At 35.1% G+C, this 71,173-nt stretch overlaps 6 protein-coding genes, 1 long non-coding RNA gene and 3 pseudogenes across 12 annotated transcripts; 3 read left to right on the top strand and 7 right to left on the bottom strand.

Annotated features, from left to right (window-relative positions):
- Positions 1–13,079: 13,079 nt before the first annotated feature.
- Positions 13,080–16,092, bottom strand: LOC143550824 (cysteine protease RD19A-like; annotated as a pseudogene). The gene is made up of 3 exons (XR_013138393.1): positions 15,661–16,092; positions 13,813–13,932; positions 13,080–13,733 (listed from the first exon to the last, which is right to left on the bottom strand). The product of XR_013138393.1 is annotated as a cysteine protease RD19A-like (transcript).
- Positions 16,093–22,960: 6,868 nt separating this feature from the next.
- LOC143550843 (purple acid phosphatase 2-like) lies at positions 22,961–27,251 on the top strand. The gene is made up of 7 exons (XM_077041426.1): positions 22,961–23,292; positions 23,392–23,592; positions 24,328–24,442; positions 24,514–24,743; positions 26,137–26,275; positions 26,354–26,696; positions 26,787–27,251. The coding sequence occupies exons 1-7, from the start codon at positions 23,122–23,124 to the stop codon at positions 26,980–26,982; spliced, it is 1,395 nt and encodes a 464-aa protein (XP_076897541.1). The 5' UTR covers positions 22,961–23,121; the 3' UTR covers positions 26,983–27,251.
- A 4,317-nt stretch (positions 27,252–31,568) lies between these two features.
- On the bottom strand, positions 31,569–32,587 carry LOC143550823 (uncharacterized). Its single transcript, XR_013138392.1, has 2 exons — positions 32,520–32,587; positions 31,569–31,964 (listed from the first exon to the last, which is right to left on the bottom strand). It is a non-coding gene; the product is annotated as an uncharacterized LOC143550823 (long non-coding RNA).
- Positions 32,588–32,667: 80 nt separating this feature from the next.
- Positions 32,668–34,111, bottom strand: LOC143550798 (chromatin remodeling protein EBS pseudogene; annotated as a pseudogene). Its single transcript, XR_013138386.1, has 3 exons — positions 33,949–34,111; positions 33,533–33,878; positions 32,668–32,779 (listed from the first exon to the last, which is right to left on the bottom strand). The product of XR_013138386.1 is annotated as a chromatin remodeling protein EBS pseudogene (transcript).
- A 1,379-nt stretch (positions 34,112–35,490) lies between these two features.
- Positions 35,491–38,333, top strand: LOC143550822 (BEL1-like homeodomain protein 7; annotated as a pseudogene). Its single transcript, XR_013138391.1, has 4 exons — positions 35,491–36,270; positions 36,838–37,210; positions 37,318–37,378; positions 37,953–38,333. The product of XR_013138391.1 is annotated as a BEL1-like homeodomain protein 7 (transcript).
- A 351-nt stretch (positions 38,334–38,684) lies between these two features.
- On the bottom strand, positions 38,685–40,875 carry LOC143550821 (ribosome biogenesis protein BRX1 homolog 2-like). Its single transcript, XM_077041407.1, has 7 exons — positions 40,544–40,875; positions 40,388–40,466; positions 39,618–39,742; positions 39,309–39,410; positions 39,165–39,233; positions 38,996–39,094; positions 38,685–38,897 (listed from the first exon to the last, which is right to left on the bottom strand). Exons 1-7 carry the CDS (start codon positions 40,868–40,870, stop codon positions 38,766–38,768), a joined length of 933 nt encoding a protein of 310 aa, XP_076897522.1. The 5' UTR covers positions 40,871–40,875; the 3' UTR covers positions 38,685–38,765.
- A 1,339-nt stretch (positions 40,876–42,214) lies between these two features.
- On the top strand, positions 42,215–46,588 carry LOC143550842 (26S proteasome regulatory subunit S10B homolog B-like). 2 transcript variants are annotated; one of them, XM_077041425.1, is made up of 10 exons: positions 42,215–42,382; positions 43,583–43,702; positions 43,810–43,946; positions 44,044–44,205; positions 44,289–44,375; positions 44,983–45,069; positions 45,164–45,301; positions 45,834–46,025; positions 46,106–46,204; positions 46,301–46,582. In XM_077041425.1, the coding sequence occupies exons 1-10, from the start codon at positions 42,280–42,282 to the stop codon at positions 46,373–46,375; spliced, it is 1,200 nt and encodes a 399-aa protein (XP_076897540.1). In that variant the 5' UTR covers positions 42,215–42,279; the 3' UTR covers positions 46,376–46,582. The 2 variants fall into 2 exon arrangements, with proteins under 2 accessions (XP_076897540.1, XP_076897539.1); XM_077041424.1 differs by having other exon boundaries at positions 46,106–46,588.
- A 1,503-nt stretch (positions 46,589–48,091) lies between these two features.
- Positions 48,092–49,329, bottom strand: LOC143550820 (uncharacterized). Its single transcript, XM_077041406.1, has 2 exons — positions 48,873–49,329; positions 48,092–48,343 (listed from the first exon to the last, which is right to left on the bottom strand). Exons 1-2 carry the CDS (start codon positions 49,293–49,295, stop codon positions 48,143–48,145), a joined length of 624 nt encoding a protein of 207 aa, XP_076897521.1. The 5' UTR covers positions 49,296–49,329; the 3' UTR covers positions 48,092–48,142.
- A 1,156-nt stretch (positions 49,330–50,485) lies between these two features.
- LOC143550797 (uncharacterized) lies at positions 50,486–54,554 on the bottom strand. Its single transcript, XM_077041388.1, has 5 exons — positions 54,430–54,554; positions 52,828–53,235; positions 51,914–51,942; positions 50,885–51,824; positions 50,486–50,744 (listed from the first exon to the last, which is right to left on the bottom strand). Exons 2-4 carry the CDS (start codon positions 53,141–53,143, stop codon positions 50,904–50,906), a joined length of 1,266 nt encoding a protein of 421 aa, XP_076897503.1. The 5' UTR covers positions 53,144–53,235; positions 54,430–54,554; the 3' UTR covers positions 50,486–50,744; positions 50,885–50,903.
- Positions 54,555–65,972: 11,418 nt separating this feature from the next.
- LOC143550819 (TATA-box-binding protein-like) lies at positions 65,973–68,372 on the bottom strand. Of its 2 annotated transcripts, XM_077041405.1 has the most exons (10): positions 68,199–68,369; positions 67,746–67,829; positions 67,565–67,652; positions 67,193–67,264; positions 67,063–67,113; positions 66,917–66,961; positions 66,746–66,838; positions 66,534–66,635; positions 66,363–66,436; positions 65,973–66,282 (listed from the first exon to the last, which is right to left on the bottom strand). In XM_077041405.1, coding segments are annotated over exons 2-10 (603 nt in total). In that variant the 5' UTR covers positions 67,823–67,829; positions 68,199–68,369; the 3' UTR covers positions 65,973–66,281. The 2 variants fall into 2 exon arrangements, with proteins under 2 accessions (XP_076897520.1, XP_076897518.1); XM_077041403.1 differs by lacking the exon at positions 65,973–66,282 and having other exon boundaries at positions 66,359–66,436; positions 68,199–68,372.
- Positions 68,373–71,173: the final 2,801 nt, after the last annotated feature.

Below are 71,173 nucleotides of genomic sequence, written 5' to 3'. Positions count from 1 at the left end.
ATAAACAACATTGGTGAAACACATTCGTTAAAACACATAAAATAAATTCTTCAAATTAATATTTAATACATATGTATTTAAAGCGACGTTTATTTGGTCGGTAAAACCCGAGCATTGGTAAAACCGAGCGTTTTCGGTCCCGAGTGTTGCGGAGGTGAGTCAACGCAAATTCGGTTGGTTTCGGTTACATTCTTTATGGTACCAAACTAAAAAAAGGCAATCCGAACGTTGTCGGTATCGGGAGGTGCGTCAGTAAAACCCAAGCGATGTTGGTCCCTAGCGTCGCTGTGGTTAGTCGACAAGAATTTGGCCGGCCTCGGTTACGTTCTTTACGGTACCAGAACTAAAACAAAAGAGTTGGTAAAATCTGAGCGTTGTCGGTCCCGGGAGTTGCGGTGGTGAGTCGACACAAATTCGGTCGGTCTCGGTTACGATATCGGAACGTATTTAATTTGTTTCCAATTATTTTCGTGGTAAGTCGACACGTATTTAATTTGGTTCCAAATTGCGGTGGTAAGTCGACACGTATTTAATTTGTTTCCAATTATTTTCGTTATGATATCGGAACTACGAAACAAAAAAAAAAACAACTTTGTCCAATGTCGGACCGCCACTTAGCCCAATAAGATGCCTAGTTGCACCAAACTTCTATTTTATTTATATATATACTAGTGTTTTACCCGGTGTGTTGCGCCGGAAGATTAGTAAAACTCGGCCGTTGATAAAACCAAAGCATTGTAGCCTTGTAGGTCCCGGCTTTGAGGCGGTAAGTCGACGCGAATTCGATTAATTTTGGTAATATGTGTTATGACGTTGGAACTAAAACAAAAAAATAAAAAAATAAATAAGAATTGAGAAGGATCAATGGGGTGGCAGTCAGTCAGTAAAACTCTAGATTTGGTCAAACCTGAGCGTTGTCGATCTCGTGCGTTGAGGCGATGAGTCTACACAAATTTGGTCGGTCTCCGTCACGTTCATTACGATACCGGAAATAGAAAAACAAAAACTAAAATAAAAACAAAATTGGTATTAAGTCAGTTTCGTTACTGTAACGATACTAAAACAAAATGCGGTGATTGTACGCAAATTCGGTCGGTTGCACTTAACAACAAAATTATCCGGTACACGCTAAAGTTAATGTTGAAAGACAAACAATTCTACTATGAAAGAAAACATAAATAACACATTTAAAAAAATAAAACCTTCATTTGCTAACTAGGGATTCGAACCCAGATATTTTACCATACACAAAAACATACAAAAAAACACAATGAAAAAAACATACAAAAAAGCACAATGAAAAAGAAAAGCCATCATTTGCAATATTAGGGTTCGAAACTTGGGTTGCAAATTGGTACAAACAGTTTCCTTCACCAACAAAACCATGAACCCAACACCAATGCATGTGCTTGCTACAAAGCCATTATTACATATACCAAAACATAAAAAACCAATTTTATGGCAACAAAGTTCTTAATTATACACAAACACAACTATGCAAATTATACACAAACACAACTATGTAATCATTGTACATAAACACAATTTAAGTGTGTGCAATAATATAATGCTTACTTAATGAAAAATCATTTTTCTTCTCCATTTATTCGTCATTAAGTCGTAAAAGATTGATAATTAATAATTATAAATTTGGTAAATTATACATCTATTTAAATTAGAACTTCTTAACATGTATCTTATGCTTATATGGTTGTAAGTATGCTTTAGTGCTTTACTATGTTGTATTTTCAACATCTTATGTTGTATCATTGTGGCTTGTACCATCGAGCCAGCGAGGCTACTCCCTGTTAATGCGTGTTTACTTTATGTGTTGCATGTATTCAACCGGGATATCCAACACATGTCCGGTGACGTGCTCTTCCTTTTTTATTATAACATTATTTTTGAAAGCGAATAACATCATAACAATTATATAACCAGAGCCGGCCATGAGGGGAGGCAGGTAGTCGACGGTCATAGACCCGACATCCTGTTAGGCTGGAATTTTTTTTTTAAATTATATATATTTTTATGATAAAAAATATGTATAATCAATGTTTCAACACAATTACAGAACCACTAGCTTGGTCTAGTGGCAAAGAGATATGACATTTAACCAAGAGGTTGTAGAATCTATTCTTACTTATTCGAGACATTTTTAAGTTTATTTTTATACAAAAGTTTTTTGAGCAACTCAAATCATAACCAAGTAAGCCCATTTAAAATTAAATTGTTGAAACCCAATAAAATGTTCATTTCACTTAAGGCCTAAAAAATTTTCGCCTTTGGCCCAAAAAAATTTTTGCCTTCTCAGAGTCAGCCCTGTATATAACATGACATCATTATGTTTAGACGTAGAGGTACAAATGTACAATATCGTAAAGGATGTAGATAAATGTAGTTTTCCACATTTTATTTTTTTTAGTGAAAAATTAAATCAAGCGCTTGAGATTACAACTTTTTGTGTTTGAAAGAACTATTTGGTGTCATTTAATTCTAGTGACGAATATAGTTAACTTGTTATCGAAAAGATATGCGAGTTTTCGGTAACAGGTTCTCATGAATAATAGAAATTACGTGTATGATCACTCGTGTAATTTATCATATTGATGTTTGTTTACACTATATGTTTGAGATTTTGATAAAGAGACGATTCGATTAAAAAAACGACCCCTTAATATAAATGATAATAAGGTGTCATTATTTATAATACCAATAGAACAAAAACGATTAAACCTTATAGTTTGTGGTTCTTAATCGGGGTTAGGAGGCGGGGCAAGGAATTACGACTAGAAGGAAGGGGAGAGACTTGATGAGCAATGGTGCTTCCTTCTTGTAGTGGGCACGCAAAAACACAACGACACGTCCAAAAATTCTTGCATTGTGCCGTGTATACAACTCCGTATCCATGTACTTTTATGCACACATGTTCACATGAGTATCCGTCACACGGGAGTAGAAAATGAGTATCGCTACAAAGATTTGCAGCCACTAGTAACTCCGTACCTGCAGATTTAAAATACATGTACACATATAATTAACTCCTCATGTTTATAAAAGTTACAACCTATTTTTATAACAAGAAAAAAAATTACCTAATGTGATAAGAAACACATGAAATAGGATGAAAGTCAAGGACCTTGTCATGTTGATATTTGTTTTGATTATAGTTGAAGGATTGTGAGATGAGCATGTTTATACAGAAGAACGGAGATGAGATTAATGTTTATGAACATTTAACTAACATAATTTATTACTGAAATTATTATAACATATAATGGGAAAGGGACAAGTTAATGGGCATTTAACTTATTGAATTTATTACTGAAACTAATATACCATATAATATATAATGGGAAAATGACAAATCAATGGTTAACATTAAAGGTATATACATTTATGTTTTAGACTAGTACATATAATTAAAATCAATGTAGTAATAAAAATTGTGTAACTCAAATATAACTAAATTACACAATTAAGTATTAAATGGGTATATAATAGAGAAAATATCAAAACAGACATGTTTGATCAAAGTTTTATCAAAATATACATGTCTATTTTAGCATACATCTCTTTAGTTATTAGGTGACCAATAAACAACTGACACGTCATTGAAGCCGGCTAAGCCTTAGCCGCCACTTTATTGGCACATAATTTTATGAAAAGTAAACAGGTCCCACCTTTAGCCAATAAAAATTCGACACGTGTCAAAGGCGGCTAAACATAGCCGGCATCTTTGACTCTTAGCCGGCTTCGGGATACGTGTCTATTTACTTAGCCGGCTCCAAATATTCCTTCTCTTTGCCGGCTCCAACTCGGCTTGTAAGCTAAGGCTTCACTTAGCCGCCTTCTTTTTTTCATTTAGCCGCTTAATTTTAGCCGCCAAAATTAAATATGTTACCAACCTTACCAACTCTATTAAATATTTAGCCGGCTTCACCTAGCGGTCTTCGTAGCCGGTGTAAATTTAGCCCCCAAAATTAAATATTTTTATCTACTCAATTAATTATTTAGCCTGTTTCGTCTAGCCGTCAATTTTTTTTCATAGTCGGCATGTTTTAACCATCATAAATAAATACATTTACCTACCCAAATTTAATTTTTCACCAACCATTTTTATAAAACTATACAACCTTCTTCACTATATCTTAAAAAACCATCTTCACCCTATCAAACGTTTTTAATTTCTTATCACATAAGATCCTCATTTAAAAAAAATATATATGTTTGTTAACGTCGTCGTTTACTCAGATCAGATTGTAGGCTTTACTTAGCCCGTTTTTTTTTCTTTTAACCGCCAAAATTTAAAATATTTAACAAACAAATTAAATAATTAGCCAGCTTTCTTGTTTTTCTCTTTTAGACATCTTCATTTAGCTGCCATATTAAATACTTTAACTACCAAAAACTACCAAATTAAATATTTAGCCGGCTAAGAGAGAAAAACAAGTAAGCTTGCTAATTATTTAATTTGTTTGGTAAATATTTTAAATTTTGGCGGCTAAAAGAAATAAAAACCGGCTAAGTAAAGCCTACAATCTGATCTGAGTAAACGACAACGTTAACAAACATATTTTTAAAAAAATGAGGATCTTGTGATAAGAAATTAAAAAAGTTTGATAAGGTGAAGATGGTTTAATAAGATGGAGTGAAGATGGTTGTATAGTTTTATAAAAATGGTTGGTGAAAAATTAAATTTGAGTAGGTAAATGTATTTATTTCTAATGGTGAAAAATTAAATTTGGGTAGAAAAAAAATTGATGGCTAGGCGAAACCGGCTAATAATTAATTGAGTAGGTAAAATTATTTAATTTTGGGGGCTAAATTTACACCGGAAACGAAGACGGCTAAGTGAAGCCGGCTAAATATTTAATAGAGTTGGTAAAATATTTAATTTTGGCGGCTAAAATTAAACGGCTAAATGAAAAAAAAAGAAGGCGGCTAAGTGAAGCCTTAGCCTACAAGCTGAGTTGGAGCCGGCTAAGAAGGAATATTTGGTGCCGGCTAAGTAAATAGACACGTATCTCGAAGCCGGCTAAGAGTTAAAATGCCGGCTAAATAACCATAGATGTAGGCTAAGTTTAGCCGCCTTTGACATGTGTTGAATTTTTATTGGCTAAAGGTGACCCGTTTACTTTTCATAAAATTCCGTGCCTATAAAATTGTGGCTAAGGCTTAGCCGCCTTAGCCGGATTCGGTAACGTGTCAGTTGTTTATTGGTAAAAAACCTATTATTGGAGAGATACATGCTAATATAGACATGTCTATTTTGGTAAAATTTTGATCAAAAATGGCTATTTTGATAATTTTCCCTATATAATATCATCTAACGGAACTTTTTAGAAATATATTTGTTTTTTTGGTGTTTTATACTAGAAGGGGTGATTATTTTTAAAGCCCAAAACGCCCCATAAATGTGTCGGTGGGGTAGTGCTTCGGGCGCTATGTGTGTGTGTGGGGGGGTGTATTACCTAGGGCTGAACACGGTTATGTTTTTATGTGAAACCGAAACCGAAAAGTCGAATTTTCATATAAACAAGCCGACCGGTTTCGGTTTTTTTTGGCTTCGGTTTGGTTATAATAGATTTTTTCTTTTGTGTGTAGCCGTTGCAAAAAAAAAAAATTCAAATGCATATTAGATTCAAAACACAAAAATAGGCATTTGTTATGTGGAGCCAAACGACTACAAACTTGCAAGAGTACTATGTAGCGTTCGGTATGCAGGAATGGCAGTTGAAATGGAATGATTCATTACGTGTGAATGAAAAAAGTGGTGTTTGGTTACTCAATGGAATGGAATCATCCATTACACATGGAATCTCATTACATCAAAATCATTCATTTCTACCGCCTTTTTTTTTCATTTCATTCATCTCTCACCCTAGTTTCTCAACAACCATCACCTTACCATCGCCACCACCATTGTCGATGTCGCCACCACCTCCGCCGCCACCACCACCTTACCACCAATGCTACCACCACCGCCACCGTCACCTGACCATAACCGCCACCACTGTCGATGCTTGACTGCCACCACCCAACCATCGCCATTACTACCAATGCTACTACCACAACCACCATTTTCATCGTCGGAGCTACCACCACCACCACCGTCGCCATTTCAGTTTGTTTTTTATTACTTTTTTTGTAAAAAAATATATATTGAGATAGGAATGTTTTTAGTATTTCTATTTTATTCCTAAAACTTTTTTAGATACCAAACAACATAAAATAATTATTCATTTCATTCCTGGAAGGTTAACCAAGCAAGACAAAGAAATGGTAATAATCTATTTCATTACCTTGTTCATTACATTCATTCTCCCATTCCATTCCTCATTCATTCCATTACTTTACGCCCTGCTTGCGGTGCGCGCGCATAGTGTATATATGTGTGAACTCTCAGGTGCACAAAAGTGAAATTGCAATAATTTTGACATTATTTTACTAATCTCGTGAAAATAACGTTAAAAGTGGCGGAAGGTTAATCAGGTGTAACAACTCGGACTTTTTCGAAACCTATATTTTACTAAAATCCGACCCATTGCGATGTTCGGAAACTTTACCGCATTCATAGAAAAAACTAACTATTATTATATTATTATTTAATTAATTACTTTGTCTTGGCAAAAATGACCCACAGTTAAACGTTTATCCCTATTTGTTTCCATCTTCATACTCCAAGGGCTAAAGTGAAAAATTAAGCTATAACCCATTTACAAACTGGTACCCAGTCCCGTATTCTGATCCAAACCCCAGACCCGCTACCATTATTCGCGAACCTGATTTCAATTGGGTTGTCTTGGATCTCAATTCTCGTGGATTTTATGGAAATTGAATCAAAATCTATATTATACATTCCTTTATCGGTCTACCGGCAGTTTTAATTAAGTTAATTCAATCGATTTGATTCGTTATACCTAATATTATCAGCCGACCTAATTTGAGTTCTTTATACATATAAACGATTGTTTATAACTCAATTGCACTTGCAGACATAATCATTAAACCTTAATCGTCCTTAAACCTCTATTCAATTGAAGTATAATCGCCGTTTCGTGTTCATTCATCATCGCGTCAGGCCGACTCTATTTATTCATAATTAACCTCGTTTAAAGCGTCGTTTAAGGTAATTTGTTATACCAGCAGGTTCGTCTTGATCCGTGTATCATTAACCCTAAGGTTAATTGAACCAAAATCAAGCAGATGAATCGATTTGATTTCAAGGGTTTATAATGTGAATTGGGATTTCAACTTATAGTATTTGTATAAACGTTATGAGTTGTAACTTGAGTTAGCCACCAGCCCACTTGAATAGTGGCAGTTTGGTTAAAACACTTGGGACGCTAGGGCGCGGGTTTGAACTCCCAGCCTCTTTTATTTTTGGATTTTTGTTAATTCCTTGATAATTAATCATATTTAATCATTTAATTAATATAATAAATATTATAAAATCTGTAAATAAATTTACATTTTTTAATAAAACCAATACATTATCTAGTCTTTTCCGAACCTTTTTTAAAACCACACACACACACACACATATATATATATATATATAGCTAGGGTGGGTTATAACAAGAAGTGTAATTACAAAATCTATCATAATCGAAATACATATGATACCGAAATTTGATACTTTCAGAACATATAACAATATTATACCAGAACAAAATCCAATACTAAGCATATAACGGTGTCTGACCTACATAACAAGTGATGTTGCTAAAATAAGTCATGTAATTAAAGGTATACACAGAGCCAAAACATATAGCATATACTTGTAACATATAACGTGTGACGTGTGACGTGTAACATATAACTGAACTAGGATCGATCCATACGCCCCTAAACGGCCAAAGTACTAGTTAGAGACGCCGTGAACTTTTAAAACACACTGTCACGAAAAGTGTTGTGCTCGGGTAACAGAGTACTAAACGTATAAGGCAGTATAACTACCTAACATAAAACACATTAATAGAAATTCATATTATTATCCACAGGAACATGCAATAATGAGTACGAGTATATAAAATCAATTGCATGCAACAAATCTCTCTAATCAATACTAGTAACCAAAACGGATAGTTAAACAAAACTAAATAAAAGTTAACGACGTATAAAATTTTCAATGACCACATGTGTCGTATCATTAGAGACAACTTGGTGGTACTAAAATATAAAATACCGAAAGTTCATACTACAAAGTAACGGATTAGAATTTGTACTATGAGTAAACGAAAACAAAAACGGTACTACGAAGTAATGGAATATAATTAATACCATTAGTGAAAGAAACCAGAAAACGTACTATGAAATAACGGGATACAGTCAATACTATGACTAAACGGAAACCGAAACCGTACCTTGTTTAGAAAGCGAAAGCAAAATAATTAAGCCGTCTTTAATTAGTGCGAGCACCTACAATTTAGTTATTGTTTGACTTAGATTTGCTAAATTCGTTATCTTGTGAGACTCGTTGACTTAGTAACTTCCGGCGACGGAAACTTTTAAGGTTCTTGAAATTAAGCATATCAAGTTCTTAGATTTCAAGTATTTGTTAAAAGAATAGCTATTTTCATTTATAAAAATAACTGATTTATATATTTGATCATTCATTGGTTTACTAGTGTGTGTATAAAAGAACAGCATATCTCGTTTACAAGAGTTAAATTGCTCGTATCACTTAATACAAGACTTATATCTCTTACTAGTTATGATATAGCATAAGTTCAATAAAGTTTAGTCATGAATTTGGCTGTATGATACAAAACGTTATGGAAGGAAAAATAATTTAAAACAAAAAAACTTGCATGATATAATTTTCACCTTTCATTTAAGCTACTTTTTCCATGCAGACCACATGTATAGTGTAGGGGTATGGTACTAAACCCGGTTTTACGACCCTAAATTTATTATGTTTGGCTTATTTTATTATATGGACTAATACAATGTTATTGGGCTGAGGGGGTTTTGTGGAGGTAACCCTAACTGGGCTAGGCCCATTAGGGTATCATGATGGTGGCCATGAGGCTCTCTATATAAGGAGGTCTCCACCTCCTTATTAGGGGGTCATGCTGAATAAGAGCCACCACCACTTTTTTGTGTCTGTAAACAAGAGATCTTTTAGATTTCTTAGCAGTCACCTCCACACCCTCGAAAAACCATTGCAGGTCTCAAGCAACCGCAGAAGAAGATCAAGACGTGGTTCGTTCATCTCGAAAATCCGTGGAAACATCGTCATGGATCAGGTCAGATTCATTTCATGCTTCGACATTGGCGCCATCCGTGGGATCGCAACGAACTACCCTTCGATCTTCATCTCGGCTGTCAGATCTCTCCCAGGAAAAACCCAGATCTGGAAGTTTACAGAAAAAGGCTTCAAGGCTTGTTCCATTAAAGCTCAAAAAGATCCATAATCTAAAAGAGGCTTCCAGATCTGTGCAAAAAGAAACTGCCTGACTCGAATGATCAAGTCTCCGGATCTGTGATGGTTTTAAATCTGCTCCGAGCTTCAGATCTATCTAGATCTGATTTACAGATCTAGATCTAGATTACAGACCTGGATTTTAGGTTTAAAATTGCAGATCTAACTCTTAAATTGCAGATCCAGAAAGTATCAGATTTCCGCCGCCATGTACGCGCGCCCGCAGATTCTCACTCCGCAGCCATGCATGTGCCACCGCGGAAACCACCATGTGGGTTTTGCGCAAGAGACCTCCGCCATGCACGCGCACTCGCGAGTCACCACTCCATCGCCGTGCATGCGCGCATCAGGCTACGCGCCAAACTTAAAGGTTGGGAATCCTCATAATATCCCATATGGCTACGCGCCAAACTTAAAGGTTGGGAATCCTCATAATATCCCATCAGGCTACGCGCCAAACTTAAAGGTTGGGAATCCTCATAATGTCCCATATGGCTACGCGCCATGCTTAAAGGTTGGGAATCCTCATAATATCCCATATGGCTACGCGCCATGCTTAAAGGTTGGGAATCCTCATAATATCCCATATGGCTACGCGCCATGCTTAAAGGTTGGGAATCCTCATAATATCCCATATGGCTACGCGCCATGCTTAAAGGTTGGGAATCCTCATAATATCCCATATGGCTACGCGCCATGCTTAAAGGTTGGGAATCCTCATAAACCCATCAGGCCAAGCGCCAAACTTAAAGGTTGGGAATCCTCATAAACCCATACGGCTTCGTGCCGAATACAAGACCGAACGCGGCTCCGCTCCGTTCAACATGCACACCACCATGATGCTTGAGCGCAGTCGCATATCACATGCTCATGCGCCACATATGCTCATGCGCCACATATGCTCACGCATCACATATGCTCACGCATATTACATATGCTTGCGCATCACATGCTCACTCATATCACAGTCTACGCGCACGCGCATGCAACATCTGCGCGTGGCGCGGGACATAAAGTCTACGCGCACGCGCATGCAACATCTGCGCGTGGCGCATAGCTCGTAAGCCAGAACCTACGCGCAAGCTCCATTATTCTTATAGCTCATAAGCCGCAACACGCGCAAGCTTTATTATTCTCATAGCTCGTAAGCCGCAACTCGCGCAAGCTCCATTATTCTTATAGCTCGTAAGTCGCCTCACGCGCAAGCTTTATTATTCTTACAGCTCATAAGTCGCCTTGCGCGCAAGCTCCATTATTCTTATAGCTCGTAAGCCGCAACACGCGCAAGCTTTATTATTCTCATAGCTCGTAAGCCGCAACTCGCGCAAGCTCCATTATTCTTATAGCTCGTAAGTCGCCTCACGCGCAAGCTTTATTATTCTTACAGCTCCTAAGTCGCCTCGCGCGCAAGCTCCATTATTCTTATAGCTCGTAAGCCGCAACACGCGCAAGCTTTATTATTCTCATAGCTCGTAAGCCGCAACTCGCGCAAGCTCCATTATTATTATAGCTCGTAAGTCGCCTCACGCGCAAGCTTTATTATTCTTATGGCTCATAAGTCGCCTCGCACGCAAGCTCCATTATTCTTATAGCTCGTAAGCCGCAACTCGCGCAAGCTTTATTATTCTTACAGCTCATAAGTCGCCTCGCGCGCAAGCTTCATTATTATTATAGCTCGTAAGCCGCAACTCGCGCAAGCTTCATTATTTTTACAGCTCGTAAGTCGCCTCACGCGCAAGCTTTATTATTCTTACAGCTCATAAGTCGCCTCGCGCGCAAGCTTCATTATTATTATAGCTCGTAAGTCGCCACGCGCGCAGGCTTTATTATTCTTACAGCTCATAAGTCGCATCGCGCGCAAGCTTCATTATTATTATAGCTCGTAAGCCGCAACTCGCGCAAGCTTCATTATTCTTATAGCTCGTAAGTCGCCTCACGCGCAAGCTTTATTATTCTTACAGCTCATAAGTCGCCTCGCGCGCAAGCTTCATTATTATTATAGCTCGTAAGCCGCAACTCGCGCAAGCCTTATTATTCTTATAGCTCGTAAGTCGCCTCACGCGCAGGCTTTATTATTCTTATAGCTCGTAAGTCGCCTCACGCACAAGCTTCGTTATTCTTACAGCTCCTAAGTCGTCTCACGCGCAAGCTTTATTATTCTTACAACTCATAAGTCGCCTCGCGCGCAAGCTTCATTATTATTATAGCTCGTAAGCCGCAACTCGCGCAAGCTTTATTATCCTTATAGCTCGTAAGTCGCCTCACGCGCAGGCTTTATTATTCTTATAACTCGTAAGTCGCCTCGCGCGCAGTTTTTATTATCCTTATAGCTCGTAAGTCGCCTTACGCGCATGCTTTATTATTCTCATAACTCGTAAGCTGCCTCGCGCGCAAGTTATGTTACATTATTATCGAGATGCGCGCTCCATCTTTTATCAGGCCTCGCGCCACTATGATGCGTGCTATATCTTATCTATGACAGGGCACCATCATTATCATAAGGACCGCAACATGTCACCATCATGAGGAAAACCTCCCAAAACTCAAAGACAATAAAGACAAGGCCAAAGAAAAGGGAAAAAACCGCCTCATAGCCTAACACACCTCATAAAGTCCAGCGCTCCACCTAGACGCTTGCGCGCCCAGGAGCAACGCTGGACTTGGGGGGCTTGTAGGGGTATGGTACTAAACCCGGTTTTACGACCCTAAATTTATTATGTTTGGCTTATTTTATTATATGGACTAATACAATGTTATTGGGCTGAGGGGGTTTTGTGGAGGTAACCCTAACTGGGCTAGGCCCATTAGGGTATCATGATGGTGGCCATGAGGCTCTCTATATAAGGAGGTCTCCACCTCCTTATTAGGGGGTCATGCTGAATAAGAGCCACCACCACTTTTTTGTGTCTGTAAACAAGAGATCTTTTAGATTTCTTAGCAGTCACCTCCACACCCCCGAAAAACCATTGCAGGTCTCAAGCAACCGCAGAAGAAGATCAAGACGTGGTTCGTTCATCTCGAAAATCCGTGGAAACATCGTCATGGATCAGGTCAGATTCATTTCATGCTTCGACATATAGTAAAACTTCTTTTTCGATATAAATAAATTAAGAACCTTGAAAATATTTAAATGTTTGAGTAAAGTTCGATCGCGATGTTGGAGATTAACAGCAGAGACAAAAAAAAATGCATACATGAATTATTTTCTTTATTAAAATCTGGACTTGATTTATAATTTCAGCCGCCTGAACGATAAGCATGACAGACCGAATACAATAAACGGAGGGTTGAAACGTTACCTTAATGAATTAGCTGGAGAAGGAGGCGGCGGTGACTGTACCACACGATTACGTATGACTGGTTACACGCGATATTTCATGGATAAAGAGAAACCCATATTTAAACGCAACAAAAAGGGCCAAGCGAAAGTTTGTTATGACTCGAATGATAAAAAAGGAAGTATTATCGATATAGATTTAAGGTCAACATAAATTGTTATTGCGAACTAATTCAGGATACATAAACGGTTAACTATGACGAAAACGGAATTGAATGAGTTTTCAGTTTTGTCACTGCGTACTTTTTTAAATCAACGGCGTGTGTAATCTCGTACGTGTTGTATGATAAGTCATTATTGTATTGAATATTTATTTTTTTTCATATATTATTAAATAAGTATAGAGGATGAATAAATTCATAAACTCAAATCAATCATTTGCACAATATTTTGTATTTCATCAACAATTCTTGCATACATGATGAAATTCTCACAATAATATTAACAGACTAGTGATGGCGAACCGCAACTACAGTCGACACCATCAAATCGACTCCGCAAATATTATGACCCTTGCAGATCTTGTAATACCCTTTCTCTCCCCAGGTCTCACCCCACGAGTTTTTAATAATCCAATATGGCTTGTCCTTCATTCTTATGGGTGCATAGCCCGCCGCACCATAACCAACCAATAACACCCCATGGTCTAGCCTCTTTGTGCACACAAACGGGCACGAGACACCGCCGATATAGGTTTGCATGTAAGCCGCATTAATAGCCACCGAGCGGACCATGTTTAACTAGATTTGTAGCTATTTGGTCTTCATCTAGTGACACTACACTAAAGTTAGCAACCGATGCAACCACCTTGCTTTTGTTGAATTTGCAAGTTCCGCGGTCGGATCCAGTGTAAGGGTAGTCTTTTTCTTTCATAAGCCCACCGGATTTTAATGTGTACTCGAATGCGGTGTTCATGAGACCGCCGTTGCACCCTGAGTCACATGATCCTTGTTCTTCTGGATCACACTATAGATAATAATAATAATAATTAACAAGATTAGAGAATAAATGGAAAAATAATATTGGATCATATTATGAATCGAACCTCATGATCACAATCAACAAGTTGTTGTTCGCTAAGGCTCTCGAGCTTCCCAGTCGCTAGGAAATTAGCACCTTCTAATGCTTCGGTTGTGCTAAACGTTCAGCATGATCCACAAGAACCCTAATTCCCATCACCAATTTAAAAAGCACTTTAAAATAGATTACAAGAGAGATGAACCCTTTGTGAAAGATTAATATGATTATCAAAAAAGTTCACGAAATTGATAGTTTAATTTAATGTTATCTTAACAAAATAAACATTGATTTTTTTAGGAAAATTGGTTTTAAATACTCCCAACTATACCTTATTGGTAAATAACATGCCCAACTTTGCATTTGGCTGGTGGCGATCCCAACTAAAATGATATTTGTTTTTAACGGTCCGCGACTAACGGATGACTAACTCCGTTAGTTTGAGGCTGAGTTGGCAAGCGTAGTTGTCAAAACCTTGATTACGTGGCGTAATACGTGGCAACTAGGCATAATAGTAGTAGTAATAATAATAATAATAATAATAATATAACATCTATAGATAGGTGATCCACTTCATCCATTCACCGTCATCTACATCCCCACCCTCACCATCATCCGGCGAGTCATAATATGCCGCTATCTTCCTCCTCCCCGTTTATTCTCTAAGAGCCACCACTGCACCACCGTGCCATTGCCACTAGCCGCCGCCATCGTCATCACCTGCAACCGCCATCATTCGGCTCCTCCCTCCCACTGCATATCCCTACATGCACCCACCTTTTTCCGGCGAATAAACGAATCTCCACCACCACCACTGGCTTCCGGTGGGTTGTTTGAATTCCGGCAAGGCTCCGCGGGCTATCAATTCGAACACCATTTGAGGTAATAAATGTATCATTCAACTCGTTTTTATCAACCAAATAAAAGCCCTAAGATTTTAATTGCAATCTGTAATAAACTAACATGAATTTTGGGTTCGAATTGGAGTCTGTTGCTAGAGTTAAAATGAAAAACCCCACTATTGGACCAGAACTTCATCGTGAAGCATGGTGATGACAGATTAGCGGCAACATTGGTGGCCGCGAATGGTGATGGCCGGCGTCTATGAAGACGTTAGTCCATGAGAGAGAGAGAGAGAAGATACTGTGCCATGTAAGCTGCCACACAAGCAATATTTTGACAACTAGGCTTGCCAACTCAGCAACAAACTAACGGAGTTAGTCATCCGTTAGTCGCGGACTGTTAAAAACAAATATCCCTTTAGTTGGGACCGCCACCAGCCAAGTGTAAAGTTGGGCCTGTAATTTACCAATAGAGCATAGTTGGGAGTATTTAAAACCAATTTTCCATTTTTTTATTTTAGTTTTTATAGACATTTCTTGGTGAAAAATTCCCCCTATAACTTTTCGTCTTGGATTTTTATCTTGGTGTGAATTTGGCCCATAGATCTCAACCCGTCGATGTAATTGCTAACATGACAAGGTTTTATTGGTCTTTTTCTTTCAAATTTGGGTATGCGGAAAATCGAAATAACCTAATCCAAACAAAAAACAACAATTTCATTTTATGTTTTTTTGAAAAACATAAATTTCGATTCAGTTTAGGTTTTGCTTGTAGTTAAAACCAAATCAAACCAATATGGATTTTCATTTTTTATTTTGGATATTAAATAATTTATAGGAATTTAATAAATAGTCTTACACAAACATTTTAGCCTATTTGTTTAACTTAATCGGTCCAAAAATTTCAAACCCAAACCATAAATCTGAAAACCCAAACTGAACGATTTTCAAAATCTCAATAACCAAATCATATATATTTTATTTCGTTTGAGTCAGAAACCGACCCATATACACCCATATACAAAGAATACTACCTGATTCTTGACACCAGTGACGGCACCATGATCGCGCCAATCAAAATCTTCCGGAAGATCATCCGTTGGAAGGATGGGAGCTTTACCGGCATCGGATGGGAACTTGACACGAGACCTCAACCCAAGGTGTTTACGAAACTCATCCGTGGTCATATCGGAGAACTGAGTAACTCCATGGACCGCGGATGGATCAAGCTTCTGGTTAAGCTTAGCAAGGCGCATATTAGAATTAAATATTGATAACCTGTAAGCATGCTCCTCCTGAGAAGCGTAAGACTTGCCAAACTTGAGTTTGAAGGCGTCGAAGTGGTGGGTTTTATTGTCAATCACCTGACGGATGAATATATTATCGCCGGAGTCAGCCGTGGCGACGACTCCGGCGAGGAATATAGAGAAAGTGAGAAGAGAGAATCGATAGTCCATGAGAAGAGTAAAATAATTGTAAGCATATAGATACAGTGTGGTATATGTGTGTGTATATATATAGCTATAGGCCTATAAATACAATGTAGGTCGTCGCCGTCGACGTGACGAGGATAACGGTTGCTTGGAAGGGAACTTAGAGGTGGTCCCATGCACCCAGTGAAAGGTTGACACGTGGTAGATCATCATTGGCTGGTTCTTACGTTGCTTAATTTTTGGAAGATGGTAAAGATAAAAATGTTCGTTTAACCAATCAAATGCTAATATGTACGTCTAAAGCTCGTTGACCTGATTACTTTTTAGTTACTTACCGACATGATTTTTAGCTAGTTAGATTCTACCTAGCGTCAAAAACTAAGGGATTTTTAGGCGTTTGACGAGGTTTATCAAGTCTTCTGACGACATATTTTTGTCTTCTGAAGATATTTTTTGGCTTCCGACAAAACTTTTCATGCGTCCGACGATATTTTTGGACAAGTAACAAAATCTGGTTGGCTGAAAATCTCGTTGGGAATGTGCAAGTTAACGAGATTGAGGGTGGACGTTATGAGAAATGACTATTCAAATAGACATTTTATTTACTTTGAATAATCAAATGGACATTTTGGTCATTTTCTCTAATTTTTCTCGCAATATTTGCTAAAATGATAATTTATTTGAAACTAGAGGAAGAAGAATATAATTCTAAAGCAAGCCGAAGCTTAGAAGTTTTGTGAGGTTGCTTTGGAGAAACATCAGACGCTTCTTGCTACATACACTTAACTCACAAGCCAACTTAAACAATTAAATAAAGCTTCTAGTAAATGGTTTTATCAAACTGGTTTAATTGATTGAAACGTGGTTGTACGGTTGAAATAATGTTTTGAATTCAAGGCTCAGCGTTAGGCTGAGGGGTGTGGGGGGCGCGAGAGGGGGCGCGAGTGGGGGCTCCAACCAATAATATTGTGACGTGTGGCAGAGAGAGAAACTTGATAAGATGGGTGTTGGTTTTGGTGCTCGCGCCCCGGGCCCTGGTGTGGAGGGGCGCGAGAGGGGGCGCGAGCGGTTTTTTTTTTTATTTTTTTATAAATGTATTAAAAAAACGTATTATTAAAAAAACAAGAAATTATTTAAAAAAACACACATTTTTTTGAAAATTCATAATAAAAAAAAACATACTAAAAATTAAACAAACAATAATATTTAATAATAAAACTAATCTAATACAAGATCATCTGGTCGACTCGCCCACAAATGTTCAACCAACTCATGTCGAAGATCCCCGTGTATCTCACGGCTCTTGATATTTGCTATGTTATGAAGTTTTTGTTGATCACTGATTGTGGACGGTTGTGGCGGAATGTCACCTTGGTAGTTTTGGCATATGGCTTTGCCCTCGTCTTCTAACGTCATGTTGTGTAGGATAAGACACGTGTAAACGACGTTCATTATCCTCTCCCGAGTCCAATAACGTATCGGGTTCGCTAGAACATAATATTGTTTTTTTATAGCTCCAAAAGCTCTTTCAATATCTTTTCTAGCAGACTCTTGCTTCTTCGTAAAATACTTCCGTTTGTCGGCGATTGGATCTGTAAAAGCTTGAACTAACACAGCCCATTCGTTGTAAATACCATCGACCAGATAGTACCCGTACTTGAAGAGTTCTCCATTTGCAAGAAAAGATTGAGGTGGTTCAACCCCGTCGATAAGGTCGTTGATCAAATGTGACTGATCGATAACATTAAGGTCGTTATTTGACCCAGCAACACCAAAAAAAGCATGCCAAAACCAAAGATCCTGTGACACCGCCGCCTCAAGTATGAGGGTCGGCCCTTCATGATCACCACGGTGGAACTGACCTCGCCAGGCCGTTGGACACATAGCCCATCCAACATGCGTACAATCGATGCTACCTAGCATCCCAGGAAAACCATGTTTTTCTGCGTGCACCTCATATATGCGTTGGATGTCATACGTTGTAGGTTTACGCAGATATCTCCGAGCGTAAGTCGATATGACTCCTACGTACAATATATATTACAAAATGTAATAAATATTTAATAAAAAGTAAAATTAATGTTTTTTACCTTGGCAGAAAAAATGAAGGGATTCACGTGCAACCCTTTTCGACATCTGTAAATACTCATCCAAAGCGTCCGACGAGATGCCGTACGCTAATTGACGGATAGCAGCCGTGCATTTTTGAAGAGGGGTAAAACCGGGAAGACCCCTAGCATCCTCCCTTTGTTGAAAAAAGGGATACCGTGCCTGTAAATCACTCGCTATACGCGTGAACAATTGCCTGCTCATTCGAAAACGAGTTCGAAAATCCGACTCCGCGTATACCGGTTGAGGGCTAAAATAATGCCTCATCAAAGTATCGTTAGCACCCGATCGATCACGATCACGAGGTGGTGCTCTAACCCTCGGGAGTCGGGGTTGATGGGCTTGATTTTGCAAGAGATTGACCACGGTTGCGGTCAAAACTCCCCCTACATGAAGAAGCAAATCATCCTCTTCGGAGGAGTCGGAATCAGACGAGTACGACGACATTATTTTTTAAAAAAAAATTGGTTTTGGGATATTATATATGAGTTTGGAGATTGAAGTTGTGTTTGATATGGTTAAAATGGGTTGATGGTATGTGATATTGGTATGTGATATGTGATATTGGTTTTATAGAGGAAAATTTTTTTTTTTTTAATAAACAAAGAGCCCAACGGCTCTATTACAAGACCCAAGACCACTTTACGCCCATTCCCAGCCGCTACTGGCCTTGCGCCTGCCTCTTTTTCCGCGCTCGCGCCCCTCTCGCGCCTCGGTGGTGTGGTGCTCGCGCCCCGGGGCGCGAGCGGATGGGCTCACGCGCCCCCTGTCGCGCTCCACACCCCTCAGCCTTACTTATAACTTAAAGATTAGATGTTTATGGCATAAATTGGATGTATATTTTGTGTTGAAAGGCTATGGCCTATGTGGGATCACAAAGTGGAGTTTCAAAAGTGGGCTTGAATGGGAAATTTTAATCTAGTTCAAAATCAAGTGCCATATATCGAACTTATGACTTTGGGCTTGTGTGTATCTTAATTTACGAGCTACACTAAGGATTGTTATTGCAATTTATTAGAATGAAAAACCTATAATGTACTCAAGAATATTGATTATTGTTATCAATCCTTAAATATTTTTCATCCGCTACTAAAATCGGGTCCAAGTAGTGACCCGATATGACAGCTGAGGCCAGATTCATGTCCGGTCCAAGTCTAAAAGCATCGCTAGTTTTCTTCTTTTTCCTTTAATAAGCTACTCGCATGTTATCACAAATTTATGTGGTTGGTTACTTTTCATATATAATTCCTTGGTTGTTAGTTGATGACAATTTGTTATAGATCTCCTACAAAAGCAATATATTGTAAGTTTGTAACATATAAATTTGATTCTATAACAAATTAACTGACTCATTTAAAACATGTTGTAATCTTGAAAAGTCGTTCATTTATATACATGAATGTTATTTTTTTAATATTTATCTGTTATTCACTTCTACCTCGTGAGATACACGACACATTATAATTTTGTCTTACATTAAGTGTTGTCGCGACTCATTATAGTATGCTAATGCACGCCGCCGTGGAGTAAATTAGCCTCCCCATTCTTATAGTGGAGATTGTGGGATACTGGGTTGATGGTTTGCATCATGCATACGAATTAGGACTCTCCAATAGGGATAACAAACTCACCTCCATCATTCAAGAACTACTATTCATGATCGTAGGTGGCAAACCCACAAAATATGCAACATTCACAAGTGTATGAAAAAGTTACCTAGTACCTACAAAGGTGCATTATCATCAACATCAGCTTTCACTACTACTTCGTCCTTACAATGTGCATCTCCATCCAACACACCAACAAAATATCATATATTGATCTCAATAGTTTCATCCAATAGGTATCGCCCAACGAAGTGGTGGTGGCGTTTTATAACGAAGGTTCAAAGATTATGACGAACTCGAAGGGTAGTTTCTGCTTATCATTTTTGTACTAGGAGTTATTGAGGTGAACTTGACTCCAATCAAAATAGTTTCTCTAGGGGTGTGGAATAACATCTACAAAATTGGGAAATTGCTTTCACATCAACCATGCACCTTATCAAGGGGAGTCTTGGAAACGATTCAAACATTCACTTTTCGATTATTAACCGAGGCCTTTAATGTTGAATTTCCATGCTCTCTTTTCATGTCGAAAACTTACAAAAGTTGCACTGTGTTTGAAAGAGCAATACAAAATGGAAGAAGCAGTCGATCTTGGAGTGGGAGTGGAACCGAAGGCGTGGTAAATGAAGTGTCGGTACTCCACCAATATGGCAATTTTCTGAACCAGATTTGTATCTTGGAAGCAACAGATAAGTGGAGGTAGTCTGGAGACTCAAATGGTGGATTTACATACGCTTAGATCAGCAAGAGGTATGCTCACCGATATTAGGGCATCATTGTTATGTGGAGAGATACCATGGCCGGTGGAACAAGTTTTCACCTCGTTCTATATTGCAACAATTGTATGGCAGATGGCCGGTTTCCACTTGGTGCAAGATTCCGTTCATCTAGGGCCTAGGGGTGTTCTTCGGGTTTGTTTCAGGTTTTGAGTTTTTGATTCGGGTTTCAGAGTTTTAAATCTAAACCTAACTCAAATCTATCACGGTTTTTCCGGTTTGGGTTTTTTCGTGTTGAGTTAATCAGATTTCAAGTATATATCTAAGATAACAAAAAAAAACAACTTGATTAATAGAAAAGCAACTTAGATTGATAGCTAAAATGTCATAATCGACTAAACAAAATATACCATATATAATCGATTAAACCATACTTTGATTAAACAGTTAAGTCAACAAAATATACCATAATCACACTCAATTGAATTTACTAATCGACTTAACAACCTATAAAAATTCATGTAAACTATATTCGATAAAGTAGTTAACTCCAACTATAAATACCATAATCAAACTAGAACTCGAGTGAATCAACTAATCGATCAAATAGAATATACCAAAATCAAACTTGTTATTGAAACAGCCTCGAAAATCATAACGAATTAAACAATATATACCATAATCAGACTCGATTAAACCTACTAATTAATAATATCAAGCTTTAAAACAATATGTTTATTTGGCCTTTTCGGGTTGACCCAAAACCTAAAAATTAGACCCAAGTACCAACCTGAATTACTTTGATTCGGGTACGGGTTAGTCTTTTCTCGAGCGTTGGTTTTTCAGTATGGGTTAGTTCGGGTTCGAGTTAAGTTTCGAGTTTCGGTGTTAAAAGTGACAACCCTACTCTCATCTATGGGTTTATGGTTTGGGATTTATTAGAGTAAGAGCATACAAGCAAATGATCTAACCATAGAAATGGTCCAATAGGTGATTCGCCATTTATATTGGTTGATTTGGAAAGCTCGTAATAACATGACGCTAACTAACAAAGAAGTTTATTGTTTTGTGTGCTTTATGTGTATCTAGCTCCAGATGTCAATTTCTCTTTGTCTTTTCCCCTTAGGTGTATGAAAATCAGACCCAACTTCAAATTTCAAAATTCTTATAACCCGATTCAGTTTACTTTAAAATTTTGAAAGTTAGATTCACTTAATACCCTCACCAACCTAGTGTCAGAAGACATAGTAAAGTGTCTCAATTAAGGCAAAAATAAAATACACTGTGTTCTATGGAAAAATAATACATTCACGTATTTTTCTTAATAAATTTGTAAAAAATAAAAATATTGATGACCTTTTCAAATAAGTAACTAATTTCTATAACAAACTCCATTGTCAAACCTTCTAATAAGCGAGAAATATTGATATACTTACGATCTCAAACTAATTAGATAATTTACGCAAATTTCTTAACGATTTCTCCTTTTTTTTTTTACTTCTACCAACTATACCTCCTCTAGTTAGGCAGATTCTTGGTTTTCAAAATACTATTTATTAAAGCAAAACAAATTAAACTGATATAATGAAATAAATAAAAAGTCATTAATATGCGTTACATGCTATCTATTCTAGCATATATTCTTGAAACATAAGTTAGAAAGGAAAAAAAAAACACACTTTATATTTTACGAAATTTGTTTTGATTATATATTTAAGGGTTGGCACGTAATTGTTCTCATCTTTATATATGTCTATGGTTTTAAACTCGTTTTATAAAAAAATAAAAATAATAATGCACATAAGGAATAATAAAAATAGAAGTTATTTCTCATTTTCAAGCCATGGCAAAGCCAAAAGCAAATCAGAAGAAACAGTTAATGTGAAGCATATATTTATTTTGTAAGATTCTTTTAAATGCACAATATTCTCTGTATTTAAATACCATTAAATAACCGTGAATAAGATTTAGAACACTTCAAAATTAAACGGTATCTCCAAAAAGAATATTCTAAAACAATAATTAAAACCATACAAAAAAATATATAAAAAAAAGCAAATCAGTTAAACAAAGAATAGTTTTTTTTTTTAATCCAAACGGGTAGATTTTGGTCTTTCATATCAATTCTAATAGGTTAGAAAGTCAAGGACGAGAAACGAGCATAAACTAGAGTCTTGAGTCTTGACCAATTTTAAAGGGAGTAAATCCGAGAATAGAATATTAGACTAACTAGTTAAATCAATAAAAAACGTTTTAAATTACAGTCTAGTTTTCAAAACACTTATTTCAACCCATTTACTCGTGCGTACAAGTTAATTAAACTTTAGAAAAATAAGTCGAATTATTGTCATCATAAAGGCTAAAAAGTCTATGTGGGTGCATGATTTATAACAAAACAAAAAAAAAGTAAAACAATTAATCATTTTTTCCTTATTAAATCAATGGATCACAAGGAAAGACAAATCTTTTGTTATTATCAAACCAAACATATATTCTTAAATTTCATTATATTAAATATCAACCTCTTGAATATAATACCAAAAGTGTTGACTCAAATTCTCATTTCCACTATAAAACGCCCTCTTCTTGTATCCAACCTTCGTCTCAAAACCAACACTTCACTCCTACTAATGGGTTTACTATACCTATATTTTTACGTTATTCTCTTAATATTAAACCATGTAACATTCATCGAGGGCGGGTTTACGAGCTCTTTCGTTAGAACGGACGCTAAATCGGTCGATATGCCTTTCACTAGCGACGTGTTTTCTCATCCTCCAGGTTATAATGCACCTCAACAGGTAATGTTAATTTCTAAGCATATGTAAATTGTGAGAATTAGTACTAGTTGTACGTTGTGCATTGATGGTTGTACGTTTGTCTGGTTTGGTTTGTTGTAGGTGCATATAACACAAGGAGACCATGTGGGTCGAGCAGTCATCGTGTCATGGGTGACTCTAAGCGAACCGGGTTCGTCTACTGTCGTGTATTGGGCTCATAACACCCGAAAAAGATTGAATGCCACCGGCAGAGTCACGAGATACACATATTATAATTACACCTCTGGGTTCATCCATCATTGTACTATCAAGAATTTAAAGGTAAGAATTATTTGGATTTAAATTTGTATTTATGCAACACAAATATTTTTTTAAGGTTTTAATTAAATGAGTATTCAAAATTAGGACAACGGATTATTCCTCGGTTTAACTTTCCGCAACTCACGTGTTGTGGCAAGTTAACCCGTGAAAAAGTTTTTAAAAAAAGTAGGAATTTTTACTTAAATCACAAAAATGATCACGTTTAATAGACTTGTATATTGATACATTATTGACTTGTACATTATAATCTAAACCTCGTTTTCAAGGAGAGAAAAATTTATACAACGTAAACATCAAACATTCCTTAAAGTATCATGTTTTAAATGATATAAGAGAAAAATGAAAAGAAAAAGAAAATGTGATATGATGGTGTCAAGTGTCATGAGTGATAAAAGAAAAAAACTATATTGTTAAATAAATAGCAGTAAAGAATAGGTGAATTATATATAAATTGGACGTTTAAATAAAAGAAAGTCATCGTTTCAAAATAATTAATAAGTTTATAAGTTTGTATCATGTGCTGAATAAAAGAGTAACATTGTGTTATAGCATTGGTTAAGTTTCCATAATTAATATAGAAAAAAAATTGATAGAATATCAAGAAAAAGTTAATAAAGTATAAGTTAATATTTTTTATTTAATTGTATAACGACTGATAAAGATTTTAAAATAAATGTGAATTTTAGTTAAATTATATTTATTGATAAAGAACTAATTTGATATCGAATGATGCAGTATGATACCAAGTATCACTACAAGCTTGGAACCGAGCTAACCACCCGGCGGCGGTTCTGGTTCATGACTCCCCCAGCGGTCGGACCAGACGTCCCATACACTTTCGGGCTCATGGGTACGCTTTGAAATTGAAATGAATTTAATTTTTAATAATGTGTCCGGTTCGGTTGATCAAAGTTTGTGCAGGTGATCTTGGTCAAACATACGATTCGAACATTACACTTACTCATTATGAAAAGAATCCGGTTAAGGGTCAGGCAGTGTTGTTCGTTGGCGATCTGTCGTATGCCGATCATTATACGTTTCATGACAATAATCGGTGGGATAGTTGGGGCCGGTTTGCCGAACGGAGTACGGCTTATCAACCGTGGATTTGGACTGCTGGCAATCATGAGCTCGATTATGAGCCGAGTATCGTAAGTAGTATAATAAGTGACCAATCATTAAAAGTATTAACTAAGAGTTTTGTGGATAATATATTAATATGCATAGGATATAAATAGGATATAAATGTGAAACGAAATTTGGATTTGACCTATCTTTTTTTTGGGTGGGGTGGGGGGGGGGATATTGGGTCTCTGAAGTTAAACATGTGAACACGTTTATTTAGCTGAACATGTCATGTTTAGATTAAGTTGTCGAGTTCATAAGCTGGCATGTTCAACCAATTATGTGTAAAAGAAGAAAATATGTTTTTTGTTTTAACTAAAATTTACATGTATTTTATATCAATACTTCAAAAGTTAAAATAGACATAACATTGGGTTCTTTTAGTTTGAATTTAATTAAGCGGGACCAGCACGATCACCCAATAGAATGTTGCCGCTTAAAGACGCTCATAATTTTATATGCTTTTTAACTTTTCTATAATCTTAAGAGTATTAGTCCATGTGTATTGGAGGGGTTACAATTGGGGACGAATTATGACACGTGGCGCCCAGTCAGTATGAAGTGGAAATTTGTTTTTGTGGTGTAGTGGTGTAGGGGCTACAAGTTGGGCTCACAGTGTCTTTTTTTATTATTTTCTTTTTATAATTAAATAAAAACCAATTTATTCAAATAATTAAATAAAAATGCATTAAAATTAAAAAGAAATACAAAAAAAAATACATAACTAAAAATATAAAAAAACATATAGCTCGGTTGGCGTACATGTTTAGGTTCGGGTCGGGAAATTGAAACGGATAGCTCGGTTGGTTTAGGTTCATCGGGTTCCATTGTAAGTTCACGTTCGGTTGGTTTTGCGAACCATGGTGTTGACCGAAAGGAGTGAATGGGTGGTTCGGGTTGTTTCTAGGATTCATTTTGCATATACATACATATACATATACATATATATACACACACAACATATATACATATACATATACGTATGTATACACACACATACATATAATATAATAATAATATTCTTCTTCCACAGTGGTAAAAACACCTCGCCCCCGGCCCAATTCGCCCACTTATCGCCTGGGGGGCGGTGTTCGCGCCCAATCTCGCCCCAATTCGCCCAAGCCCGAGCCCCACTACACATGGCCTTAGTGTATAAAAAATGTAGAATAAATTATATTACTTGGTTAAACGGATTGTTTTCATGTCAATTCATGAAACTTCATGTCGGGTTAGTGTTCATATGTCTAAGATCATTTTAGTTTCGTGTTAGATTCAACCCGATAACTTGCAAATGAAACTCATTTAACACCCTATTTTGAGAATGCTTTTGGAAAAAAAATAAAAAAAACTTATTTGACTATTCTGTTTTCTTTTTCTTTTTCTTTTTTTTAAGTATGTTTCATGTTTGTATTCTTTTAGGGTGAAACCAAGCCATTTAAGCCGTTTCTTCATCGATACCGAACTCCCTTTCAATCGTCGGGAAGCACCGAACCCCTTTGGTATTCAATCAAACGAGCTTCGGCTTACATTATCGTGTTGTCTTCCTACTCGGCTTATGGTACAACTCGATTCTTTATTCTCCAAATGTTACATGACTCAATATAAAGCACATAACATATTAACATGGCATATGTAGGTATGTACACACCACAATACCAATGGCTATATGAGGAGTTCCCAAAGGTAAATAGAAGTGAAACACCATGGTTAATTGTTCTCATGCATTCACCATGGTACAATAGTAATAGTTATCACTTCATGGAGGGTGAGACCATGCGTGTCATGTTCGAGCCATGGTTTGTGCAATACAAAGTGGACCTTGTGTTTGCCGGTCATGTTCATGCTTACGAAAGATCAGAACGTATATCAAATATCGCTTACAATATTGTGAACGGGGAATGCACGCCGGTACATGACCAATCCGCCCCTGTGTACATAACCATCGGCGATGGCGGTAACACTGAAGGCTTAGCAAACAAGTAAGAATATATTTAATAACTTATACACTTTAAAGTTTGAAAGCATTATTAAAAAAAATTGTAACATTTTAACCATATGTCCATATGTAGCATGACCGAGCCACAACCGAAGTATTCTGCCTATAGAGAAGCGAGCTTCGGGCATGCAACATTGGAGATCAAGAACCGGACACACACATTTTATAGTTGGCACCGCAATTCAGACGGATATGCTGAACGATCCGACTCAGTGATGTTCTTTAACCGATATTGGCATCCTAAAGACGACTCGACATCTACTAAGTAGCCGACGAAAACCAACGGGTCAATAGAAACAAAGATTAAGAGACATTTTTTTTATGTAACTTTGCCGTGACATTTTATATATCTCTGTGTGGTTGTATCTTGATTTTGGTTATTTAAATAAAAATTTGAGTTTAAATGATTTTGAAAAGATAGAAGGGAGTTGAAAAAGATGTGAAGAGTTGATAATATGATATGATGGTGACAAAAGGTACACCACAAATGGGCGAGATAGGCTCGGGTTTGTGGCCCATGACGCACACGATTCTGGTCTACCAAAAGGTGCACCTTTTCTCCATCTTTCCTAATAAAGGGCCTAACACCTTTTGTCCACTACACTATATGTTAAAAAGCATCTAAAAATTTGATTATATTCTACTTAGAGAATCTATATGTCGGTTTTAGATGCTCTTTTTAGGTGTGAGATGGTGTAAAAAAACCTATAAACGGGTTATGTGAGAGGAGGAGAGAGAGATGATGTATTTTCAAGACGTTTTTTGAGTTAGTTTTAGCAATGAGAGAGACGACGACTAGGTAGAATGGACAAGTGCATAAGGGACCACGTTTTTTAAAACCACCGTTGTGAGTGCGCTCGTATATCATTTGACTCTTTAACATGAATTGCACTTTTGGTGAAATTGACGATAAGAGTAATTATTGTCAAGAATATTTAGTTTTAAAAACCCTTTTACGGCTCATATTAGACATCTCAAGGTCTATCACAAGAGATGTAAATCAAGCTTCCCAAGTAATTAGCTATTATGGCAGGATAACTAGTTCCTAGATTCAACAAATTGAATGGGATTATCTCTTAGTGCAATAAAATCTTAAATTAGAGCAATTGGTCTTCTGACTCAATGGTATGGGGTGATGGTTAAGGCTTGAGATTCTCGAGGTCTCAAGTTTTAAACCTGACTTAAGGTGGTTTTTCCACGGTTGCGGGTTTCCTCCTTGATGGTGTTTTTGAGTAAGTTAGGTCCGAAGTGTCAAAATAAGTATAAATGGTTGACCTCCCGTCTTATAAAGACTCACTCATATATTGAAGGTGGATCCAGACGTTATTAAAAAAAAGGCTTATAATAGAATACTAGCTTTTGAACTCGTGTATTACACGGGATTTGTCAAATGACAAAAATAAATAAATTCTGTTATTTAAAAAAAATAAACAAAATGAAAGGTAAAAATAAATTAAATAAATCAGGTATGATATTTTAATTGTGATTCTTAAAATACTTCTCATGATTGATATTACGTGTAGCTTAACATACCATATAATAAATCTAAAAGATTCATTGATGATGATTATAAACCGAGTTGCTTTAAATGTAAGGTCCTCCACAAGCCTTTAAGACTATATTAGTTTTTATTGAAGTTGTTTTGAAATGAACCAAAGTCACCATTTTTTAAAATGACCCATACGCATTCGATGATTGCCTCATGTCAAATCAGAACGAAACATGTGATACAATTGTAGTTCGAAATGCGACAAACACAATTTGGTAATAGGATTGCATGTCTGAAAGGCGTCTTCATATTAAACGCAACATATGATACAAATTTTGTATACAAAGAAGTATTTTCGAATTTCTAATCATCACTTTAAGGTCTCATTTACCATGTAAATTAATGTATTAGACAAAGTATATGATTTATGAATTATAAAATTTTCACGTTTCATGACTTATAAAATGTATCTTCTTCATGTTTCACTACGTGTACCACACATGGTGGATAATATGAACTTAATGCAATTTTTCGTGTAGCAATGTTTAAAAGATGGTGATCAATGTGCATATAGACAATAATCTTGAGTATAATGTCATCAGATTACATATATGCACAATATATACTTTTATGCGATGTTGAAAAACCACAACCAATCCAATAATTGATTATATTTAGCATCAATTCTTCTTGAATGGTGATTATAAACGTGACATTTATACACCTTTAAATAGTTAATAAAATCCATCTAACTATGCTATAACCCAATTGATAAAATGGTTTTGACTATGAATAATTAGGATAAATGAGATGAAATATTAGGAATTATGATGAAAAATTAGGCTATGAGTGAATGTATGCTTGACACCTAAGCATCAACACTTTTTTATTAGTAGAGTAACATAAGATTTGTTTTGTTGAAATTGGTTATGTAATAATTGTTTATTGAAATAAAAAAACAAAATTTTACAGTTTCCAAAAAACAAAGAATTCGGTTTTATAACTTTTTAGAAAAATAACTGAATTACAATTACAAGACTCCAAATTTCTTTAGGCATAACTGATCATTGTTTTAATGCTTAAATTTTTTTTAGTATGACTACGTGTAAAATATTAAATTAAAGATACAAAATTAATAATCACAATAATTGGAAATTTAAATTAAACAGAATAATAAAAAACTTATATATATGAAGTGAGAAGTCTCGCATAATTCAAACTGAATTCACGAGTCCTTATTGTTAAAATATGTGTTGACATTTTTAATAAAAAGTAATGTATACATTGAGCAAAATTATGTTTTAGGTTTTATATTATTGTAAAAAGTTATTAATGTATGCATTATATCTTGAGATGTAACTCATGGGTTAAACCATTTTCACAAATGACCCATGGATAGCATGGATTAAAGAGAAGAGAGATTAGAAGATTAGTATGGAATTTTAATCTAGGAATCAATGTGATTAGGACATCTAGGCATCATTATTGTTGTTTATCAGTATTGTAAGATGTTGCATGGTGTCTAATGCCGAGATCATCATGATTATTGATTTTATTAGTATTTGACCATTCAATAAACATCAAAATCATATTGATTATAACCAACCACTTTAATAAATGTTTGTTGAAACTTGGTGGCATCCTTTGTAGATTTTGTGGCAAACCCTTTCCTTTGTTTTACTTGATGCCTAACTTTAATTATTGGGTCACTTTAGCTCATGAAATAAAGTTTTTAAATCTTTCACCGAAAAACAAATTTAAAGTAAATCGTGGTTTTTGTTTTTGTGGTTTGTTAAAATCTGCGTTTTTAATCCAATAATTTCAAATATGTGATTTTTGTCCATGTGGTTCATTTCACTTGCGATTAAACCTGACTCCGCTAACCATGTTAAGCCTGGTCGTTAAATACATCAGAATGTCTTTCACGTGAGGGGCAGTTTTGTTCTTTCTCCCCAGAAAAAAACCTCAACCCTAATTCGCAAGACCCCTCACGTGAGGAGATGAAGTGTATTTGGAGAAAATTACAAAATTGCCCCTACATGAGGGGCACGTTGATGGTTTAATGATCAAATTTAACGGGATTAGTAGGGTTGGGTTTAATCGCAAATAAAATGAAATCACAAAGACAAAATCACAAATTTAAAACCATTGAACTTAAATTACAAATTTGGTCAACCAGAGTTCACTCACAAATTTATTAGAAAATACTGTATTTCAACCTTATTAAGTGGGCTTCATATATAGGGTCAAAAATGTAATTATCAATTCAACATTGTCCCCATCTCTTGATGAGAAGCCATTACCTGAATTTGACCTTGAAGAATCTCTTTTTAGCCTCACAATTGGTTTTCCCACTTTTCAAATATAATAATTAAATATTGGTTCAAAGATTTTCTTCTTTTGTAGTTGAATTTAAAATTAAAATTTTTATTAGAAAAACAGAATTTTGTCAAAAGCAGTTGAAAGTTTTCAAAACGTTTACATCTAGTATCCAGCTCTCGTATCTAGTATCAATATCGTCTGCTTTGTCCTCAATATTTAGCCCATCCAGAAACTTACAGACTTGTTTTTGGTTAACCTAGTGCCTATGAAGACCTCCTAAAAGGTCACATATCTTAGTACTATTCGCACTTAAGTATGCTTAATTGTGAGTTTTCATATGCTCCACGGCTATCTAAACCCAAAACGCGCCGTGATTTAAGAGACATAGCATTCTTTATAAACCAAAAATCTCTTCTATTTGTGGTCGATTTGAGATTTGTCTAAGATGTTACAGATGGTCAGTTAATTTTCTCTGTATCGTTACAATATATTTGTCAAAATAAGGTTGATTTATGAATTTATTAAGAGGGTTGAAACTAGTGAACTATGGCTGCAACAACAATAGAATTGTAGAGGCGATCAAGTTTATCTTGAAGCCTCTAAACTATTTTCTCTATAAAGAAAATACTTAAAACCTCCATTGAATCTCTATAATAAATAAAAAAATTGATAAAAAGGATAAAGCAATAATTACTCTATTTTTTGAGGATGACTATAAAATCAAGAAAAAACGTTTGTAAGGTATAAAATCAAGAAAAAACGTTTGTAAGGTAGAGATAAAGATGAAGAATCGGATGTGTGAAGTAATTCAAAAATAAACAAAGTTTGGAAAATAATGTGTTTAAGAAACCCACGAATTCAATCTAGTTGCAATTTGCTATATTCTATAAACCAAACAGATTAAAATGAATAATAAAAAAAATGAAATCAGATCTCAGTAATGAAATTCCAACAAACCAACCGCCCCTAACATCTTGACCATCCCAACTGTCATTATTGAGGCTATGTTACAAACATAGGTTACATAATCTAATGTTTTAATGATTTATATCTAATAACTTTGTCATTATAACACAAATATCAAATGAAACAATGATGAATAACACAAGAAAAGTCTTACAAACACATTTTCAGCTATCTAAAAACATGCAAACAAATAATCTAAAAACGGTACAGATTTATACATATATATGATGTATACATAAGAAACACAACATTGATGCACACATACATGATACACCAGAAAACCACAAGAACTAAGTGAGAAAAAACTAAATTACATAAACCCAACAACCAAACACTTTTTCAGAAACAAATATACATTAAGATTTACTATATCACAACATTTATCGTCTTAACGTGTTGATTTGTCATCTCGTTTATTTATATATTGAAACAGCGGTTTTAAGTTTTATTCCTCCGAAGACGTTTTGTCCCCACCTGAAATATTATAACAATGACCAGCTTAAAATCAGATTTTGATGGTAATTAAACCACATCTTTCATAAAGATTAACACACACCCATACACATTATATAAATATGCATGACAACAATAAGAGAGGAAAATTTGAGAAAATTGTTATTGTCTATTTGTCTGGTAACAATTTCAACTGAAATTGCAAAAACTGTTTGCTTGTTTAATACACTGTCAAGAATCTGGATTCAAATTATAAATGACTGTTCATATGTCAATACACAAACGACTGTCATATGTCCTATAGTTTTAAGAAATTATCACAAAACCGAAACATTTTACCTCATAACTTAATATTCTTATAATTATCATACACCAATACAGAAAGGTCTATAAAGAAACCATAGAAAATAGCTCAAACATTAAGTAAACACGCCCATTGAAACTTCTAACAAGAAAAATAACCAAAAGATTGAAGCTTTAAAAAAAACAGAGAATGTAATTATGTGAACCAGTAATGCAAACTGGACTACTGAAGCATAAAGATCTTTATTTTCATATTGTTAGAACAAAACATACCTTCGTATCTGTTTGTCTGGAAGTCGCATGAGAATTTTGAAGAAGTTTTTGTTCTTCGGTTGAGCAGCGTGTCAACCCAATACAAGCAGGGTGAAACCTGAACCATAAACAGTGAAATAAGTATTTTGACCATTGACAGCATAAGCATTCAAACGCATGCAATGCTAAGTAAATGACAACAGACAGCATACCAATCTGTGCAGCCATCGCATTGAACCATTAGGTCATCAGGATTGTAAGGCATCTCACACTTACAGTACCTGCCACATAACATAAATGATAAAACCAGTCTAATCAACCCTAACTTTGAGATTAATTTTAATTAACCGGTAATTAATTCAAAATACCTAATTTGAATTATGGCAAACACTTAAATGGATTAACTGAATGGGGTGCAAATGAGCCAAGCTGCTCGCGAGCTACTCGAGCTCAAACTAGCCGAGCCTCAAATAATAAAGCTCGTTTAGCTATCGAGCCTGAGCCTTGTATGGGAAGCTCATTTAGGCTCGTCGAGCCTTAAAGAGCCTCGTGTATTTTTAAGTTTTACCTCTTTTGGACTTCTATGTAATATTTTCACACTGCACACCAAGAACAGGCCAAGCTTTTTCGAGCTCGACCCAAGCCTCAAATAAAGCTCGTTTAGTTATCGAGCCCAAGCTCAAACCTGCGGCTCGTCGAGCCTTGTGTATTTTTAAGTTTTACCTCTTTTGGACTTCTATGTACTAATTTCACAATGCACAGCCGAGCTTGGGCCAGCTTTGGCTCATTTAATGTACTACACGAGCCCGGGCCAAGCTTAGGCTCACTTTAGGTTTTCATTATAATATATGAAAATAATTAATACTTTTAATAAAATAATTTATAAAAAATAACCGAGCTGAGCTCAAGCTCACGTAAGTCAAAACAAGCCGAGTTCGAGCTCTGGTAAGTCAAAACGAGCCGAACTCGAGGCTAGTCGGCTCGTTCACACAACTAACTGAATCAACCAACAATCACAGAAAGGTTAGACATACACAGCAACTCTATCAGGATTAAACGCTCCAGTAACCGAATTATACTCAAACCGACAGAAATAATCGTCGTTTCCAACGGCATCAAGCTTCGTATAGCTCTTAAACGTATGAACCGTACACTTTCCTTCAATCGAATCAGCACTCTGCACGTCACGGTGATCAAACAAAAACACCTCTTTGCTGCCGTGAAACTGTCTCCGGCCACCGATCGATTCCTCCGGCCGGTAATACCACCGCACGTGCACCTTCACGTTACCTCCTCTGCCGTCCGATTCAATCTTCTCAACTTTCGCCACGTAGGACGGCTTCGACGGATGAGATGGCCGCATCAACACGCAGTCTCCGGCTGAAAAAAAATGAAGTGTTAGATAACGAATTGAAGATGAGTGAGAGATGAATTGAGGAATTGGATATACGTTTGATTGATTTGTTGGTTGATTTGATGGTGTAAGAATCTAGGGTTAGGGTTTTTCTGGTTTTAGCCATTGGACGGGATGATGAGTGATGGATGAAAACAGTAACGGGATAATAATAATAATATTATGTTGGAATGGAATGGAATGGAATGGGAAGTTAATTTACCGTCAAAGTGTGTAGACGCTTTTATTATTAGTGTATAAGAGTGAGATATTTTAGGAATAAGTTATTATGTCGACGTGCATGAATCAGATTTGTGGATGAAAATCATTTGCTTTATTTAGAAATAACTTTTATCCTACAGTACTACACTCGTGAGTGAGTCGTATACGAGACATTATGGATCACATAGTTAAAAAAACTGATTTGAGTGTGTAAAAGTTATTGTATTTCAACCAACTTATCAGATTTATTTTATATATATTCAACAATTAGTGTGTTGTATATTTGTATATGCTTTAGAATCCGACATAACGTAATCAACGCTACTGAACTTGTGGTGCATAGAAATGAAATGTTCAACATGAAATCTCAAATAGGGAAATTAATATATATAAAAGTATGTTCTTTAGAGATTTGTAGTGCATCAAGTGTAATGTTACTTCCTTCAAAGAGTAGTGTAATGATAGAAGATTATATAAATAGATCATCATCATGGTTTGTTCTAATATTAGTTTTATGTGATTATGTTGTTTTTCATACCATGATGTATCTATTGTTTCAGTTGTTTGTGTGTTTTCGTTGGACGTGTATTAATTATTTTTGTTTGTTTAAATATACAAAGTAAAACGTTTGAAATTTAAGGTCTCTTTAATTTTTTTTGTATCCACCCCCTTATTGTTAAAGTTATGAGAAAAAGAACAAAACACATGCATGTCAATTAAGGTGCAGCTAACTACTTAACTAACTCTTGCTATTAAAAACTTTATGTGAGACAACTGAAACTTGATATATAGTATATATATAATATAAGGTTTTAAGTTATGAGAGTTTGAACTATAATTAAAAAAAAATAGAATCTAATTATGGTTATATTATAATTTGTTTTATACAAGTGTATAAATATAGTTTCAAGTGTTTTTAATATGTGTATTAGAAATATTAATTTTTAAATGAGTAAATAGCATGTTTTTGCAAAATTAAAGTGCAAACAAATCACATGATAAGAGTGTGAAACATGGTACATAACTGCATAAGTATAAGAACCATCCACATGTATGAATGTTGAATAGTACATGAATCTTAAGACAGTGTGTGTTAGATACCCATTAACTTGACATGAAGCCATCTTTACTCAATCTATCACCATGCTTTAGAGGCTTAGTTCTAGAGAGGTTTGACTATAAATGGAGGGTTTTAGGTCCACCTACTGGCTGTTACAGATTGCACTCCTTAACCAAATATCAATACCAACCAGTTCTTCTCTAACCTTCTATAGAGACAAACACATATACAATAACATTTTCTTGGTCTTTTTAACATACTTTTTAAAGGGTGTCTTGATATCATCAAACAACTCCCAGTTCTTGAAATCAAGATTGATGATGATCATGTGGTTAAGGTTCATGGGTTAAATTTACTGCTCCATTTTACCCTGTGTGATCACACAAGTGAATTAGAAAGAGGGGAAAAATCTTGATACAGATGATAAAAAAGTACCTGTCTTGCTTTTATGTTCTTGTCCTTTTTTCCATCAATTAATGTTACATTTCATCAACTGTTTGTCTGGTTCACTCTTAAATGTATATTCAATTGACTCATCCTTCATAAATATTCAATCTTTTTTCAGAAAATTCAATGAAAAGATAAAAAGGAAAGCATGTCAAGTTTCAGTTTCAGTTTCATCAATGGCAGATTAAAAGAGCCTATGCATAATTCAGAATCTTTGGAACTGGAATCACTGGTTCCAATTCCAATGTATATGTCACAGCAGGCTAACATATGCAATAATATTCATGATGCTGGAGTTCTTGATTCCAACGTTGTCTCGTACCAAGAATCCGGTAAAATGATGTTGTTGGATCAAATTCAAATGGGTTCGCATGTTCTGCCCTCCGGAATCGAGTACCAGAATCCTAACATCGGTTTTGTTTCACAAGATTGCGAGGGTAATCCGTATGGAAGTGGGAATGTGGTTTCGGATTCCAAGTATTTGAAAGCAGCTCAACAACTGCTTGATGAAGTTGTTCATGTTAAGAGAGAATGATTCCCATGAAGTTTTGATGGAATCAGAAAACCAACAAGATTCGAGTCTACTGTCAACCGCTGAAAAACAAGATTTAGAGAACAAGATGATCAAGTTATCATCTATGTTGAAAGAAGTAAGTTTCTTGTTTTCGTATGAACACTTGCACAAGTTTGATCCCATTAATATTGTTCTGGTTCCATGGGTCAAATTTTATGTTGGTGATTTTAGTGCCGCTATATCATTTTAGTATAATTTGATTAACTTAAAGACCGTATGAGAAACTGAAATACCCTCAAAAGTTCTAAAACACAAATCCCGCTGATATAACAGATAAACGTCATTTGATATAATGAAAAGTTGCAACGTTTCATCCCAATAAGTGTGATGGTTCAACCCCCTGTGTAAATGAAATCATTCGGTCTGTTTTAGACACGAGATTACAACTTCGATTCACAGGAATGAACATCTTCATTCTTTGCAGACCTTTTGTCTTATCTGATAATCGATTTCGTATACGCGCGAAATACTATTTTGAAACCTATCTAAGTAGATTCAAATACAAAACCTACATTATATGTTTCTCATACATAAACCAAAACTTTTTGGCAAAAAGGTTCATTCATTATCTTTTCTTGAAACCAATGAAGTTTTCAAGAAAACATAACCAAGAACTCAAAATGAACAATTTTTATATGCACAGGTTGATAGAAGATACAAACAATATTACCATCAAATGCAGATTGTTTATCATCATTTGAAGGCATTGCTGGGCGCGGGGCTGCAAAAACCTACACATCACTCGCGCTCCACACCATTTCAAGCCATTTTCGGTGCATAGGAGATGCAATTAATAGCCAGATAAAAGTTACATCAAGAAGCCTTGGTGAGTCGGATTCAAACGGGAATGGAATCGCGATTTCCAGGTTAAGATATGTGGATCAGCAACTTAGAGGACAGAAACATGATCAGAAGTTGAGCATGATGCATCAACATATTTGGAGGCCGCAAAGAGGGCTTCCTGAAAGCTGTGTGACGATTCTACGTGCCTGGATGTTTGAGCATTTTCTTCACCCGTAAGTGTTCTTCAACTTCTTGATCTTTGTCATAATATTCGTTTTGAAAGATTGTTTACGCCCGGAATCAGAACCAGAATCGCTCAGTCATTTTGTTTTTAAAGCAGATATCCAAAAGATTCGGAAAAGATGACGCTAGCTAGACAAACAGGCTTGACCAAAAGTCAGGTAAGCTTCATGCTTGGAAACTAAGCCACTCGTGAGCTGCTTGAATCGATTCAAGCTTAAATGATCCCGAGCCTGGGCCTAAAAATGTGCTTATCAAGCTTGAACTAGCTCGTGAGGCTAAACGAGCGTACTCTTTATATAATTTTTATTATATTAGATATATTTTTATGATAGTCATTATTATATATTAAATTATGATAAAACAACTAAATACTATGTGTTATGTTAAATATAAAAAATTATAATTAAAAAATAAAAAAAAATAACTATAAATTAATATAAAATAATAAACAAATACTAAATAAAACAAGCATGGGCCAAACTCGAGCTTAAAAGCTACTCACGAGCTGAGCTAGAGCTTTAGAAATATAACTTGAAACGAGTTGAGCTCAAACTTAACTTCTCGTAAGTTAAATGATCCGAGCTCGGCTCGTTTACACCCCTAGTAGCTATATTGGAAAATACCTAGATGTATGTTTACAAGTTTTAATTACATTCTGAAATCTTTATAGCATATTACTTGAAATGATGATATGGGGATGGGTTCATAGTCAATAATAATCAAATGAAACAGGTTTCAAACTGGTTTATAAACGCACGAGTTCGACTATGGAAGCCAATGGTGGAAGAAATATACCAAGAAGAATCTGCAGATGCTGCAATGGACTCCAATTCTTCAACAGAAACCACACCCGAAATGACTTCACTTGATCAAGCACACCGTATGAACCCGAGTGCAACATCATCCTATCAAGCTACTCACATGAAAATGGCGGGTCACATTGTTGGTGGCCTTGATGTCATCAAAAACCCAATCATTGACAAGGGGGTGTCACTAACGCTAAGGTTACCGCACGCGGATAATAGTAGCTGGCACCACTTCTCTTCTCTTGAGAAGCATAGTCATGATTTAGTCGATCCAAGAGATGTTACTTGTGACACCCCAGAATTATAGTAACCAATATTGTAACAAATCTATGCCAAGATCAAACCATCGTTCATCACAATGACGTAGTCTAATCTTTTTTAATGAGTTAAACTGATTATTACACAGATAGTCTATCTGTTCTAACTCTAATCACACCTCAAGTCTAGATTCAAAAAGTCTCATAGGTTACATGGTTTTTCATATTGTAACTAGTTTGGACTCTTGTTAAATTTATGTAATCACTCTCCTATTAATATCTCAGGTACAAAACCTTATAAGGAAGACTCACCTTGATCTGTTTGAGTTGTAAAATATGCCCATGAAAATATAGTGATTGCATATTTATATAAGTTTCAAAAGTATCTAAAAATAAAAAACCAAAATCGCTTTTTGACCCATTAGACAAATCTTAAATCCATTTATAACAGAATCAAAGCTCACAAAGGGTACAATGGATCATCATTCCTTCCACATGTCTGCAAACTCATCGGTCTCCAATGGATTCGTCATCTCATGCATTTTTCTTCTCGTCTTGGCTTTAACCTTCTTTGCATACTTGCCAGCCTTTTGTTTTTTCTCCAATGAACGTATCTAACATTGACAAGTCAAAATCAAATCATAAATCATATACGAAAACATTAAAACACACAAATAAATATATAAAGATTGCGATATACAGAACTCCAAACCTGATTTGGTGAAACATAGAATGGATTCTCATATAAAGTTGGACCTCCAAAGCTACCGCCAAATATCTTTATTGGATTCAAACAAAATCTTGGACCAACCTATACAGTTAGCAATATGTTAGACATGTATAAAAATATATAACTTATTAATGAATTCAATGTTACAAACCTCGATGAGGGTCATCTTTTCCAAACCGCCTCGGTCAATTTTATCCGCTCCAGTATGAGGGCATGATATCTGTTACATAGGATGAATCAAACATTAATTTAGTTTAAGAAAACTCAAAACATGTTCATTATCTTTTTGACAGACCTGGTAGTTACGGAACCATATGTGGTCATCAACAATTGAGAACACGAAAACATGGTCATGATAAGGCTTTGATTTTCTGTGTTCCTTTGGAGTTCCAAATATCTGTTCACCAAAACAAATAATAATGTTACTATAACAAAAAACCAATTGGACCTGACTTGTAATAAAGTTACACAAATACATCACCAAATGTACGATAGATTAACATATGTATTGATGACTAACTGAATACTTTAACTATAACAACTGATTAGCAATCTAGTGATAGCAGATAAACTAACCTAAGTACCTAACTAACGATTGTCATACCTGCGTAATCATTTCTTTCAAAAGTTTCCAGTGTGGATCTTTATCAAAATTTGAAGAAAATGTGAGAAGAGGGCGAGAGCCTTTAAGATGATTTCCAGTGAGCTTTAACTCTTCCATTGTGTGAACTAAAAGATTAAAAAAACAAATCAATAAATATACAAGAGCCCCAAATATATTCACCGCTTTGCACAATTTTTCATAATATAATCAGTATTGTAAAAATCGGTTCTAGGCGGCAATTAATCAGTAATCGATCCCATACTCCTAGACCAATACGATTTTCATCCAATCGAACCCAAAAATCAGTAGTTTGACAAAGGCAGTCCAAATAGGCCCACGTCAGACCACGATTGAAATGCAATCGGACCTTGGTTTTTTAGCCCGTTAAAACCAGTTATTGGTTTTTCTCATTGATTTTTTATGTTTATGTTTGAATTATACTATGTGAACTTTTATATGTATTTTTTCAAAATTATAAAAAAACATACATATACAATTTTGGAAAAAAAACATATAAAGCTCCAATCATATTAATCACAAGTCGATTACCCCACTGCCCAACCATCGCCTAGCGAATTATACAACACTGGTGATAAATGCATATACTATATGAACTTTTATATGCATTTTTTCAAAATTATATAAATACATACATATACAATTTTGAGAAAAAAACATATAAAAATTCCAATCCTATTAATCACAAGCCGATTACCCCACTGCCCGATTAGCGTCTAGCGTGTCATACAACATTGATAATAATATCTTACCTGCATTAACTAAAAACTTTACAGATGGACCATTTGGGCACTTAGACATCCACAAGTAAAGATCTTTATGTTTCCTACACTGAAATATTTAAAAAAAACAAATCCATCAAACACCAATTAAAAACCAATCAAAAACCTTTAATAAAAAAAACCAACCTCAAAAAACAAACAAGAAGAACAGCTTTTAAGTTCAACAAGCTCATTCAAAGTAGCTCCTTTAGTAGCCTTGGATTCAACTTTATTATCCTTCTTGCAGTGCGGCAAAATGGACACCAGATTCAACATTAAATGTCGATACCTGTAATTAATGCGACGGGAACAGGTGACGAGAACCTTCTCTTTGTTTCTAAAGCCGGTGGGTTCTTGTTGGTTTTCCGGCTTGTCTTTCCAGCCGAAGAGAGTCCGTTGAGGTCTCTCCGGTGCAGTGTCATCCTTCTTCGCCGCCGGTAACTCTACCTCGCTGTGTTTTCGCTTCTTCCCCATTGCCCAGAGAGTAAACCCTAAACCCTAGAGCTAGAAATTGATTTGTTTGGTTAATAATGGAGAAATGGGTCATAAGTTAGTGGGCTTGTGCCTTTTGGACCACATTTAAATGAATCTCTTCAATGGACATACTGGGGTACAAAATAACATGTTCCACACGTGATCCGGAACTGGTTCTTACTTGTACCTAACCCGTGTGTACGACCAGGTATATGATATCCTCGAAGCCGTACCTAGAATTGGAATCGGAAATTCTCGGTCAACACCCTACCCGAAACCAGGAAAACCCGGTCAAATACCCAATTATACCCGGAAGCGGTTCCTACCGAACTCAGTTTTGACTTTTGTTGACCATATCCGAATCCCAAAAAACTCGGTCAAATACCCGACTATACCCGGAAACGGTTCCTACCCGACCTACTTTTGACTTTTGTTGACCATACTTGAAACCAAATCCTACCCAGCTCGGGTTCATGAACATACCTGGTTTGTGCACCACTAACTGGACAAATGATAATTTAAAGAGAAATTTGTATTCTGTGACATCATTTTAAAAAGAATGTTTACTTGAACTTGCCCAAAATCATCATTTGAAGTAATATATAAAATTTTAAGTGGGTACATTTGATGACATTACATGGACGTGTCATGTTATCGTGTTTAATTGTTAAGACCATTTGTAATGCAGCATTCACTGATATTTAAGGTAGAGGGAACGCGTCCCAAGGTGTAAGTTAAGGATCTCATGATGAAAACGTTCACAAATGAAAGAAGGGAGGAGAAAGAGACCCGCGTAAGGAGATCACACTGCGTACGTGAGTCCATAGTCTGCCACTTATTGCACATGCTCATAGCATGTCATACTACCCTAAATGATCTTTTTTTCGTTGGTTGATAATTTGAAAACTACTTGTCGTAATGGAATCTTACATAAGCAAGTTAGAGGTGCACAAAATATCCGGTTCCTATCTGTACATGGCCCGTGTGTAGTACATGGTATTGGGTTTCTCTCCTGGACATGTACTCAACCCAGACCCTCTAGAACTGGTTTCACATTTACCTAGTCAAAACCGACCTGAACCCCAGAAAATCAGGTTAAGTACCCAAATATACCAATAACCGGTTTTGACTTTTGTTGATCATACCTGAAATAGCTCCTACCGATTTATGCACCTATACTAAAATATGGCTTCATTATAAAAGAACCTACACAAGATTCCAGCCCACTAAGCAGGAGCCTGGTAACTATGGAGGCCCAATCACGTTAAATGAAGTAACTACATATACATCTTGAATTTGGGGGATATGCCAAAAACTAGTTTTCTTGATCAGCAATTCATTCATTCATACATTCTCCTTACCATACCAAAACAGATCAATAATAATCAGTCGCACAGATTCATCTCCAGATGACGAATGAAGGCGAAGATGCCATACGTCGCCGAGGCGCCATTACCGAGTACCGGAAAAAGATGCTCCAACACAAAGAGCTCGAATCTCGTGTTCGAGGAGGTCAGATTAATCATTTGCATACGAAAACCTAATTACGTTCGTCTGATTCTATAATCAATCATACCTTATTAGGATGACTAGATTTTAGGTTTTAAATGTTCCTTGATCTGTTTAATCGGCCTCTATCTGGATAAGTGTTTTGAAATATGCTTATTTTAATACTGCTGCTCTGTTTAGCTTAATTTGAACAGTTGCATTGGTGTTGCAGAATTTTTGTTGAGTTTGTTAAATGTAAGCATCTAATTATGTGTTGTTGGTGGGGTGTGGACTAGCGATTAATCGGAATGGAACTTTTATGTATAATTTTCAGTTTTGTATACACACACACACATTTTTATATGCATTATATATTTATACACACACACACACTTTTTTATATGTAATTTATATATATATCTACACATTTTATATGTATTTCATATCTAGGATGAGTATCATTACAGAACTCTTAAATTATTTAAGAACTTGAAGGAACTCTTAATAACTAACTTTTTTTTATAAAAAAAATTTGTATGTTAATGTTTATCTGAGTGTAGTTTTATCACTTTTTATATTTATATTTACGATTAGAAGTATAAAAATTAGTTTTTACACATATCTAAATTTTTGTTTACATATATGTGAATTTATTATTACATAAATTTAACACATGAAACTTGTGATTTATATTTGTAATAAAAATTTATATATAAAATATGGTAAAACTAGTCTCAAACAATGTTTATATATGAAAAAAATTTAAAAAATTTTCTTGGTTGTTATGAGTTCCTAAAAGTTCTTATATGGAATCAACGGAAATTGGCCGGAATTAAAGCTGGAATTAAGGTTCAACTAGATCCGATTAGGTCCGACTACTGATTACCCAGAAATTAATCAATCACTGGTTAACTAGAGATTAATCGCCGACTAGTCCTGCTATTTACAACATTAGATCTAGGAGGTTTCTAGGGATGAAAGGCTTTTGTAAATCATTTGATGAATGATGAACCCTAACCTAATTGTAGCAATTGTTATGATCTTAATGTTGAATATTCTGATGATATGATTATTTTAACTATGAATCACTCACTTTGTAGAATGGTAGACGTTGGTGGTAATTATGGATTATATAGTATTCTATTGAAAGTATAACTTATTTTGTTCTATTTGACTATACTGCTGTTATGCTAGATTAACAATTATGTAACTTTATGTTTGCAGTGAGAGAATCTTTGAGGAGCACAAAGAAAGAATATGCCAAAACAGAAGATGATTTGAAGTCTCTTCAAAGTGTTGGACAGATTATAGGCGAAGTTCTCAGGCCTTTGGACAGTGAAAGATGTATCTAACATTTCCAATATTCTCTTTAGTTGTCATTAAAGCATTTTACTACACTTGTGTTAATTATTTTTATGGATAACTATTGAGTCTTACATATTATGTTGCAGTGATTGTTAAAGCCAGTAGTGGTCCAAGGTACGTAGTTGGGTGCCGAAGTAAAGTGGACAAAGAAAAACTAACAGCTGGGACTAGAGTAGTTCTTGATATGACAACTCTAACTATTATGCGAGCACTCCCTCGTGAAGTTAGTATAGATTATTTATACTATTGTTCTATTGGTTGATTATTGTTTTACCATTTTTTTTAAATAACATACTCTTATTGTTATATTATTATTGCAGGTTGATCCAGTTGTGTATAACATGCTTCATGAAGATCCTGGTAATGTTAGTTACTCGGCAGTTGGAGGACTATCAGATCAGATTCGGGAACTTAGAGAATCCATAGAATTGCCTTTGATGAATCCCGAGCTCTTTTTAAGGGTGGGAATCAAACCTCCCAAGGTACATAGTGTGACCAATTTCCAATATGTGAATTATAAAAGATTTTAGAAATAAATTGTTTTTGTGTTTTTTTTCTTTGGTAGGGTGTTCTTCTTTATGGACCTCCTGGTACTGGCAAGACTTTACTAGCTAGAGCAATTGCTAGCAACATAGATGCTAATTTCTTAAAGGTACTCTTTTATTAATTGTATTCACTTTTCATTATGGCTATAAATGAATCATACGTTCAAAGAACGAATACAAACAAAAAATTTCGTTCAGTTAATTACATGAACGGGCATGAACTGAGGCCATGTTCGTGAACTTTTGGTAATGTGTTTGTTCATATTCGTTTGTTTATATTTGGTCATTAATGGTGCTATATTTTATTTTTTACCTTTTGTTTTACTTCTTAGTTTAGTATCCTAAATTCTAAGCTTCATCTGTTTTTATTAGTTTATTATGTTAACTTTTATAGTGAAACTCTAGTTCTTCATTTTATATATATTTTCGGTGATTTTGTCCAAATACTTGAGTTTATGAATATTTATTTTTGTTTATCAATTTAATATAAGTTGGTTTGTGAAATTAACGAACTAACACAAACAAAATCATTTCCTTAATGAACACATACGGACGAGAAACTCCGTTCGGTTTGCGTTCGTGAACTGTTCGTTATGCTTAATGAACGAACATGAACAATTTTTTTTTTGCTTTGTTTACCGCTCTATTTTTTCATGTTTTCACAATATGGTTGTTGACCCATTATTTATTTTAACATTTTGAAATCTTTTGTAGGTTGTATCAAGTGCCATTATTGATAAGTACATAGGAGAAAGTGCAAGATTGATCAGAGAAATGTTTAGTTATGCACGTGATCACCAAGTACTACTTCTAACATTTTTTTTTGTTTTCTTGTTGAATAAAGATTTATTTTCTTCAAATTATGCTTATTTCTTAATTATTAATAATTTTGCAGCCCTGCATTATATTTATGGATGAAATAGACGCGATTGGTGGACGTCGGTTTAGCGAGGGAACAAGTGCTGACCGTGAAATTCAAAGAACACTCATGGAGTTGTTGAATCAGTTGGATGGATTTGATCAGCTTGGAAAGGTGAAGTTTTTTTTACATAAAAATCATGTTTGAAAGTTAATTAAACGTACATGCGTGTGTTTGTTCGTTTAACTTCTACCGAACAAACTAGCAAACATCAACAATTAAACGACTGAAGTTTTCTTGTTCGTTTTTCGTTCATTAAGAAAAAGAATGTGTTCGTTTATGCTTGTTCTTTAACGGTATAAACGAACAGTTCACGAATGTAAACAAATGAACATAGATGAACGAGTATAACTGAGCTACAACCAATAAAAGAGTAAATGCGTACAGCAATGTGTAATGGCCGTAAAACTTATTTAGTGCATATTAACGAACGAGCATAAAGAATTTAATTGAGAAAAAGCTCACAAAGTAGACATGTGTTCATGTTGATCCGTTTAACTATATGAACTTAACTATACGAACAAAAATGTTTTGTTCATATATGTTCTTTAATTAAGTAAACGAACTTCCCTCAAACAGTTCACAAACAGTTTACTTAACTTCCGGTTCGTTTACAGACGTAATTTTATTTGGTTGGTGTTTTTAGGTAAAAATGATTATGGCTACAAACAGACCCGATGTTCTAGATCCCGCTCTTCTTCGTCCCGGTAGATTAGACAGGAAAATAGAGATCCCACTTCCTAACGAGCAATCAAGAATGGAAATTCTTAAAATCCATGCTTCGGGAATCGCCAAGCATGGTGAAATTGATTATGAGGCTGCTGTTAAACTTGCTGAGGTGTGTTACGGTTTTAAATTTTGAATTGTGACATTTGTGGTTTATTTGTAATTGGTTTTATATTTTTATGCAAATGGTAGGGTTTTAACGGAGCTGATCTTCGGAATGTGTGCACCGAAGCTGGTATGTTTGCTATCCGTGCAGAGCGTGATTATGTTATCCATGAAGATTTCATGAAGGTAATTAACCTTTGTTCCGTTATTAACAAATACATGATTTGTTTTTTATCTTCAATGGGTGGAATTTTAATACTTGTGAGACGATGACTGTTTCAGGCTGTTCGTAAATTGAATGAGGCTAAGAAGTTGGAGTCGAGTGCTCATTACAGTGCTGATTTTGGGAAAGAGTAAGGATTTTCAAATGGATTATTTATTGTAATGTAACTCTTATGATTATGTAAAAGATTTATTGTTTAATCACTCTCTTTCATTGATTTGATCAAAAAACGTTATATAAAAGAATTAAGATATTAAGAAATTCGAATGCACTGTAATTTGATTCTGTGGACAAAGTCGGCCATTCTCTTCTTTGTGTCTGCAATTAGCGCTTGCAAGCTCTGTATTACTAAAATTAACTCAATTCGAGTTGGGCATGATTGATAAACTCGCTTATGTAACAGTACCACCATCAACAGACGATCACAAAAAAATAGAAAACCATAATCAGGAAAATATGAATTCGATTTATACTTAACAATCATGACCAGAAAACAGCAAAAGTAAATTTCAAACTGCGCATTATTGTAAGCCTTAACTATGAATGATCCGATAATTGAGATTGAGCTGCAACATCGAAAACAATGACTACACGTCGATGCCTTGACCGGAAGAGTAAAGTCTCGGTTGTTTCTTGGTTTGTAAGAGGGGACACACTTTGTATGGGCAGACAAACAAACGTCGTCTGGTATTGAATTGGTAATCTGAACAGAGCAAAATATGAACAGTAATGTTGCCAAACTTGCGATGTTTATTTAATCAGAAAATTTATTTACTCAAAAAGCTGATTACAACGAACGAGTCTGTATGAGTTAGATTACTCCTAATTCTACCCGAACACAAAGATAAACTATCTTTGTCTAATATATCTATATAGATAAACCACCATCTGTATTTATTCACTATTTGGTCCAACTCACCGAACTGGTTCGATAATTACCAACATGATGGTACTCTAAACCAGGATCATATGACAATGACGTTACTCTAAACTGTGCTTAATATGAGCGGAGCAGACAGATGGACTACAATACTCTAAACCAGGCTAAATATGAGCGTGGAGCCGGCTCTTGAGGTGTGCGAGAAGAGCTTAGGTTATTGGACCTAAAAAGGATTTTTATTCATATCGATTTAGTAAAGTTTAGGTTATTAGACCCAAACAAAATTCATTTGGTAAATAATGCTAGAAAAGTATATAAATAATGCTCGAAAAGTTTCACAATCATATAACAGCTTCAAAAATAATCGGTTAACCTTTAACTAAGACTGTGTTTGCTTTTTCTTTTTTTAATATATTACTGCAGTGTTTGCATTTCCTATTATATTTTTAATATATATTAATTGTTAATGTTAAAAAAAGGTTGGTTTATATACTTCATTACTATTACTCGTTAGGACTTATGGGCATTTTTATAGTTCGGCTTAGTCGATGTATATAAACTATCTATAGAAAAAACTAGCTTAATGACGACAGTCGTCTCTAAGCGATACGAGCAGAAGTAAACCAAGCTCAATACGATCGAGCGGAAATATCCCTGTTAGCCAGGCTCAATATGAGTGGAAATATCCCTGTAAACCAGGCTCAATACGAGTGGTAATATCCTATCATTGGACATGTAGTTGAATTGCATGTCAACAGTGATTACCAGAAGAACAAGGATCATAACATAAATACATATGAAGGAAATTTGAAGTATATATGTGGAGAACGTAAAACAATTATAAACCACTGACATTAAGGTGAGCATATATAATTATATAGTTATATAAATCACATACAGAAACAATAAAACACAACTACTAATATATACATAACACAATACATAAACCGTTGACTTGATATCTTGCAGAATCCAGAAACAAAACACCGAAATGAGAAGAGCAGCTAGAGAAGATGAAAGATCAATGATGACCCGGAAGTTTGTCTTTAATCTTGTCCAAGAACCCCTTCTTTTCCCGTTCTTTCTCGATGGTGGTGGTGTCGGTGCTGTGTGCGGCTGCTGCTTTCTCTTTATCTTTATCACCGTGTCCCGGAAGTTTCTCTTTTATTTTCTGCACGATACCTTTCTTCTTCCTCCTCCCTCCTTGTCCGTCATCTTCCGACTGCATCCACAATATATAAACGTACACTTATTTATTTAATATATTTTTATTTGCATATTTAGGTGTAGGTGAGAACCAATCCGAGCTACTCGAGATTGTCTAGCTAAAAAATGTAACCTAGCTTATCTAAACCCCAGCTTCATTTATCGAGCTTCACGGGAAGCGCGAGCCCAAACGAACCTATTTTTGTTTAAATTTAATTTAATTAATAATATATAAAATATATTTATATAATAACTATTATTATACATAGAATTACAATAAAATTAACTAGATAATACATAATTTGTTTTACACAAACTCAATAATTAAAATATATAAAAAAATATATTTAAACTGCATATAAATAATTAATTAATAAAGTTTGAAAAAACCAAAGTCAGGCTTTGAAACTCTACCCGCGAGCCAAGTTTGAGCTTTATAAATAGAGCTTGAAACGATCCATGTACAAGCGTCGTCCAGGCTCGTTTTTCATCAAAAAGACAATTGTTCACCAAAGAAAATAATTGATTCGAACGTAACATCTTACCAAACTAGAGGTAGAACTCGTGGATCGTTCCAGCGGCTTCTTATCCTCTTTAAGAACATGTTGAGCCTCGGTCTTCTTATCCTCTTTAACAACATGCTGAGGCTCGGTATGACCCGTATGGCTTCCCGGTGCTCCAGCACCCGCAACTGCACCGGCTGTATGTTTGACATAGTCCACTGGTGTCGGGGCAAAGTGGGTCCCACCATGCACTTCCGAACCCATGGTTTGGGTCGCCTGATCATGGGTCGTCTTATTATGAACCTCTGATCCAACGGTCATGGGATTGTGAGGAGTTGATCCAACGGTGGTGGCGACGCCGGTGAGGTGGATTGGAACACCATGCTCGTCGGTGAGTTGAACAGGGCGGCCAAACTCGTCGGTGAGTTGAATCGGACGGCCGAGTTCATCGCGAATATCTGCCATTTTGTATTTAAGTAATATTGTATGTTTAAGTTAACCTGGGAGAAGAGTGTTTAATTGGTTTTGGGTTTTATTATTTATGGTGGCGGTGTTTGTCGTGTTATTATAAGTAGGCAGAACGAGGTGGCCGGTGTTGCATGCACTTTGGTTATACGTGTCGTTGCATGTGTAGACTGGATGGAATGTTGTGTGACACGTACGAGGTGAGTCATAGGAAACGTTTGTCATATATTGTTGCATGTGTGTTTAGTGTAACTAAATTGATATATCCACTAATCCACTATTAGCTAAAAAAAAAAAGCTAATAATGGTTAGGTTTCTATTTTTACTTATCTAAAAGCTATTACCATTTGATTCTGAGAAAATTAGCAAAATAAGCATTTTTGATTAAATTATCTTTGAAAATAAGGCCAACAGAAAAAACCCAACCATAATAGATGTAACAAATTTCTTTTTTTTAAACGTTAACAATTTTTAAAGCTCCGATTAGCAAGACGTTATACAGCCGAGGAAAAGCAAACTATATGAATAAAAGAATATTTTTCAACCACCTTATCCATGAAATTTTACACTTATTATTCCTACTCAAGTACTAATAAAAAGATAAATATAAAACATCAAACAGCCACGAGTTTTTTGGCCTACTGCCCACCAAAACCATATCATTCCAAAGCTTCGAAGCTGCACACATAACAATTTAAATGTTAAATATATAACCTATCTTGGCACCTCTAAACACCAAGGTAACCGGCACAAAATCAATGCAAAATGTGTTGTCTGCCTAGGAAATATAGGAAAATATGGTGGAGGAGCCTGTCTAGAGCCTTGGCAAACAAGGAAAATGTAAAGCTCGCTTATTCGTGTTTAAATACCACTAATCAACTATAGTCTAATTAAAACACATGTCATGATAAAAGAGGTGTCAACTTACTTTTTCATTGAATTTCGTTCGGCTTATCTTGGTGACTAAAGTTTCCAAGTTGGTTATGTGTCAAAGATTAATCGGCATGGTTATTTTCCTTCGGGTATTTTGGAGAGAATTTGGTCAAAGATGTCTATTTTTGACGTTTGGTAACTTGGTCAAGGAGAAGGAATTTAGCTTAACCTAAAAGTCTAAAACTTCCTAAGAGGACACATATATGCTGTATGCAACTGTATCAAAATCCAGATTTAAGTATAGTATATAAACATAAATATTAGCAATGAGAAAACCATAAAACTTTGGTAACTACTGATATTATTGTCAACAAAAGCAAATTGTGAAAGCCAATGAAAACAAAAATAAAAATAAATTTTAGATTTACAGAACACAAACTTAAACTAATCCTTTGATTTTTCTCCCCACTTATATATTATACCATATTCATCAAGATTATCATTCATCACCTGTTATTCAAATCCTGCTTTACAGTATCTTGAGGAGCTAATCCTAGTCGTCCAATCCGCCTACACCTGTCATTATATACCAAAAAACCACTCTTAAAATTAAAAACATATAGCATATAACATATTAACAGACACATATAGGTCCTAAATGATTGCATAACAGCAATTATATAATTTCACTAATGATCTTAAGTCAAGTATGTTACCTTTAAGAGCAAAATAATATCACACCTTGCTCGATCTTGCCCAAAAAAATCCTTTTTTGCGAGGGAAATTGTTATCTGACATGGACCGACTGCCTTTAGAACCGAAAGAGAAGTGTCTCTTTAGAAAAGGCTTTCCAACAGAAGACTTCATGCTAGAACTTGACCCCATCTTAGGGGTAATCTTACAATGATTACGATGATGATGATCAAACATAATATCATCGCCGTTCATATCGCCATCAACCACCCGACTTCTTGACTTCTTATTTATCCTAGCTTTCAATTCCAGATCAGCTTTCAAAGCTTTTTCAGACAACTTAACAACCTTTTTCTCTCCAAAAGTACAAACAGGACATGCTGGATCATACTTGTTGATTTCAGATGTCATGTTTTCTAAACACTCTGCATGATAAACATGCCCACATATTAAAATGGCCACAACCGCAAGCTCGTTACTTGCTATTATCTTCTGGGCCGCCCATGCTGACCTTTCGGTTAGAAGCTTTGAGCACACGCCACATGTCCGCATGTCAATGGACGGTGAAGATGAAACCCTGCCACTGGTTCGGCTGCTGTCAAACGACCATCGTTCTCTTCGACTGTGTGAAGCTGCCATGAGCTCGTTGAATGCGGGTACAGACCAACTGTCTGAAGATCCACCATGGGACCCACGGTTTGACTCATTGCTCCACCCGGGGAGCATAAAAGGAGAACCACCCTCTTCAGAAATTGACAGGTTCGGTGACTTCATTGGAATTCGGCTATCTGACACCTGGCGCATAAAATGGTGGCTCGGTGACCGCCCATGCCACCTGGAAGGGGGTAGAAAATGAGGTTGAGAAGAGGATAGAGGAGACGGTGAATATGAAGAAATCGAGTGTGTGGATGATGACATCATCGTTGGCGATTGTTCTGAACCATGTTGACCTTCAGTTGACCCCTACACCTATAAGATGCAAAATATATTGGAGATTATAAAATTATGAATTTATGATATTCTTAGAGCATAGGAACAGTTAATTTGCATACCTCTGAAGTAATTTGAGAGCCAAATTGATCTGCAAAAACAAGTGTAAAAAAATGAGATATAGGCATGTAAACAAAACGAAACCAAACAAACGAGCAAACACACAAAATTAAAATGGGCCTGGGTTCGTTAATAATATAAACGAACGGTTCACGAGCGTAAATGAAAAAACATAACTAAGCATAGATGAACTGACATTACAAAGCTAAAACCAATTAAAATTAAATGTGAAAAACAATATGTTGGGCCTAAAAAGTTCTTAAAAACTAGAAAAAATTGTAACTGATCTAATTTTTAAATTCAGATATTTACAAAAATAAACAATCGAACTTAAACGAACATAAACAAACTCGTATGAACAAATGTAACCGAACGTTCACGGACGTAAACGACGAAAAAGACATGTGTTCATATTCATTCGTTAAACTAAATGAACCATTCTTTGTTTGGTTAGTTCGTTTATTAAAATACACGAACTTTGCCACGAACAGTTCACAAACGATTCACTAAACGTTTGGTTCGTTTACAGTCCTATGCACATCATATCTTTTACAGAAACAAGACGACAAAATTAAGATTAAACATTACCCTACTATTAATCCTAAATCTACGTAACCAGTTGAATAATAGCAACAAGAATAAGGTTCACAGCATGGTTGTTAAAACCGCGCCTAGGCGCTGATTACTCAATGAGTAATCCCAAAGTACTCCCCGCCTAGGCCGAGTACTGGATGAGTCATCCCCGAGTACTCCCGGACTAAGGCCGAGTACAGGCAATTCGCCAGCCGACAGAGTTGGAAGCGCCTAGCGACTTCTACAACCATGGTTCACAATAGGACAGTATCACTTCAAACAGTTATGAAAACTTTGTATCAGTGATACATTATTATTTACTAGGATAAATTCATTTATTTACCTGACTGAGGAACTGCAAATCCCTCAGAAGGAGATGACTTTTGCCACGTCAGATTCCTAAAACTTTCCAGTGGACTACCTTCTTCTGATGCATAAGCGGTTCCAACAGTTGTTTGAGATTTATTGTCCAGCCTGTCATTTGTTACAGCGCCATCAGAATACCAGCTTATAGAAGCTTCTTCGCCTGCAACACGCCGCCTGTTTTCCCACCTAACACTCCATGATGGAGAATATCTGATGTTTCTTGGCATTATATCACCATTTGATCCATTTGTTATAGTTCTATCTCTAGCAGCAACACAGCATGCAGACCCCATCTTTGCTCACATGTAAGTGTGTAATAACTACTTGAATCACCCAATAAAAGATACCAAATGATTTTGCATCAAGACACTTTGCAATCTGTAATCTGAATATTCATGTAAAACAATAATTGTCAAGAAAGTTATTAAAATGATAGAAGATTTAAAGCTTGCAATATATAAATCCAAACAATGGTATGCAGCATTAACAACCAAATATCTAAAAGCAAATGTGATAAAGAGGCTTCTTTTATGTGAGATATAAAGAGAGTAAGTAACTAAAACATTAAAAGCTCTTTGCTTGGACAAACACATTCAAAAACATGAAATCTAAATGCAAATACTGTTCACATAATAAAGTTGTGGTACGATTTCAGTCAATAATACAAGTTCAATCAAAACACATGTCAGCCTGGACCCAAACAAAGATTAATGGCAGACAATAACAGTTCAAAAAAAACTGCATCTGTTACATAGTACTACTACTTATGATCAGACACTTATCCCTTTGAAGGCATATCAAATTAAGACACTCATCATATAAAATAAACGAACGAACACAACCGAATAGCTATCACGATTCTAACTAAAGCGCAGTTTAAATTTCTTTCTTTTTTAACAGCGTTTAAAACCACCTCCAATACCCATATGAGCCTTCCCGAGACGGGATGCCAACCGTCCATACTGATTTTAACGCTGCAGGCACACCGTCAAGAAAGAAAACCCCTTAAGTCAGGTTTTGAACCTGAGCCCCTAAAATCCCAAACCTTAACCGTCACCACGATACCATCGGACCAGAAGACCAACTGCGAGTAGTTTAAATTTTTAAAAAAATATCCAACAAAACAGGTTGAAACCCTAGAAAAAAAATTAAAGCTAAATCACAACCTAAAAACACAAATTCCCAATTCAAAAACAACAACGAACCGATGAATCGAACAAAATCACTTTCCATTACAAAAAATATCACCTAAAAGGTTGAATTTGATTTAACTACCTTCATATCATTAAAACACCTAAAATAATATTAATCAATAATCAATCAATCCCTAATAAAACATCACCTGCTAATTTGTAGGATGTAAGAGGTTAAAGTGGGTCTAACAGTCACACTAACCCTAAAAATAAACCATTCAACACTGGAGATCCGAAATTAGTGCCGATTCAACACTAACACACAGTCAATTCATCAAACTATTAACAAATAAAAACCTAATTATTCATTCCAAACACATAATAATAATAACAAATACATCATCTGTAACCATATCTATATCTATTAAACTCGTCAAAACACGTACCTGTTACTCCGGTCGAAAGCGTTGGGTTTTAGGTGAGAAAAAGGTTAATGGTAGTGAGAGAAACAGAGAATCCGATTCTTTGGTGGTGTTTGGAAGAATATCAAGGCAGTCAAAATTGGTTTTCTCTAAAGTCAACATATTCATTTTTCATCCTTGTATTATGCTCTATTTATAAGTTTTGTCTCCGTTCGTTTATTTCTGCTTGTGCTTTCACACGTAAGTTTTATTTCATTTGTCGGTATTGTTTGATGATGACTTGTATTTTATAAGTTTAGTTTTTATACCTATTACTTAAGAGTTACGTACTTACGTGAAATATCGGTGTGAATGAGGTTATGAGGAGGTGGACAGATGGTCAGATGCAAAAGCATATCTGTAATTGGTAATTATGTACTATAGAAAATATAAGGTTGTTAAAAATAGCAAGTTTTTTATATTTCATTCACGTAGCTAAGATTTTAAAGTTTTATGTTTCAAGTGACGACCGCTAATTTAAAATTTGGTGAAAGGTTTGATATGTGTTGTAAAGTTGCTTTACAAAAGTTAGATTCAAATGAAAATATTAGGTAACTATTGTTGATCATTTAGTATGGCTGCTTTAATAGTTAGATTGCTCAAACACATGCTAAGATCTTATAAATCTTTCCATTTGTAGATGATCATCTTTATTAGTAATGAAAATGTCCACATAAACACATAATTGGAACTTATTTATACAAATATCCCACAATAATCCTACCAAACATTACCAAAACTCAACAAATTAACAAAGATTAATGCTCTTTTTAAGATTCTTTTCAAAATATAGCTTGCATATGTGTATTTATTCCTATCTACCTCATGGTCATTCTTTCTCCTCTTTCGTGGCGGTGAATGCGATAACACAATATCCTTATCGGTGAAACTATGAGCGTGTTAGAAGAGAGTACAAATGTTAGGGACCATTATGTTATCTACCATTTGTTGAGGGACTAAGTAGGATTATTTACACAAATGTCAAAAGTAAGAAAAAATTAGGTCAATTTGTAATTTCCTCATATTTCAAATGTCATTTTTTCCATGCATATAGATGTTGTACTTAGTTCATTGATGGTTGTATATTAACAAAATGGTAAATGTGTACATGTTATATTGGTTTTGGTAACCAAAGTGGGTTATTCCTTTGAGTTGACCAGTCTAAAGTCTAAACTAGGAAATGTGAGGTTAAAAGAGAGTGAAGACTTCTAACATACGCGGAGTGCGTAGTACACATTCTGCTTGTCTGGGTCTACTCCAATCACACACCAAAGTAGGCAACACAAAGAGAAAGAATTACAATATAGCCCCTCAACTACTTTGGGTATACTTGTGATTGTAAACTAGTCTATGTGACTATGTCCCACCAACAAATCAATGAGTGTACTACGTTTTAATACTAAAATTCTATATTTATGATTTTATGGTATGTTTCTTTAAAATGTTTTAGGTTTGCGGTTTTGGGTTAAAAAACAAAAGTTGTTGTGTTACTAGACAAATTTAAACATGGTAGGTATAGTTTAAATTTTAAAATTCAAATTTGACGTTTAATAAGTTAAGCTTGGGTGTACATGAACTGTTAAAATGTCTAAACTAGATGAAAAGTAACAATTCGTCATGTTTGACTAGCAATGAAGTTTCAAACAGTCGGTTGTGAAAATGTAAATGCCAGTTCGGTTGTTAGGTAAAATAAATTGGGCAACCGTGTTAATTAAACCGATTAAACATTTATAGTTATCGTAAGATAAAAGATACATTAGAAGATAATTTGTGAGTTTGTGACCTTTGATTACATAAAATGAACGGTAGGTTGCTTTTATAACATGATTTTATTAATACAAAAGTTAAATGTATGAGATAACAAAGGATGAATTGCAAGAAACGCAACATTGGTGTTTTTATTTATACTTTAAAAAATATCATTTTCACCAAAGTCTAACGTTAAATACTTTTAAGTTTTAATATGCTTCGAATATTAAAAAGGTATGTCATAAATCTAGAATTTTATGTCTTTTTTTAAGTTGATAGGTGTATTGCCACATTGCTTTTCCATTACGAAAAGAATACATTTTGAATAGGCTTTGATGCACTATTTTAGTATTTTTATACAATAATAAAAATTACGGTTCGTTAAAATAAAGTGAAGGGGTTATGTTTGCTTGTAATAGGTAAGAGTTTATTTGGAGATGTGTTTACTAAAGTAAATATGAGATAAATTACCTCTTTATTCTAAGTAATCATCTTATTTTGTGATACAGGATATCTTCTTATTTGAATATCAGAATTTTAAAGTCTTTTATTATTCGTTTAAAATTTAAGTTTCCTAATATTTATCTTTCTTGTTTAGTAAGATAGTCTTTAGTATAAATTGAATGTCATGGTTTATTGTTTTAATTGGTTTTTGTTTAAGTTTATATAAAAGAACTTTGTTCTTGAAACCTATGGTTCAGTTTATCGGTCTTTGATTAACGAAAGTGTCATGAGCCATTTGAATGCTCCCGAAACCGCATCATTTGGTATTAGAGCTTTTGGTTCTCAAATGGCTCGACGTGAGGATGAATACTTTCTTGCTCGTAGATTCGCCGCCAAAGGCAACGACATAAGTATGTTTGATTCACGTGCCCACGGTAGAGATTGGTATTCTACTAGCAGAGTCGCCGCGAGAGGCAGCAGTGGAATCCATCCCAACCCACGGGATCTTGAAGAGATCAAATGACTCCGACAACGAGTCCGCGATCTTGAGGAGATCAAACGACTCCGACAGCAAGTCCGCAATCTTGAGGAGATCGAACGGCTCCGAAAATGAGTCCGTGATCTCAAGTTGCAACGGGAGATGCGTAAGGCGGAAACCGAGTTGAGCACCGTCGTCTGGGACGAAGGTGACGACGGAGAGGAGCATCCGTTTTACTATCAACCACCTCGGTTCGACGAACCAATCTATCAAGAGTGTGTATTGGAAGATGGTCCAAGGTTTGATGAAGGTGAAATTGATTTTGTTGGAGATGAGTATTATGGGGAGGAGGTGTATCATTCCGGTAACGATTTTATCTATGAATCACCTCCCAAGTTTGACGAGTGTGAGGACGAGGAAGAAGAAGAAGAAAACGAGAATAAATCTTCGGTGGTTTCTCCATGTAAGTTTGGTGGAAACGTAACTGATTTGGATAAAGATGAATGTTTATTTGTGAATTCGTTGAACCAAGAGATGATAGAAAATGCTAAAGTTTTTGTGGGTATTTTTTATGAGTTCTTGTAAGATGATATTCGCACAATTACCGGTGGTCGAATTGTTCAATCAGATTTGGTAGCAACCGACCCACCTCCTCTTGAAAGCTTGAGCAATTATTTAATTGTTAAGGATACTCCAATAAAAGAAAATAGTCAAATGAGAGATTCCAGAAATAATGGGATAATGGGAGATAAGTGTGTGATTAATTTTAGATCATCAAATCAAATTCAAAGTCCACATATTCTTGATACTGGGCGAACACAAATTAGTAATAAAAGGGGCTGCCCCAAGAAAGTAATGAAAAAAATCGACATGTTATACGAGGCCATTGGTTTCTTTGTTAAGGGGTATCTTGATTGGCTGCCACTTCATGAACCATTGGAATTTTCTTATCATGGTAAAATTTGGCTTCCAAGAGTCTCGCAACCATCTAAACTATTTGAGCAGGTCAGATTGATGATGAACAAGAAATGACATGATCTTCCTTTCGACCCAGGTGGCTTTGGTCTAAAGGTAAAACTCGAGGACGAGTTTTTTTTGAAGACGGGGAGTATGATACAGGATATCTCCTTATTTGAATATCAGAATTTTAATATCTTTTATTATTCGTTTAAAATTCAAGTTTCCTAATATTTATCTTTCTTGTTTAGTAAGATAGTCTTTAGTATAAATTGGATGTCATGGTTTATTGTTTTAATTGGTTTTTGTTTAAGTTTATATAAAAGAACTTTGTTCTTGGAACCTATGGTTCAGTTTATCGGTCTTTGATTAACGAAAATGTCATGAGCCATTTGAATGCTTCCGAAACCGCATCATTTTGATTGCATTTGAAAAATAGGGAAAGGTTAACGTACAAATGAAATTAAAGTACTAAACGTGAGAATCAAGTAGAGTAATTATATATACAAATAGAGTAATTATGTAATTAAATCATAGAGTAATTATCATAAAGTAATTAACTTGTATATATAATTACTCTACTTGATTCTCACGTTTAACACGTTAATTTTATATGTATTTGATCCAAACCCTTGAAAAATAATTGGTTTAGAACCTAGTTGCATGTCTACTTTTGGATCGATGGATAAAGTGTAAACCAAAGAAATACTTGATAGGTAAGATTGGTACTAGTATAATTAGTAGCATAAAAGGATTGAAAATTACAATTTGTTTTAAGAGTTAGAGTTTGTTTGAGAGTTAAGAGTTTGTAGGAATCCGAAGCGAACTAGAAAATAGGTAAATCGAATTAACAAATATCTACATGGCCGAAACTTAATAACTCTTTTGAAAATTTTCATAGACTTTCCACTCTTGATAAGTATTTTTAATCTTTAATCATCTTTGAATGAACTTATACATGAACTTTACAACAAAAATAATAGTTTGGTTTAAACAAATTTATTTGTTTTTATCATTCCACAAGGTCTATAAGATTATCTTTATTTGTTTTAAATCTTGTACCATAAATAGAAATTTGTGAAAATGATTAAAGTTATAAAATGTTGGGTGCATGTATTTGATAAGAAAGTTAGGCAGTATCAACATCAAAAACAGGAGGGGCGAGACACATATAAAGCGAGTACAAGGATCGATGCAATAAAATGGTTGTTATTGCCAATATTTACCATGCCTATTGAAAAGGGACTTTTGACGATTATTGCCAAAATACATATGGCTAGTCTAAGAGTTAGGTTATCAGTGACAAGTAACTAAATGTTTTATTGGGTGATGCTAAAGTTACTATTATATTTTCTTTACTTATTAAGAGTCACATTATTTCAAGGAAATATTTTTAAAATAATTCTTTGCAAGAGAGAGAAGATAAAAATATTTTTTTTAAATTCTAATTTTAGTCCAACCAAATTAATATATGTATATTTGGATTCTTGCCGATAATTTTCATCTACCAATGAAACTATGCTACATGTTTTTTTGAAATTTGTCTTAGCAGATAAATTTCAAGTGAATTTCATATTTTGAGACGATTTTCAAAAAAATATGCACCACCACCATCATCATGATCTTCATTTTCCGGTCACCATCACCACCATTATTGTTGCAGACACACAACACCCTTCTTTGTATGGATCATGTGCGTCGTTGGCTCACCCGATTGTTTTTTTATTGTGTTTAAGGTCCGACTTTTGGCTAGAACCGGAGGCCCGTGTCGTCTGGGTCTCCGGAACAGTCTCCGGGTCCAGTTGGGTAGACCCGAACGCCGGCATGAGGTTTTGGGGCATGAGGTAGTTGGCATACATGTTTAGGTTTGGGTCGGCAAAATCGAACTGGAAATTTTGGTTCGGTTGTTTTGGGTGTTCGGGTTCCATTGCAAGTTTACGTTCGGTTGGTTTTGTGAACAATGGAGTATATTGTTTAAACTAAATTTATTTTTTATTTTAATTTTTTTGACCGTGGTCATATTAATATTTTATTATTATTTTACAACAAAAACCGGCGACAATATGTTCTCCCCTCCTATCGCCCCACATTTTCCCCGGGGGGGGTGTTCTCGCCCAAATCGCCCAGCCATCGCCCCCATCAGTCGCTCACTACGGGTAGTCTAAGTGTATCTATTTTTAACATGACACTCTTATTAGTGATTCTTCTCCACTGCTAATACCCTTATGCAATTACAACTTGATTAAAACCCATTGATAATAGTTATGCTATATTGCTATACACCGACATATTATCCACAAACCATTAACAAATTATGCGAACACACCGTCATATATAAATTTACAAACTTAGAAATTAAAGAAAATATTATATATTTAATATTTCTTTTAAAACTTGTGTAATATTAAAAAAGCATAGGGTTGGTGATGCATGCCTGAAAGGTCAACAATAAACCGGTTGATGATAGTAGTGGGTTTGTTCAATCCTACACGTCAAAGCTTTTACTCTTTTTCCTCCTAAATTAGTCAACACATACGTTATTTTGAAACGCCTACAATACCCCTAGCTTTCTCCAATTTTAATTTCATTTTCAATGGTCACGAATATTGTGACATATTATTTAACGTAGTATTATTATTATTATTAGTTTATTTGCTGATTAATACATATAACTTAAAAGGGACAAGGTTATAAAATAATTTCACGTGTACAAACAAAGAATTTAGTGTTACAAAAAAACAAAGAAATGTCATGAATTAAAACTAGAAACACGTGTATGGTGTAGTTGTCAAACGCTACCACGTAACCGCTGGTTTATTATTGTTATTATTTAGTTAGTTAATAATTGATTTAATATTGTATTTATTTATAGCATATTGGGTACGACATTGGTAGAAATTTCGAGAAAGATGTTAACAGTTAGCAGGAGTTATTTAAAATTGGTTTATTAAAAGTATGATTTAAGATGAGTTTAAGCAAGTTAGAACATGAGATATGAACATAAATTGAGTTTTTTTAATAAATAAACAAATCCAAGCCCAAACTTTATATATCAGGATAAGCGAGCCTTGCGTGTGTAGTTGATTCCATTATTTGTATACATAAAATACATATTATCATATAATTAAAATAAATAAACTAAATAATTTGTACTTTATTCTACCTATAAATACAAACAACACATTACAAAGGTAATGATAGTGTTTGAGAAATGTGTGATGACAGCAAATCTTAAGTCTATTCAAGAGGATAGAGAGATTGTTCTCGATGAAACTCTCAGCTCCATAAACATATTTTTAACATGTACAATATAAAATTCTAATAACATAAAATGTGGCTAAAAAATCAAAACAACAAACATACAAAAGGTTCCAGTATTATAGAAGTAACTACCGCTATCATATAGTGACTATCAAGTCAGTCATGGTAACCATAGATGGAAGAGGAAAGGGACAATGAAAAAGTAGCACTCAGGGCCGGCCATAAGGTGTGGCGTGGCTGACGGCTACATGCACATCTTGCTAAGCCTGATTTTTTATTTTTTGAAAAGAATTATATGTATTTTTATTAAAACAATAAGTATATTTGGTGTGTAAATTTAATTACATAACCACCAGTTTGATCTAGTGCAAAGGGGTATTACTCCCAAATCAAAGGTTATGGGTTCTCTTATCATTTGAGGCATATTTAATCTTATTTTTATATAAAAGTATTTTACACACCCCAATTATAACCAAGTAAGCCCGTATAAAAATTAAAAATTTTTAACCCAAAAAATACTTCTAAGGTCCAAAATAGTTTTCGCCTTCGACCCAAAAGTTTTTTTGCTTCTCGGAGCCGGCCCTGGTAGCTAGAGGTGCACAAAAAACTCGTACACGGAACCGGACCCGAAAAAAATCCCCGGAACCGGTTTTTTTTGTACCCAGGTATTCTATACCCGAAACCGGAACCGATCCTACCAGTAGGGTATGGATAGGGTATGCATTTTGAGGCCAATACCCGTACCCGGTTATACCCGATACCCGATACCAATTTTCTAATACCCGAAATAATACATGAGTTTTTATAGTATATTTTTAAGTTTACTTCACAACTTTTATGTTTAAGTTTTTGTAAAATGCATATTACTAAGTAAATAATTTGTAATTAGGTGGATTTATGGTTTTTGTAATATAGTTTAATTAATTTTATCCATTACAAAGCAAATTTAAATTTTAAACAAATTAAAAAATGTATAAAAAAAGTACAAATTCAAAACCGGGTATTAATACCCGGTCGTACCCGGTTCCAATACCCGAACCCGATCATACCCTACCCGGGTACATAGGGTTGAGTTTTTCTCCTCAATACCCTACCCGAACCCTACCCGATTTTTCTCAATACCCGATTTTTCAATACCCGATCATACCCGAAACCAGTTCCATACCCGAACTGTTTAAAGAAGCATTATTTCTACAATTTAACCAATCTTTTGAAACTTCAATAAGTTAATAATATTCTCAAGTGATCTTTCACTCATATAGTCATATATCTTATCCATTGAAAGAACAAAATATTAATATGAAAAATCAAGAAAACAATGACAGTTCGGGCTATAAATCGTAAACTCTATTAGCAAAACACCTGTACAATTATGTAAATTGTGGTTACTATCAAGTTAGTGAAGAATTGCAAATGTTATCACTATCTAGACTGGTGACAAGAGAAAATGTGATCACATAGATTATAACTTCTTAAATTGGAAAACGTATATAAACACTTTTTAATGTGTTAGATTATGACATGAGATCTACATTAGATGAAATTATGTCTAACAGAAATTATGTTGAACAAAGATCTCCAAAACAATAAAGCTTTAGAAATTATTTTAAGTTCTTTAGAAGGAAACAAATATGAGAATTTGCTTTTCACTTTTCAGCACCAGTACCAGACAAAATAATAAAAATGATGACGTCGAATAAATTAAGTACTTCATGGTCATCAACGGAAACTAGGTATCTTCTGACTTATGGCAATGTGAATATCAAATATATAAAATATACGACCTTTATTTCAAGGAGTATGAGGTATGTTCACGAGCTAAGAGTAGAGAAGTATGATCGAGCGTAAAATGTTAGATGATTTTAATCACATTTCGTCATTTGGGACCCAACAAAGCTATTGACTTAACTCATGATTTTGTATATGCAATTATGCATTCGTTACTTGAGAATAATTATGTCATAATGAACAATGGTGAATATAATCGGTAAGAGAATATAACTTATGAAATTCTCTACCACTGTGTGGCTGTTAGTGCACATAGATTAAAAAAAGTATTGTCGTATTCATGGTGAATAGGTATGAATAAGGGAAATAGGGGTGCCTTTGGGTACCCTTCATGGGAGAAGGCATTTGACTTATTCACATCCAGATCATGAATGTTAAGAATTCATATTATGCAAGGAGACATTGCTTTTGCTAATTTGAATTCGAGTACACATCCGACAAGCGAAATTTGGTTACTTGCGGAGGAAGATGAAGAGAGGGAGAGATATGTTTGCATGCACAGAGGAGAGAGAGATTTGGGTTGGGCGGGTAACAACGCTTGTGATGGGTTGCCCGCTGGTGTCCTAATAATGTCATCGAAATTGCTTAATAGTTTAAAAGCTTCCAATTAAAGCATTAGAAGATCATGCCCCAAATGAAAGAAATAAAAAGAATCCATAAGCAGTGAGCAAACCCAAATTGGTCAGATATGTATTTTAAATTCTCAATAAATATAAATCTATATCCAGTGAAGTATTCACTGGTTTCAATGTCAATGTGCATCATATTCATAGTTCAAGACTTTCAAGTACTAATGAAAACCAAATTTTCACTGTTTAAAATATGAGAATTATGATTCTCACAATCTAATCATACTGTTTAATATGCATTAGCAATAGTTTTGACTTTTTAAGTACCAGTATGTGAGCATTCTGATTGTTAAGCACACGATAGAAACCATTTATGAGAAAACTCACAAGATCTAGCCACTACCGAGTAGAGCTGCACAAATCGGGTACACCTTGAAAACCCGAACCGGTTCGGAACCGGTTTTTTTCAACCCGGGTAGAGAATGACACCGGTTCCAGTCAGGAACCGGTTCGGTTCCCGACCCGAACCGGTGCCCAGATATGCGAACTTTTAAGAACCGGTAGGGTATGAACCGGAACCGGTTTTTACGTAAAAACCGGTTCCACCGGTTTTTTTTGAAATTTAAAAATTAGAGCCGTTAGGAACCGGTTCCAACGGCTATATAGCCGTTTTTGACCGTTGGAACCGGTTTTTTAACTATAAATAGGGTATTTTCTTACTAATAATAGCAAGTTTCAAAACTATCAAACACACTCCAATTCCAAAACCATAAAACACACTACAAACCAAAATTAACCTTAAACCGACCACAAATGGCATCCAATGATGACGTTGTTATGGTGATCGAAACAACAAGATGCCCCGATGTTTGGGTCCATTACGATTTGTGTCTCATGACCGACTCACATGAGTTGGCACGTTGCAAATATTGCTCGAAGTTTCTTAAAGCAGGGTCCAACTCGACATTACGAAAACATACGAATAAGTATTGTCGAGAGAAAAAAAGATTGGAAGATAAAAAAAAGGAAGTGGGAGAGTCGTCCGGCTCTACAACCCAAAAATAAGTATTCCCGGATTAAAACGACGGACTTTGTTTTTTATGTTTTAGTTGTTATGTTTAGTATCGTTTATGTGTTAATAATGTTTGTAATAGTTAGTTTTTAAATAAATAAAATGTTCGTCGTTATTAAAAAAGTAACAAAAATTAATCGAACAAATTATAATAAAACATATAGTACAATTCTTCTTCGTCGAAACAAATAATTTTACCAAAACAAATAATTAGTCGAACAAGTTACAAATAATTTTACCAAAACAAATAATTACAAGTAATGGAAACAAGTAATGGTGAAACAAGTAATGGAAACAAGTTATATATAGGTTTGGCCCAAAAACCGGTTCCAACGGCTATATTACCGTTGGAACCGGTTCCAACGGATATATTGCCTCAAAAACCGGTTCCAACGGCTATATTACCGTTGGAACCGGTTCCAACGGCTATTTGGTGTCTAAAAAAACCGGTTCCAACGGCTATATTACCGTTGGAACCGGTTCCAACGGCTAGTTTGACTTTTTGTTTGACCCTTGAAAAAAAACCCGTCGGAACCGGTTTTTTCCGGGTACGACCCGAACCGGTTCCAAATAATAACCGGGTAGGAACCGGGTTGGAACCGGTACTGAAATATATATAGTAGAACCGGTTCCGGTTCGGTTCCACCGGTTAGGTTCCGGAACCGGTTTTTTTGTGCACGTCTACTACCGAGTACTGACTACACTACTAGCTAACAAGATCAAGTAGATCGTAAATTATTCTGATTGTTAAGTGCACACCATAAAAATCATTTACTAGGTAACGAGATCAAGTAAATCGTAACTTATTCTGATTGTTAAGTGCACACCATAGAAACCATTTATGAGAAAACTCCCAAGATCTACCACTACTGATTACCCTACTAGCCAACGAGATCAAGTAGATCATAACTTGTGATGGGCATTTTGGTCTTCAATAGTTTATGATAAGAAACCAGTGATAACAAAATCCAAACATGAGGCATATGAGGAAAATCAAGTGCTTATGAATTCATCACCTTAAAGGTTCCTCTATATAAAAGTTACCATAAACCAATGGTAACAAAACTCAATGTTGTAACAGTCAGTAAAAGCATAGAAGAGCCTTGCAAGACAAATAAATCAAAAAACAATCATCTAGTACGTTCCCACAACTTTTGTTTGTGCAATCTTCAATCAAACACAAACATTCATACTAACCAAGTCAAAAATTTAAAATGTTCATACCATGTCCACACAAAGAAGTCAAGAATTCAAAAAACAGACCAAGAAAAGCTTGTTTTCAACCATATTGACCTGCCACAAAACTAAACTAATTGCCATAATACAAGTCGGGTCTTAAAACAAACGAAAACACAGACAAGAGAAAATGGGCTTTATGATATTCATACACTAGCTAGGGAGCTTAACTTGCTTTCATCTATGATTTTCATCGTGTATTTACACTTGTTTTAAAAATTGATGGTCAAGTCGAGGCCTTTATCACCCACCCATACGCCGTTTGATCAGGTCTACCCATAGATCTGCCGCAAAAAACATGACATGAAACCATGTTTAACATAATTACTTTAAAAAGTTATATAAATATAGTACAGTTACTTACCATTGCTGGTTCTTCCTGAATTCAGTCAACACTGGATATATATTCTCAAATGCAGTGTAAGTCTCGTCTCTAACCTGAAAAGTTTAAAATAATAAAGAATAAAAACAGGATAACAAAAAAAAGAAACAAAAAGGAAAAAATTGACATTGTGCTCAACAATCCTCCTCTTACCTTGGCTCCAGTAAGAACAATTTTCCCAGAAACAAAGATGAGCAAAACAATTTTTGGTTGTTTCATACGATAAATCAACCCTGGGAACAGTTCTGGTTCATACTGTATGAACAATCATAATGAAGATTATAAGAAAATGCATGGTGGATATAATACGTATGTATGCATATATGTATGCATATAAAAATGAAAGCACTCTATTATGAACTCACACTTGAAAAGGCACCATGGGAGTACGCAAGACCTTCAAGTCTAATGGGAAATTTAACATCGCAAGAACCAACAATGTTTTGAATCTTGAAATCCTACAAGTCATCATGAAAAAGAAATTATTAAAAAGAACATACCTATATTAAAAAGGCTAGTAATAGAACAATAAATACCTTAAATTTGGCGGGAAACCCAAGTTTCTGAATGATCCGAGCATACTAAAGAATAAATATAATAATAAAAAGTTAAGAAGGAAATCAAACTATGACACAAAAGATTATATAATGACAATGAAATAGGCGTTATACGCTTCAATTACCTTCCGTGCAGCTAGTTTTGACTGCTGTTCACTCTTGGCTCCCGTACAAACCTGATACAACAAGTCGTTAAACAAAAATGACTCAAAGCAAAGATCATAAAACACATACATTATGGGGAAAAAATCTTACCATCTTCCCAGAAGCAAATATTAAAGCCGTGGTTTTTGGTTCTCTTATTCTCATGATAACAGCAGCAAAACGCTGAACATCATTAAAAAAAACCATCATCAACAGTTCAAAACGCAATCTTCTATAACTTACAACTATAAGCAAATATTTATGACATCACAATATCAGAAGACGGTGACAATTATTAGTAATATTCGACCCCTAGTACTAAAAACATAATCAAAGTATCAACTAACTAAAGACGGCTACATACTTAAGTATCAAGCAGGATTTCAACTTTCAGTATAACTAATTAGCTCTCTTCAGCTTGTTATAACCTATAACCTATAACTCTACAAGTTACACATAACGACTTTATAGAACAGCGATTACCTTTGGATTATACTCAGCATTTCGAGCCTGCAACGCAATCGCCTTCAAGTCCAGCTTACAATCCAGATTAACCGTAGAAACAATATTCCTAAATTTCAAAAACAATATAAAATCACACAACTTTAGTCTAAATATTAAAAACCAATCAAACCCAAAAATCATAAACCCTAATTAAACATACTGTAGAGTTGGCACAATTCCAGACGGATGCTTCTGAAGATCAACCGGCTGGATTCCCTCCATCACTTGATCAGCCATAAATTCCCTAAACTCAAAACCAATACACAATGAATTAAGCATCTAATTAACTAATTGAGTCTTATCAAACACCTGATCTAGCTAGCTAATGCGATTGGATATCGGTAATTTTAATATCATGAAAACTTCCTATATATAGCAATTTAACACTAATGCAACTCGCAAAACACTAGCAATATCGTAGCAAGTATGAACTGATTAAGACTTAAAACACTAACACTAAACAATAGAAATTGATAACAAAGACTTATAAGTTATAACACTAATAAGTCAGTCAAATATCGGTCAATATCGCTAATACGATATTTTATCAAGGGACCGATAACTGATATATCGACTGAATAGCATCTGATTTAGGTGTGAAATGAAATCTCACTTAGGGTTTGGTGACTCGATTAATATAATATGAAATTGAAGCGGGAAAGATGAAATGAAAGCAACGTTAGAGTGGATTTAGCGGTTGAATTTGAAAAAAGAGGTGTTTATATATCATCAAGAGATTATGATTTATAGAGAGGATTGGGGGTGTGTTTCTTGTGTGTAGTAGATCTGAGGCGGTGGTGTGTTTAAGGGGTGGTAGGTTTGCCTTATTAATGGATGACCATATTGCCCTTCTAGATATTTCGGTTTTAGGCTAGGTGAGGTGGGTAGAATGGTAACTTGATGGGTTTTGTAGGTGGGCGGTCTAGGGTTACGTGGTGGTGAGGTGAGTTTTAGTCAAGGACTAATGGCTGGTTGCCACGTGGAGGGGTTGACTGGTTAGGTTATTTTAGGCTGCAGGCCCGTTATGTTGGTTAGCCGTCAGCTTTAGTTGGGCTTAAAGGCCCATGATGCCTTTGGTTGTATAATGTATAGTACTCTTATGAGACTATGGGTTACCATATATGAAACCGTAAGTGAATATATTATAGTTTCTAATAATTTTAAGAACGTTAGTATATTCATTGGTAAGTATAATTATTTACAAATAAATACGTTATTATTTTTAAGGATTTCGTAAATCATGTAATAACTTTTAAGAACGTTAGTATATTCATTGGTAAGCTCGGCTCTTGAGTAGTTTTTCAAGTTCGAGCATGAGTTGGGCTAGACTTGTTTGATTTAAAATAAATTTATTTTATATATATGCATTGATAATTATATATTTTTTTATCTTAGTATTATTATTATATTAAGAAAAATCACATAGTAGACTCATTTAAGCTCACGGGCCTTGGGCCTGGGCTTGTTTACTAAGCGTGCTCGAGTAAAGGCTCGGGCTGATTTAAAACTGAACCGTTTTGAGCTGTAAACATGCTAATTTTACATTTTACAAGTTACAACTATTGAACTGAATGCAGGTACTTTGTCACGTACATAGCCCATGACTGATCAAAGTCTCAACAACATGCAGGCTTGCAATAATTGATTTGTCACTTAGGCCCAATTATGGGCCCAAAATGATTTACAAGTTCGATATTCTTTCTTTCCTCTGTTTTATTACCTTCATGGTGTTAGGATGATAGATCATATATTATAAGAGGACCAAGTGATAGTTGTTTCATGGATCTTATATATCTGGTGATTCCGGAAAACTTTTCATCGGCTCGGTTTTTTTCTGATACTCAGTTGTCATTCGATGATTAAACTCAGCATTAGAACTTTTAAGTCAGGTCATATAAAAAGTACAATGTGATTAAATACATATGAAGTAAAAATCTCTTAAAAACAAATACACAAGCTTTGCTTGTTCAAGAAACCTTATAGAAATCCTCGTAAGAAATAGTTTTCTTTTCAAACAAAAATGCGATCCACCTTCCATACCTTTAAAATCACAAAAAAGTTCTTTAAAATAATGGCGCGGGACCCATAAACCTAAACACGTTAAAAACGGATTTGATGCCATAGATGGCTTTGACTCTTCCTTTATCATAAATACAACTAACGAAACTTGACAGACCAATATTAACCTTAACGAATAATTAAACACTTGATTTAAACTATAACTTTAATCCTATCTCATTATATCTCTTTTTTCACATGTGAACTCAAGAGATTTCAACATAAAAATCCATCCGAAGAATATGATAATTTGGTTGTGCAAGTAAAAAAGATGGATAATCTACAGAAAAACGAAAGAAGAAGAAGAAGAATGTTTGAGGTTTGAAACCGAAAAAAAAGCTTGACAATTGAAAAGGAAGAAATTATAGCCAACAAGGTTAGGTGCTTGGTCAATTTGTTTAAGGGAGATGGAGTTAAATCACCGTAACCATACATCATCGTTTATTTTAATTGTACAATAAACTTATAGGGACCGTCATTCAAAATACTCGAGGTCAACAAAGTGTCTGTCTGCTTGACATACATGTTGATGAGGAGAGACCATTTGAGAGCCTTAACTTGTTCGTGTAGAAATTGAGAGCCTTAGCTTGTTCGTGTAGATTTCCATGGAGCATTTTGAAGCAAATCGCTAAAAGAGTGAGAGAGATGTGGTTTCAGGCCGGCTCTAGGGTAGGGTAAAGCGGGAAACCGCCCATATCCATTGTCCTAGGGACAAACTTTTTATTTTTAATTTTTATATACATGTTTTATGTACATATATATATAATTCTTTATATATATAAAAGACTATATCTAATTTTAAAACCCATTTTGTTTGTTAAATCAATTAAAATTTAATTTAGTTTATGCTCAATAAACAATTAGACCTACTTTTTGTACTCATTTAGTACCCCTGAATTCTCTTGTATTCTCGGGACGACCTGAGGGGTTTCATACAAATTTAGAGAATATCCTTTTAGTCACTAAGATTGGACGCAAAGCCATTTGTCCCTAACAATGGTATGGTGAAAGTTTGTGACCGATCAAACCAGACGTAATTACCTTTCTATAGTGGCAAAAAACCAATATTGTAGTGTTCATAAAGCTCGCAGCGGATTGAATTATTCTAATTATTCAATGATCATATGGTGCATTAATTAAATTTCTTGTTAATATGATGTTGTAAACAAACATAACATGTGATAGTGGTTTCTTTTTCTTCAGTGGATGGTGATGCTTCAAGCCGTCTGGTAAATTGGTTGGTTAGTTTGAGTAGCCCATATGAAAAGTTATCGGGTCGGTCTACTACTACTAGAAGATTACAGCCCAAAAGTTGCTTACAATATCCTTCTTTTCATCAACTTGTTTCTTTTACTTTTACAGGTCAATCTGTTCACTTTCATGGTGGCTAGTTTGAATTTCAAGTGCTTTGAAAATGATATGTCAGATATTCTAGTCCCAAATATGCGGGAAGTATTTATATTATGATCAACCGGATTTTGCAATAATGCAATATGCCAGATTTGAGGATTCTGGTCCTAGGATTGTCTT

The sequence above is a fragment of the Bidens hawaiensis genome, unplaced genomic scaffold, assembly GCF_021521415.1.
Source record: "Bidens hawaiensis isolate Kalapana, Puna unplaced genomic scaffold, B.hawaiensis_p1.1 tig00016189_1, whole genome shotgun sequence".
NCBI classification, from domain to species: domain Eukaryota; kingdom Viridiplantae; phylum Streptophyta; class Magnoliopsida; order Asterales; family Asteraceae; genus Bidens; species Bidens hawaiensis.
Note: the sequence above shows the minus strand (reverse complement) of the source record. Positions and strands in the feature narration are given on the sequence as shown.

Excerpts from the sequence above, each read along its gene's own strand:
- LOC143550821 (XM_077041407.1), bottom strand. The coding sequence starts at position 40,870 with ATGGGGAAGAAGCGAAAACACAGCGAGGTAGAGTTACCGGCGGCGAAG. Across the intron at positions 39,095-39,164 it reads AAAAGATGACCCTCATCGAG|GTTGGTCCAAGATTTTGTTT; the intron begins GTTTGTAACATT and ends CTAACTGTATAG. Across the intron at positions 38,898-38,995 it reads TCTATGTTTCACCAAATCAG|ATACGTTCATTGGAGAAAAA; the intron begins GTTTGGAGTTCT and ends TGTCAATGTTAG.
- LOC143550843 (XM_077041426.1), top strand. The coding sequence starts at position 23,122 with ATGGGTTTACTATACCTATATTTTTACGTTATTCTCTTAATATTAAAC. Across the intron at positions 23,293-23,391 it reads GTTATAATGCACCTCAACAG|GTGCATATAACACAAGGAGA; the intron begins GTAATGTTAATT and ends GGTTTGTTGTAG. Across the intron at positions 24,443-24,513 it reads ATACACTTTCGGGCTCATGG|GTGATCTTGGTCAAACATAC; the intron begins GTACGCTTTGAA and ends AAGTTTGTGCAG.
- LOC143550842 (XM_077041424.1), top strand. The coding sequence starts at position 42,280 with ATGACGAATGAAGGCGAAGATGCCATACGTCGCCGAGGCGCCATTACC. Across the intron at positions 42,383-43,582 it reads CGAATCTCGTGTTCGAGGAG|TGAGAGAATCTTTGAGGAGC; the intron begins GTCAGATTAATC and ends TTATGTTTGCAG. Across the intron at positions 44,376-44,982 it reads TAGATGCTAATTTCTTAAAG|GTTGTATCAAGTGCCATTAT; the intron begins GTACTCTTTTAT and ends AATCTTTTGTAG.
- LOC143550820 (XM_077041406.1), bottom strand. The coding sequence starts at position 49,295 with ATGGCAGATATTCGCGATGAACTCGGCCGTCCGATTCAACTCACCGAC. Across the intron at positions 48,344-48,872 it reads CGAGTTCTACCTCTAGTTTG|TCGGAAGATGACGGACAAGG; the intron begins GTAAGATGTTAC and ends TTGTGGATGCAG.
- LOC143550797 (XM_077041388.1), bottom strand. The coding sequence starts at position 53,143 with ATGGGGTCTGCATGCTGTGTTGCTGCTAGAGATAGAACTATAACAAAT. Across the intron at positions 51,943-52,827 it reads ATTTGCAGTTCCTCAGTCAG|ATCAATTTGGCTCTCAAATT; the intron begins GTAAATAAATGA and ends TTGTTTTTGCAG. Across the intron at positions 51,825-51,913 it reads GCTCTCAAATTACTTCAGAG|GGGTCAACTGAAGGTCAACA; the intron begins GTATGCAAATTA and ends TTATAGGTGTAG.
- LOC143550819 (XM_077041403.1), bottom strand. The coding sequence starts at position 67,822 with ATGGCTGATCAAGTGATGGAGGGAATCCAGCCGGTTGATCTTCAGAAG. Across the intron at positions 67,653-67,745 it reads GGAATTGTGCCAACTCTACA|GAATATTGTTTCTACGGTTA; the intron begins GTATGTTTAATT and ends TTTGAAATTTAG. Across the intron at positions 66,839-66,916 it reads GGTTTCCCGCCAAATTTAAG|GATTTCAAGATTCAAAACAT; the intron begins GTATTTATTGTT and ends GATGACTTGTAG.